This window comes from Mercenaria mercenaria, chromosome 3 (genome assembly GCF_021730395.1).
Source record: "Mercenaria mercenaria strain notata chromosome 3, MADL_Memer_1, whole genome shotgun sequence".
NCBI lineage: Eukaryota > Metazoa > Mollusca > Bivalvia > Venerida > Veneridae > Mercenaria > Mercenaria mercenaria.
In genome coordinates this window covers 71,892,543-71,953,490 of record NC_069363.1, presented here as the reverse complement: position 1 = coordinate 71,953,490, position 60,948 = coordinate 71,892,543, and the positions used below count along the sequence as shown (strand labels likewise).

The following is a 60,948-nucleotide window of genomic DNA, read 5'->3' as shown; positions in this document are numbered from 1 at the left end:
AGTGATAAACTTTATCTCTCACAGAGATGTAATGGTAGCCGATGTTCGCATTGTACCAATATCGAAACAGGTTCAGAATTTACCAGTCAAATGACTGGTCAAGCATACAGTTTACATCATAACGTAAACTGTAAAAGTAACTGTGTAATTTATTTGATTACTTGCAAAAAATGTGACAAACAGTATGTGGGACAAACTAAGCAACCTGTATCAAAACGCATGAACAGTCATCGATTTGATATTAATAGTTTTACTGACCCTACTTTTTCCTCAATGGTTGCATCACATTTCAATTTACGAGATCATTGCTTAAAGGACTTTTCTTTTATGCCTATTGATGTTGTAAGAAATGACATTGATCGTCTCTGCAAAGAAACAGTGTGGATACATAAACTGAAAACGCTCTATCCAGATGGTTTAAATTCTAAAGTTTTATTTGATATTAATTGACCAATCAACTAATTGTATTGATCTACATATATAGATATGTAATGCCGAGTATATCGTTGTTTTTTCCTATTTCTGTTTTTTATATACATAAGTATAGGAAATTTTTGTATGAACACTATCCGACAATTTACTCGGTATGTTTGTTAAATCCGTTTAAAGGAACGTTATTTTTAATTTATATAACATTGTAAGTAATGTAGATCTAAACTTTGTATACATTTTACCGCCTTTTTACGCGACGTTGTTTAACGACGTCACGTCCGTTGTTTTTATTGTTATTCTTCCCTGAGGAAGGCTTAACGCCGAAACGTTGGAGGTTAATAATTATCTATGAACAAACGCTACACGTGTTGTTGTTGATTTTTCTTATTTGTTTATTTTTTACACAAATTCTCTTCATTACGAGACTTTTCTGTTGATTAAATATTTCATTGAAGTTTTGAAATTATGCGTCATTCTATGGAACTTATTGGATAGTTGTTGGTTATTATTTAATAAAATATGTAAAGTAAATATCTTTCACTTTTACCATTCAGTGGCTGTTCGCACGCTATTCATGGCTGTAAAAATACACTGTCCAAATGAATTTAAATTGATAAAGTTGACGATTAATTATCAGCGAAATATAGCGCAATGTTAGAGAAAGATAACGATTCACCTCAAACTGATTTAGCGAAATACTAGTATATTTAATAATTGGGTGGAGTGGACAACTCAAGTCTAAAATACTAGTGTAGTCGATAGTTATTCAACTCTAAAACTGATAAGCGAAATATAGTTCAAACTACAGATTTCCTAGTTGGATAAAGTATTGAACACTGTCACACCTGTTTTGTATAATGACATTTTGCCTCTCAGAAATGGAAAAAAATGGGATGCCTTATTTGTGGTGATTCTTATTAGTTATTAATAAAAGAAATACAGGGGGTTTGGAAAATGTGGCATTTTAAGTCTATACAGACGCAGATTTTAATCGACAATCACAGCATGATCGTTTTGTTCGGTGTCTTTATGTTTGGTTTCAAAAGAAAGTCCGCGCAATTCAATTTTTCTGTGATAATTCGAATTAGTTTGTAGCCATTGTCCTCTATGTTCATACTTTTACGTGAAATGAAATATGAATCACTAAATATGCTTTTTTCAAAACTGAATTAAGCATTCGATGATAATTGTGTGGGGCAACTCGTATAACAGAAGAGATAAAGATTTTTTCTGTCATTGTTTCTTGGTTAAATTGTTATTTCTTTTGTTTCTAACTCACAGATGCTAACAAGGTGATGCATATTATATTTTCTGATCTGATTATTTCAGGGTGACAAAATAATCGTAAATTTTAATCTACGTGCAAGGATAAGCAATTTGTAAAACAAACAGAAATATACGTAAATTTCAATCTACTTGTAGGATAAGCAATTTGTAAAACAAACAGAAATATACGTAAATTTTAATCTATGTGCAGGATAAACAATTTGTAAAACAAACAGAAATATACGTAAATTTTAATCTACTTGTAGGATAAGCAATTTGTAAAACAAATGGAAATATTCCTAAATATACCTAAATTTTAATCTACACGCAGAATGTACAATTTGTAAAACGAACAGATATATACCTACTATTTCCCAGTGTCAATATTGTTTCTGTATATTCTAAATGGAAGTTGACTTCGCCCAATGATGTACAGGAATTCATTTCTTAATCTGGAATTAAAGTACAGCGTATAATAAACGAACATTGATTCATTAATTTATTTCTGCTGGAGGCGGGCCTTGGTCCATAGAAAGTCTGTGATAAGTTAGCCGCTGAGAGCCTCTCCTCCGTCACTCTCCGCGTCAACGTCATAGTGTCAATCTATACAGACATTCTCTTATTTCCAGTTTTGCTTTTAACAGACAAGCAGTGACTAAAATTTAGACTATTCTGCATCCTAGCTTTAAAATACTTTTCTATGGTTTTAGAGGTGTCATGTCTATCTCATTCGGGATGGATAATTTTTTATCATCGGAAATAAACCATCAGTCCGATGACTTTGAAATAGTCGGGACGGAACAAGGTTCCTTTAAGGAAACAAGAAAGCTGGAGAGATTTCCGAGAACGCCTAAATGTGCCAGGTGTAGAAATCATGGTGTAGTGTCGGCACTCAAGGTAAGATAAAGCATTGATATATGTGCAGTTTGTCAAATTATGCACTTTTTTACAGACTAATGTTAAACTCCGATGCTAATTACCATACATAACATCAAAGAAACCAATATTGTATGACATTCAAAATTTAGATCGTGCTTATCACCAATAAAATTTGAGCATGTAAAGCTATGAATACATTTTACCATTTTTATTTTAAAGACATTATTTAAAAGAAATTTGCACTTATTATGCAGAATTCTACCATACCAGACATTTCCCAAGACTTGCCCCAGAAATACCTCCAGAATGACCATTTTAATTGTATTCATACTACCTACTAAAATCTGGTGTTTTTATCTTTCTTGGTGTTCGAATGAATAATATTTGTTCTTTTCTGGTAGACCTGTCGCTCCAGATCCCTAGTTTAAAGGTTAAGGCCAAACATTTAAGGTAAATTTTCTTGTCCGCTCAAAAATGTATGCATGTTTGTATATTCAAATAGTTTGGCACGAAATTAATTATAAAGCGACATGTTACGTGCATTTTCCATACCACTGTAACGTGCATATTCCATACCCTGACACAAGCATATTCGAGACCGATGTCACGTGCATATTCCAGACCGATGTCACGTGCATATTCCATACCCCTGTCACGTGCATATTCCATACCCCTGGCACGTGCATATTTCAGACCGATGTCACGTGCATATTCCATACCCCTGTCACGTGCATATTCCAGAACGGTGTCAAGTGTATATTCCAGACCGATGTCACGTGCGTATTACAGACCCCTGGCGCAAATGTCAATGTAGCGCTTAATGGTCATTTTTGTCTTCTCTATAATTTTTATGCACACATAGCTATTCAATACGTTAGCACAAATGATCACCAGAACAAGACGAGACCCATACCCCTGCCTTAAAGGTAAAGGTAACACTTAGAGGTCACATATTCTTCATCATTTTTCGAATCCAGTCTGTAAATGAATCGATCGATATTCAAGTATTTTGTTTGAAAATTGTTTTTCAAAATCTGAAATATTATAGGTTTTCCGTATCAAACCAAGGTGAGCATAGGATACTTTTAAGAGGAATCATCTTAATTAACTGGAGAAAGGTAGCGTTAGGATATTACAGACTACATATGGTGAAAAATACATGGTGTTTGCTTCATTAGAGATAACACAATTAGTGAAGCAAACAGAATGTAACTCTCACTTGGGAATCTGATAAAATATATACGAAGTAAAACTTATAGACAACAAAGGCAAAATTAACAACGAAAGGAACACAATTCGGTACCGTCTTGTAACTGTCTGTGGCATACACACCGTTGATACATTTAAACCGTTTATGCTGCGTTTGTATCCTTATGCTTGGCCCCCACCATGGGTCCAAAGTCAACTCTTAAAACCAAGTTGAGTCACTGACTTTGATATATAGACTTGCATATAAATAAGGACAACGTGTAAGTTGTAAGGGCTACAAACGAGAGAAGTATTAGAAGAATTTCAACTGGTTAGGAACATTTCAAACAAAAACGAGGTATTATAAACAACAAAAACTAGAAACAGAGGAACTAAAAAGGAAAAAGGAAAATATGTGACAAAAACCCTATGTTGCCAAATTAAGTCTCCGTTTATCATTTTCTGTATACACACTCGACATTTACTCTTGAATTTTGATAACGATATTGCAATTAAGTCAACGTTAATATATGTATGAAAGAAGCTCACTGCTTTTACTCGCGATTTTTATAATGATATCTTACTTTTTTAAAAACAATTTTAGGGACATCGATAATATCAGAGAAAATATATAAGTAACAAACACAGCAGCTTTACTTCGATATGCCATCCCAAAAATTATGTATAACCATTAATCAGGTTGAAAAGACTTGCAATTTCTTTTTATCATGTTCAAGTAAATTATGGTGAATTGAATACCAAAGTAATAAATTACTATAAACATATATACATATACTTAGCACAGTAAGGTAGAAAAAAAAACGTATACATGCGGTACGGCTTTTATTATGAGTCGCGTATAGACTAAAATAGAACACGGAAAAGCCTAAATAATCTAACGAAACTTAACAATAGATTATGCCTGTGGAAAACTCCATTACTTTTTATCTTCACTTTATTTCGATGTTTCTAACGCCATGAAATATGTAAAATATTTTAGATTCGTAAATAGATATAAAGACATAAAATTGTTGACAAAACTCTAATTGCAAGATTTTGAGTGCGTTAGTTTGTGTAAGAACTTAACGCACTATTTCTGCTTAAAATAGACTATCCCACAGTCTAAAAATAAACTTGTTTGCATGTCTATACAAAAGTGAATGAGTTACGTCAGCTTAATAAAGAAACGTGTAGTAAGTTTGAATATGTAATTAGCAACGCCTTAATAAATATCTGTTTTTACTATCAAATATATTTCCTTTAAAAGAAAACATGATTATAAAATGGTTGAAAAAATAGATTTATTGAAACAGGTAAGTTTAACAATCTTTAAACAAATTCACGGTAAAATTGATATACAGCGCGGAACTATTTGAATTGCGTATCAAATAATTCTCAGCAGTCTTTGTGACTTTCTATTTGTAGTAATAATAGTCTAGCGCTTCAAGTTGGCCAGCCTTAAAACCAATGTAACCTATTAAGGTTAATCGTTCATTTAACTTGTCCGATCTATAACTTCTATATTTTCGTTTATATAGATGGATATACAAATAAGTTAGCACAAACATTCACCATAACCAGACGTCAATTGCAAGACTTACATCCCTAGGTCAAAGGTCAAGACCACGTTCAAGTTTAAGGTGAAAGATTTCATGTCGTTGTTTTGTCTGGTTTTATTTCTTTTACTTATCTGTACAAAAGCGGATGTAACATTCAGTCATTCAAAAATGAAATAAATGGTTTTCCGTTTTAGTCTGTAAGTTCAATGAACGTGTTCTATTGTCAAAGTGCCATTACAAGATTCACACTTTTGTGTTTTAACATCACATAGTTGCTTGAAAATGTGTGCTTGTCATTGTAACTGTGGACTCCAAGAATCCACTGACACTGCTGGCGAAACTGTTAGCATTATGAATGGTATTTTTGCATTGAGATGAAACTTAATACTAAAAAATAAATTTTACAAAGTAACATTAAAATCGTGAGATGAAAAAATAAGCGTCGTTAGCCGACAATGTTTCAGGCCATCTCGCAACAACTACGTCATTGTGAGTTGCGATCTAATCAAAATAAGGTAAAGCAAATCATGCTGGTTCACCTGATTAAACGGCGGACGAGTCTATAAATTGAACATCAAATTATATTGCAGAGATTTGTCACAATAAAGGCGTTTTGAAATGTAAACAAATAAATCCATAGTACAACTTAATTGATACAAAAAGTAATATCTCAGTAACCGAAGGGTAGAACGTCTGTTTTGGAAATGAAATACTTTTTCGGTTTTCGCGAGCTCAGTCATTCTGTAATATTTTTAAAACTCATTTAATTTCTTATTTTTCAACTGCTACGAAGATTAATCACAATTCATTCAGATACAACCTTTTCGAAAAACTGAATGTCATTTTTGATAAAAAATAAACTCATATTATTATGTTTAAATAAACTTTGCCTTTGTATGATTTATTTAATGTTTGCTACACTTAATTTACCATTCGTACAAAACTTCCTTATGATGTTAAATAAGACCTCGTTTTTAAAATTGGCAATATAGTGGTGTGCATTACCATGGCAATGCCTGATGAAACGGGTCGAAAATTCTAGTTTTAAATATCATTTTAAACGAAAACGCTTGAATATTTTGCAATGAAACTTTGACAGCTCACGTGCAAAATTACGTAACTGGCACGTGAATAACTTTTATTTTCTTTAGATCGTAATTTCATACTGCCAATACCTTTTATGCCGGTGTAATGAAGTATTTCGACCCCCATAGAATAATGACCCCCCGGTCATTATTCTATAGAAAAAGTTAACCCCTGTCATAGTATTATGACCTCCAGATCATAGTACTATGACTCCCCCACGTGAAGTAAACTGAACCTCACGAAGAATATTGACTCCCATGAAAAAACGACCCCCGGTCATTTGGTCAAATTTAGTGATAACTCATGTATCTAAGGCCTAATTGCTGCATTTTATGCCCCCACTCGGGGGAGGGTGACATATAGATTTGCCCTTGTCCGTCCGTCCGTCCTTCCGTTTGACCATTAGCCCCAGATACCATCACTTGACACAGAAATCAGAGCATTCCGCAACGGGAAAAAGGATTCTATTTCTAGACGCTGTATCTTGGTGTATACATTTTTTTTCAGGAAAATAACAAATCACAATACGTTCACAAAACACACCAGTGTCAATAATCCCTGCAAACTTCGGTATGAAGTAATTCTTCAGAAGAAAACTGCACAAGAAACTGCTAGCATAGAACTTAGTATTAATAGAAGTTGCAATACTTAGCAGTGGCAGTAAAGTACGGTAGCGGCAACAATAGAAAGTAGTAGTAACTGGCACGTGAATAACTTTTATTTTCTTTAGATCGTAATTTCATTCTGCCAATACCTTTTATGCCGGTGTAATGAAGTATTTCGACCCCCATTGTAGTAGTAGTAGTAGTAGTGGCAGTGGTAGTGGCAGTTGCAGTAGCAGCAGCAGTAGCAGCAGCAGCAGCAGCAGAGGAATAAGTGACAGCAACAACAGCAGCAGGAGAAGAAGAGGTAGATGTACAAGATGTATTAGTGGAAGCAGGTATAGTAGTATCAGTAGTAGCAGTTGTAGTAGTAGCAGTAGTAGTAGTAGAAGTAATAGTAGTAGTAGTAGTAGTAGTAGAAGAAGAAGAAGTACATGTAGTAATAGCAATAGAAGTAGCGGCACCAGTAGTAGTGGTACAATCAAAATGTTAACTATTGGCAATGGAGGGTATTAGAGTTGTAGATCTAGTAAAATTGTCCGTTAGGTCTGGTGGGGATCACTTTTTAATAGATATTATCGTCGAAAGTCTTTTTAGGAGCCGGTGTTTTACACGGAAAGAGTAACTTTTTTTAAATAGAATAATGTCCGGGAATCGATATTGTATGAGAGTTCGAATGTAGTAATTTCGGCACTGTATTTTACATGGAAGGAGTCACTTTTTCTATAGAATAATAACCGGGGTCGTTATTCTATGAGATTCGAAGGGAGTCATCTTTAGGGAGTCAGTATTTTACTTGGAGGGGTCAGTTTTTCTATAGAATAATGACCGGGGGGTTGTTATTCTATAGAGTTTTCAAAGGGAGTCAGTTTTTTATAAGGGGAGTCAATATTTTACAGGAAAGGAGTCACATTTTCTATAGAATAATGACCGGGGGTCGTTATTCTATGGGGGTCGAAATACTTCATTACACCGGCACCTCTATTCAGTGTGACAGATAATAACCTTTTTATTTGTTTTAATTTTCAAGTATAATAACTGTACATTAACACAGTATCTAAATCGAATATATTTATTTCAGAGGGTGCAAGCTTATTTCAAGAAACAATATATAGCAGAACCATGTTTCAACAAATCGAAAAAATACAAAGAAGTTATACTGCTGTGGAATAATTTTATGAGGAACTTTATTTATTATGTGTTTCTCACTTGCAGGCTAATATAAATTACCTTTAAGAGTTGTTGCTCATTATGTAAAAAAAAAACAATTGCAAAATGATCTGTAAAATCACATGCCTATTACAGTTTCCGCAGAAACAAATAGTTAAAAAATGTTATATCAGAAAAAAACATAGCATTTCATAACAGTATCACTGAGACATTTTTCTGGCGCAATTTAAAATGTAAAATTTTCAAATTATCTCCCTTTTATAAAAACTAAGATTGAAATTCCAATTGTTGTAAAGCGAGAACTGTTTGTGAAAATAAATGTTTTCTTATCAATACTAAATCTATGTTGAGTTAGTTATAAAATTTAATTTAAACTGTTACAGCTATTGAAAATGTCAATGTAAGCACATTGATAGTTAAGGACACTTCAAGCAACTCCCCTTTTGGCACCAGCTCGTGTGTTTTGAACGTTTATTTCGAATCAGTCCTATTAAGAATATTTACTTTCATTCATTTTGCCGGGATGCCAGAAATGTACAATAAAAAATTACTAAATAATAACAATAATGCTTAACGTTCATTTTTTTAAAAATTTGTTCGAAATTTTGTTCAGTTCTGTACACTGTCTTCCTAGTTTGTATAAGGCCCGGATGGCTGGAAAACAACGGGCTATTCGCTAGACTAATGGCGACAACCTCCGACCCCAAACCCAGCTCAATTTCACCAACGCGAACAAAATCTTACATTTCTAACAATTAAGAAATTTTGTTGCAGTTTAACACGACCCCTGAAGTAGTTATCAATATACATATTTCAATATTAATTCACCTAAAGAAAAAAAATAGCGAAGTACAAATTGAGCCTCCACCGCTGTGACACCATCACTGATGATTAAGCCCTCCTCCGCTGTGACAACATCACTGATGATTAAGCACGAAAGATGGAGGCCTCCTCCGCTGTGACACCATCACTGATGATTAAGCACGAAAGATGGAGGCCGAAATATTTTGATGTTCCAACAACATCCGAAATAATTTTCATGTGCTCAGTACATTCCTCCTGTGCATTAATATAACTACCTTTATTGCACCACAAAATATGCACGGTAGTGGAATGTCATTGTAATACATAAACAATGGAGGATTGATACATCTTGTCTTGTATTTATGAAAGCGGATGTAGGTCCGTGGGTCTAGATTCAGTTTCTTTATACAGTTCGATTAATAGGTCATACGTGTTTACACGTTTTCAAAACAAAATTTCTCTACTTACAAAATGACATTTCTACTTTTTGATTATGTTTTGTTTCAGCTTGAGCTTACGTTTTTCTTATACAAGACACACTAAAATATGGAACTTACAAAACGCAATCTTTAATGTTTACAAACATGATGTTTACGAAAACGAACTGTACATAATTCTTTCAAACGGGTTCAACAATAACAATTGTTCAATCATGTAATGTTTTTGAAATTATGTTAAAACAAATGTACTTGTTTACATCGTTCTGAATCTGTATATATTGAATATTTTAGTTTAGTTTATACTTATTTATTTTAGCTCGATTGTGATGAAAGCTTAAAGTTTATTTGAATCACTCTCGAGTCCGCTTCCTGGATAAAACCAGTACTAGTGTCATATGAGATGGAATGGTCGTGACCCCAGTGGGGCTTGAACCCACGACCCCTAATTTGAGCGGCCGACACCTTAACCACTAGACCATCGCTCCCCTTGAATATTTTAGTCGATGCTTAATCTGCTTCCGTTTACAGAAAATTTCTTAGGAGACATTGGCCAAGGACTTCAAAAATTAGGTTTCATGGGCATTATTGTGTTGCATTTTTATTATTTTAAAGCTGAATTTGACATTATGTAGACATATTTTTAAAGATATAAAATGGTGTATTTTCAAATAACAAAATGCTTAAATTGTTCGACGCCTAAAACAGTATGAAAAAATAAAATCTGTACCGGTATCCTTTAGGCGCATAAAACGCAACCAAGAAAAACAACAGCAGACTCGGGTTTATCCTTGGGGGGAATAAAATATGCAACACCCCTCACGCTCCAATCTCCAGCAACACTTCATAATTCCGAAGGACCATTTATATATAATAATCAATGCAGAATTAGATAAAATCCCGATTTTTCAAACTTCAGCATAAACTTAGAAAAGTCTGCAAATAAAAAAGATAGGGTCGTGTCCTTGCTTTTTGCTGGACTGATTTGAAAAATTTGAACCTAACACAGGTTTTTCGAATGGGAGTCTATGGGAAAATTACAATCTTAATAAGATTTTTCCGAATAGAAATGTTTCTACAAAATATTATTCATGTTTGTAAACAAACGTGTGATCTATAATATGGTAAACGTCCGTCCTTGTGCTTGTTTTTGAGATATTTGGTTTTGATTAAAGAAATCTGCATATTGCAAGCTGATTTTAAGACATTATTTAGAATTATATAACGTGTCAAACGTTTTAATATCATATTTTATTTCTTAGAAAGGTAGTACTTAACGCGTTGCCGCTTTAAATAAATTTTCTTACGGTTTACCTAAATTTAAAAAAGAAAGGAAATATTTTCATTGCCGAATGACGAGTCCAGACTTTGTTACAAGTTAGTGGTTAGTATAATTTTTTTTCTTAAAGAAATAATTATTCACATGCTTGTTTAATTTTATTCTGATTTCTGTTATCAGTTTGGAAATTATAACACGACTGAATATCTCAGTAAAAAGGGTACAAATATCAAAATTAATGGAGGTCAATAAAGTACGACTATTTAAGTGTCTTGTCACTCAATGAATCAATGACGTAAGCACTTTTGGGTACACTTTTGTTAATGGTATAGAATCCCTCCCCCCACCTCCCACACACACACACACCTCCCCAACACCCCCTCTTATAATGCTAAATCAGATACCTGCTAACGTACAAACATTTTAACAAAAACTTGCTGAGTCAAAATAGGGACATAACTTTCTGAAAAAAAAACAACAACAACAACAACAAAAACTGATTCATGGAACCTATACACAGCATGTCGGAACATCACAATGAAAAGTCCGTACAGTTACATTTCATTTTTACAAGTGGTCATTTAAACAGTGAAACAAACATATAAAAGCTTAACCAAAATTTGTTAAGTTCAAGAAGCGGCATAACTTTATGAGCAAAATTCAGAGTTATGAAACTTGTACATTACATGTTAGATCATATATCAGTGGACAGGCGTGTGAATTTTTAATCCATTTCAGCTTGTTGTTACTGAAATATATGCGTACATACAAAAAACGTTACCACATTACTAGTCTCTGATAATTACTGATCGCTGTAACGTTGTTCTTACATTAATTTGGTCAGCTGAGATTTCTTAAATCATTTAAAGAAATGAAAGAATTTTCAAAATCGGAGAAAAAATGGGAAAGTTATGAGCATTTAAATATTTGATCAAATTGGCGGCGATTTTGTTTCCATGGCAACAAAAAACAAAATGGCGGAGTTATTATTTTTTCAGATACACATTTGAATCGTATTTACTTATTTCTGTAAAATAATTTCTCTCTGTTTTCCAGTCATAATGAAAGAAATTATCATGTTTTACATCTTACACTCAAGAAACATATGAAAATTAATCTTTTGAAAGGTTATTTGCTAAATAAAGAATTCAGCAGTGTGTAAATGACGTCATAAACACACTAAAATGGCTGCCTCCATGATCAGCCATTTTCTTAAATTTCAAACTACCATGTCTTTTTCAATAGTGGTCCGATTTTAAAAATCCTTTCAGCGTTATAAAATGCTTGAGGATGACTTTAATATAGGATTAACTTATTTTCAGGCTTTCCGTGCCCTGACAAATACAGCAGAGAAATGAGCTGTACAAGAATTTGTTTTAGTTCAAATCATCCTCGAGACGGTAGACTGGTGTGTGACCAACCCCATGGTTTCAAAAACAAATGACTTTGATAACCTGCACCGGTCTGGCACTCAAACGTACTTACACCCCATGTTTTTAAAAGTCGTTTTGACCTATTTAGAAATGTTCCCAGAAATAATTATTTTACCATACGTAATCAATAACAAAAATAATTACTGATCGTTCAAGTATGCACAGTCTTGCATTTTATATTAGATGTTAAGTTCTATGACTTTCCCTAAATTATATTTTCGGCGAGATGTGACCTTTCTGTGTCGATTTAATCAACCGATCATATGAATTTAGTTACTACCTAAACCGTTCTAAACCGTTAACTGTTCTTCGATAACTCGCATCCAAACCGTAACACACTTGATATATGTGGTTGATTTTAGAGTGTATTTTGTCGCAAGAATTTTGATTACATCATTTTCGCTTCTTGATTGCCGGTATCTGCACCTTTTTATCACTTAATGATTTAAACTGGAATGATTTGATCATTCTATATCTAATGGTTTGGATCTGTGAATGATGAGTAAAAACCGTATAAATTCTTATGTAAAATATACATGTATGTTAAATGGTACAAATCAGCAAAATTAACGTGTTGTTTTTGCTCGGGAGAGGCCATATTGGACAGATCCAACGGCGTAGTTACCATACAGTGAAAATAAAAATGCAATGCAAAGTGTAAGTTCGCTCGCGACATTTCATAATATCCGAGAAAAAAGTAAAAAAGTCCGTTACGTTATCAATAAAACTTAGATATTATACAAAACGTTTTCACCTGTTTAAAAAACATTAAAGTGGAAAAATGATTTGTTTTTTTTTTTTTTTTTTTTGGTGACGCCGCCTTTTTAGCTGATATGGGCAACACATAATGCATGCATCAGCTTTTTATCTTTTTTTGTTGAAATTTTTATTGTTTCTCGTTTACGAATTCAAGTGTTTAGAATTGATAGATCTATCACTTAAAAAGCTGTGAAATAATTGATTACTTTTATATAACTAAGACTTTTCTCCATAGTTCAGCGGTACCATAATGATACTAAAAAGTATGTTGCATTAGGCATTTGGGACCTGACATGGGACTTTCTCGATGATAGGAATCTGGGTTCTTTTTTCTAAAATATGCTATTTGAACTCTTGTTAGCATCATTATAAACCACACAATACATATTAATGGGGTAAACCAGATATGCATTTGGATTAACGAAATGTTTATGGTGAGCAAGTACGACGCTCTTTAAACAGCTCGTGATTTATTCAGATTGTCAAAAGCTTTACTAAAGCCCCCAAAAATGATTGACCATTTTCAACATTTTATCAAATACTGTTGATGGACACTGAAACAAAATACACCAAAAAAGTAAGTTATATGATTTGTGTTTTGTAAAATAATGAGTCAAAATGATACATTTATAAGGAAACTGTACAAGAACGAAAATTATACAATAAATACGAGTAATAATAGTAACTGTAACTGTAACCAAAAGTATTAAAAATGAACCACATTGTACAGTAATCACAAAGGTATAATAGCTATAGCTAGTATATATGAAAGCAACACGTTATTCCTCTCGCTGTTTATTAAAATTATCTTAAATACGGACATCATTCAGCTATTTAAAATAGACTTGCAAAGGCTAAGAAGTCGAAATGTACGGCAGTTATGATAGTCAAAGCTTTCAGAAACCTAATGGAGAGGAGCAATTGTTTTGGTATGGTTATGCAGGTGAAACGATATTTTAAAATAATATACACGTATTCGTTAATTTTGTGTAAACTGACTTGAACACTAGCGAATTTGCATGTCCTTTTTCATTTACAAATATTCCTAATAGTTTTTTATAAAGACAAATGTATTGTTGATTTAGGGTTTATTGTCGTTCCTGAGATACAGCTTTCTGAAGGACTGAAATTGTCCTGTGTATACGGAGTATAACGAGTCATATGAGGATATGGCAGTTATATTTTTGGCTTAGTTTTATTGCTTATTGTATTGAGAAAAGATCTATACCATTTTCATTGTGAATTTCCAGGTATTAGTTTTGTTCTTTGAGAAAATGTCTACATACGCGTAATTGGTAAACAGCTATTTTCATGGAAGCATTTTCAGAGGGTGATGTTTTTCAGAACAGATCAATTTTCTTATATGTAACATAGCATGTCAATATTTTTCTATTTTAAATAAGAAGACTTGTCATACTAAATGACCATATATGGTTTTCATATCAGTGAAATGCTCTAAAGTACTGAAAATGAGGTCTAAAGATTTCATTGCTTATATTAAATAAAGAAGAAACTAATTGGTAGAGTGTAACCTATAATACGAGATCGTAGATCTATTAATAAGTGAAGAAATGTAACGTCACCGATAAAGTCTGCTATCTAAAAATAGCACATTCATCTGGGGGTCTTCCTCCACCATCTGACAAAGCCAGGAAGTCGCCATATGACCAAAAATTGTGTCGGTGCGACGTTAAACCCAACAAAATAAATAAATAAACATAATTAAATAATAGATTTTGCATTCATTTCGTGTTTTTTCTCCAAAGTTTCAAGCCTTCACATCGCAAACAAAATGTTCTTTAATTTCTATTAACTGGACCGAGAAACGCTTTATCTACTGTATACTGAACTACGCACTTTGCCAATCATTACCAACTTTTAGTAACATCGATCTATTGGAAAATCGATAATTTTGCCTATATAAACAAAGAAGGAAAAAAATACTTAAACTTAAATAGAAAAAGTTCTATTTGGAAATCAAAAATTCGATACCCCACAAATTAAAGTTTAATTTATTCCGGATATTATGAATATTCTTTTTTAAAAAAATATTATTTTAATATTTGGTTGGTCCTTTTTGACTTTAAATAGACCCACCTCAGTTCATATAGACTCTGTAGGAAACGGGTAAAAAGAAGCTGACTTTTTCAAATATAACACATAAAATGAGATATTTTCCGCAAAAAATCAAAAATTCGATATCCCTAAAAATGTAGAAAAATTATTCAGTTTTCGTTATGTGTAATTTGTACAATATTGCCTAGGGGTAAACAATATCCGGTCAGTGTTGTTTCAAGGTGGGTCATAAAAGATATGTTACCCCACTTACTATAAGTGATAGGTATTTTTATGGTTTTATGGTTTTTACGTTGTAATATATATCTTTCACTTTCTTCTGTCTTTATATAGTATTTTCCCTTTCTTTCATGAAATTTGTTTTTACGATTTTTACCCTTATTTCATGAATCGTATGACAGTAGAAAGAATCAGTACAAATTTAGAATTCACATCGTTAATTAACAGAGTTGATCCGTAAATAGTTACTGAGTAAAGATCCTGGCCCAAAGTTCACGAAAAATATTAAGTTATTACTTAGTTAAGTCTGCTATTCTAAAATTGAGATATTGATGAAGTTATTTAATGTTGTAGTAGTATTTGTCAGCAGTACCTATTCAAGTCACGCAAATATGATATTTCTATTTAGACATGATATAAGAAACTTAATCCTTACCATGCTAAATTACAATAATGAACTTGTCTATCTTTCAATTTGGACAGTGCTATTAATTATGAAAAGGGTGCATACCAAAAACCTTACTGGCTGAATGGCAGACAGTGCAGATCATGATCAGTCTGCACGGATGTGCAGGCTGATTATGATCTACACTGATTACAAAGGAAGAACCAGTCGTGTCCAGCATGGTAAGGGTTAAGCATTTCCTTTTAAAAGTATAAGTCTTATTTCTATACTTCTTTTTCTTTACAGCAACCGGCCACCAGATCGTTCGACAACAAAAGTACTTTTTAGATATCTTGAAAAAAAAGCTATATTTTTTATGAAGGCTTCAAAACTTAATTACTGACAAACTTTATGTTATGGTAATACATGAGAATTTGCTGATTTTACTACCTTTTACGATGAAAATCGAAAAACGTTAGTGGTTTAGAATTTTGAAAATATTTTAGAATCAAAAGCTCACATTCTAATGTTCATAATATGTGAAAGAAAGCGCGTATAGAGGATGTATATACGCTTTCCAAATATTTTAGATAACATTTTCATATTCTTGTATATTCATTTTATTTACAGCCAGTTTCTGGTGCGTAAATATTTCTTTTCTGTACATAGATATACGTTAGCATGATGTTTCATGTATTAAAAAGAAAATAAATCCATGTGTTCGATGTATAAAATGTAACGATTTCTAAATATTTTAGATAACATATTCATAAATATTACTTTTATTTGACAATTAATAAAGTATTATAAAAATTTTCGACTTGTTCCGATTTTCACTTTAATAATTAGCAAAACTTCATTCAATTCAAATATATCGTTTAGCAAACCGCCCGCCTGTAAATGCATCAGATAATGACCAAGGATGTTATTTATCGATTTTTCCCCCGTGTTACTACAACAACAACAATTAGTACCGAAATCAACGAATCGGCCTGGTTCATGCTGCAAATATGGCCAAATAAGTAGCTTAAAACTGGTAGTAGGTGGTCTATGAATGTGCACATCAACTTCTGCATACCAAAATGTTCGTCAGAATATGTAGTTTTCAGAACTGCCTGATGCCAGTTTCTAGTCACTGGGCAAAGTCCTCAAATTCAAGATGGCCGCCAACATGGCCGCTGATACATGAAAATGATACCCAATGCATAAAATTGCAAAATAAAAGCATTTAACTGTTGGGAATTAATTTGAAGTTACTATTTACGGTCAATGTACTTTGTTTGTATTCCTCTATTTATTGTTGTTCCTTACACAATGCAATCCCGTGTTGAACAAGTGATAATAAATTGTAATAACATTATTATTTTGTTAAAGGATACATTCAAATTATTGATAATATATATATTTATAAGTGGGTGGGATAATTCAATATAGAATACAATGTATATCTAATAACAGCAAAAATAAAAAATAAATTGATAATCATCTTCAGTTTTGTATACATCATACTATAGTTTCATTGTCAAAACAATGTATAAAGTACGAAATATATATTTAGACGAAACGTACCAAGTTTATTTAAAAAAATGGTCGCCAAGATGGCTGCCGCAATGTTTTTGCTATGACTTATATTTTATAACGGCAGCAACACCTTTGAAGAATATGCTATAGCTTGTTGATTTCTTTGCGTTATAACAGTCGTACATATGTTGATTATTTAATTGTATTGTGATTTATAGAGTAAACTGTAATTTTTTTTTTTGGACATTTATAAAATAAACGAAACAGAACATAGGTATATACATACATACCAGATATAGGTTATAAATGTAAATATTCATATACAAATATCTAATAAATAAATGAATATTTCCCCTACACCAAATACACAGTGAATAAACACTGCTTAATTAAATTACATAGATCAAGGGAAACTTTCCCTACACCAAAGTTACAGGAAATAACGAAACTGTCCGCTCTTCCAATGGAAATAAAGGGCCCGATCGTTTTTGGCTGTGAGGGTCAAAACACCCATTGTGCACGTTCCAATAATTTCTGCCACTGTCTGGGCAGTCATGCCAAACAAATGTGGGCTGCCAAATCTGGAAACACCATGGGACAAACTGCCCATTAAATGTGGGACGCCAAATCTGAAAACCCCATAGGACAAAATGCCCAACAAATGTGGGCTGCCAAATCTGAAAACCCCATAGGACAAAATGCCCAACAATTGTGGGCCGCCAAATCTGAAAACCCCATAGGACAAAATGCCCAATAAATGTGGGCTGGCAAATCTGAAAACCCCATAGGACAAAATGCCCAACAATTGTGGGCCGCCAAATCGGAAAACCCAATGGACAAAATGCCCAACAAATGTGGGCTGCCAAATCTGAAAACCTCCATAGGACAAAATACTGAACATTCGACTCCAGCATTAACAAACTATCGGGAATTAATTATTTCCAGTAGGTGACCTGGTGACTACACAAAATGGCCTGGACATTCCCTGCCAACCATGTGGTAAATGCAGGGAGAAATAGATCCTTGAGAACATACACTATACAAAATGGTAACCTCCCTGGTTTAATATCTTACATCATATCACTCTGCTCCTTCAGTTCAGGGCAATCTCTTCTCAGGTGATCTCCCTGACAATTAAAGCATCTCCCTGGAGATCTAGGCAAAATACGATTCTTCAGCCAAAGACTTCCCCCACAATTAAAGCAGCCTCCCCCATTCCGACTAAGGACTACCTGATCAACCCGGACAGGTTTCCCGAGACTTATTTCTTCCGGGACTACACGGAGAGGGAGACAATGATTGATCAACTTTGGCGGTAAGCTCAGACATAGTTTTCAACAAATCTGTCCGCTGCTTAGTAAGCGTTTTCTTGGTATTTAAGTTGGCTTTTGCTAGCGGTCTCCTGGACTTTAAGCATACTGTTTAGTATCTCTGAGAGGGCATGTTGCGTTGGGGTTGGAGCGACTTTAGAACTAATAGTCGGACTTGAACTATCTGAGTCTGTACTTGAGGCAAGCCTTTCTGAACGTCTGGGAATTGACTCCCTATTAGCCCTAATATTTGGACATTCCTTATGCGGAGACAGATTGCCCTGTAATGCATTATGGCACTGTTGAAATTCCTTAGCACGTTCTAAGCACGAGCGTACCGAATTTAGTTTGAGATGGATCACATGTTCAGCTGCACTTACGTCCCGAATGCCATAACAAAAACAGGTTACAGCCTGTGATTCTATCAATGGCTGGTCAACGGATGGAAATGCCTCAGTGGCCAATTCTAACACCCTATCTGACCAATCGTCAAGGCTCTCATCCGGGCGTTGTGTAGCAGACTGAAGTCTTGACTAGATATCTTTTAGTGTGTGTGTGTGGGGGGGGGGGTTAAATCCCCAAAATTCCGTTCCAATTTTGTAATTAGTTCTGCATAGGAGATGTTAGGCCTACGTCTGATTGAGTTTGAGAAGAACTCCACTGCCTTCCCGGAAAGGTTCAATTCTATATGAAATTTGCTCTGTTCTTCCCCCACTTATTATAACGTGCATATGTTTCAAACTTATGACGGAAGGTTCGCCAACTTGAGGTGCCATCATATGGTTGCAGTTTTGGCAGCTTAAAGTCTCTTTTGGAATTTTCTTTGGGTCTTGCAGAAGGTTGTGCGAGGACAACCCCATTTTGGTTCATAAACCGCACACCCGAGTTATTATAGTCTTGCAAACAAGAATTACTGGAGAGCACATAATGCGCCTGCTGTTGAGTCCCCAGTAGACCCTGGGGGCCCAGGTTTCATGGTTCAAGATGGAACCATTGGTTGGTAAATTGGCTTGAACCACAGCAGCACTCACTTGATGTTCATAAGGGGTTGTAACTCTTGAATCCGAATATAACAGACCAGAACCTACCCAAGGGTACATGATCTGAGCCGCAATCGACTCATTTACCCTAGGTAAGATCTGTGCCCTTGTGGCAGGCACTTGGAACGGTGCCCTAGCATGCATATTTGCATAAGCTGGGGTGTGGATCATGGGAGTAGCCACGGCATCAGGTGGCATTGAAGCAGCCATAGTGTATGGTGTCGAGGCCACTAAAGATACATTAGCGGGCATTTGCGCAAAGGACGCAGTCGTATGGTAAGATGGCAGTGCAGCAACTGTAGTATTTGGCATTGAGGCCAGACCGGACCCAGCTATACTGGTTGGAATGGATTGAACCCCAACGATACCCATTCCGGGTCCCAGGGGTTGACACAAATGACTACCCCTGGGTTGCGCTACGCGAGAGGGAGCTTGTATATTTGTACTAAGTGCGCCACTCATACAGTAGGGTGTTTGTGCAACAACATGGTCACTAGCTCCATGTGATAAGGATCGAACCACCGTTTGTTCCACCGGTGGGATGTGGTACAGGAGCCATAGGCGGTACATTTCTACTAATTCTAGGGGCCTGAACCCCGGTTTCAACCATAGGGTAGGCTGGTCGAACCAGAGCGTTTTGATCAGGTGGACGGATATTATTCTAAATGCAACTTTTGGGTTTTGGTGCAGAAACTGTTGCGGGTACATTTGTGTCAATAGGAGGGGGTGATCGCCTGTGCTATCCATATGGTAGGGTGGTCTAACAATAGCATTCTGGTCCCCTTCAAGTGGACGGGATTGATTCCAAGTGCCACCTGTAAGATGTAGTGTGAGCACAATTCCTGGCACATTTGAACCTGTTGTAGGGCCCTGCAGCCCTGTTCCTCCCCTATAATTGAGTGGTTGTACCAAAGTGGACTGTTTTATGTCGGGCGGTCACAGCCTATTCCATATTTCACCCTTAGATTGTTGTACCGTACCCAAAACTGGTACAGCTGTACCATGATGAGGGTCAAGTACCCCACTCCCACTCATAGGATAAAGCGGCATATACTTGGATGCTGGTACAATTGTACCCTGCTGCGGGGCACATTCCCCGGAACCACCCAAAAGATAATTTGACACAAAAGCTGATGAGGGCGTATTCGTACCAGGCGGAGGTACTTGCCCCCCGGTACCACTACTAAGACACGTATGCGGGCGTATTTGTACCATGTGGAGGTACTTGTCCTCCGGTGCCACTTCTAATAATACTTGGCACGGAAACCGATGTGGGCACATTTGTACCAGCGGAGGTACTTGTCCCCCAGTACCTCTTGATGCCATAGTCAGAACTGGTTTATATGCAGCAGGAGTCTGGCACACTTTGTCAGCCTAGAGGTTCGATGCTGCTTGACCCGTCAGTTTAGACATACGGGAGGCGCGGCTTGGCCCCTCTGAATATTCGCATGATGTGATACCAAAGATGAACTAATTTCATTTGTATTCCGGTAAGGGGTATGATCCCTCGTGCCACCCATAAGGTTCGAAGATGTATGCATTGCTGGATCAGACATACGGGAGGCGGGGGCTTGGCCCCTCTGAATATTCGCGTGATGCGATCCCGAAGATGAACTCATTTCTATAGATAAAAGTAAGCATTTTATTTTCACAGAAACTACTTACGTCTTACAAATAAACTTTAAATCGCAAATACATTTTATGTATGAGTTGTGCGTATTTGACGTATACAAAGATACCCCATTAAAAAGTGCCTAGATAGCTTCCTGCATATGTTCTCAAAGACCTTCTTCAATTTAAGGCTTTTTTACATTTTGTTCTGCTATAATTACCTCATACTACAAAGTATGAGAAAACATGCTTTCTTAAATAACAAATAAATAAAATTAAGATGTTGCTGTTTCAAAACCATGACTTACATGTAGATTACTTAAATAATATTGTGTCAGTTTGTATCAATCAATATGTGTTCAATGTATGTTCTTTTTTTTTAGAATTTAATAACATTCTAAAGGTTATTTATTCAAATCTTAAAAAGATGTCATTGCAGAGCAGTATTCCATATTTTACTGATATTATCATATCTCACAAGCTTACAACTAAACATAAAATGTGAAGACATTATTACGTATGTTGTATATTAATAATTTTTACATTGTCGTTTTACAAGAAAACGACTAGCAAACAGTTAATTAGTTTAAATCAGTATTTTATGTAATTGCTAAAGAAATATTCTATTAAATGCTGTTTTAATCTTCGAATTTACATTTCAGCCTGTTTTAGTTACTTTTAGCAAACATATGTTTACTTAAAGATCGAACCGTGTCATAATGTGAAAATGTTATATTTTCATCCTTTACTGATTACCCACACCAATTATGTAACTTAGTTTTACTAATGTCGGTATATATGACACATTTTATTCATGTAATAGTTCAAGGTCAAGATCAAACTGAGGTCAGGAGATGTCTGAAGATGAGGAATGGTCACAGGCTACATCTGCATTAGTATCAAGTCATTCTAGTTAGGGTACTGATGCTAGACGAAACGGTCCCATCTGGTTAACCTCGTACGGACGGACGGACGGACGAACGAACGGACGGACGGACAGGACAATCACTATATGTCTCCCGCATCAGTAGATGCCGGGGGCATAAAAACCTGCACCTTTACTTAATATGAATTTTAAGTTATTACACATATTTTATGTAAGTGTACATAGATTTACCCCACCCACTAAGCTGTTTACTTAGCCATTGATTAACAGATAATAATTTAATCAAAAGTTGTCATGTCAAATACTTATGATATAGTTTAGGAAATTCTGAACATTATAAAGCATAAAACTTGTAAAATATAATCAAGTAATTAGAAGTGGTAGAATTATTAAAAGAATGTATGTAAAACAACAATTTTTCTGATCAATTTGCATGCAAAATCCATCATATTTTGTAAGAATTTATTTCAATTAAGTTAAAGATTAAATATAATATGTTTTAATTTATTCTGCAACAGAAACTAGTATAAGACTAGGACGATGCCTTTAAATTTGAAATACATTGTCCAGTCAATATGTAAAGTATGATTTTTAATTTTCGGCGGCCATATTGGCGGCCATCTTGAATTTGAGCACTTTGCCCACCACTTGCATTCTGGCATCAACTGGTTTTGGAAACTTAAGACTCTTACAAACATTTTGATATATAGTTTGCGATGTGCACATTCGTAGACCACCTACCCCCCATGGAAGTGAACTCGTTTGCGACAGTAGGTAGCGATGATATTGGATTATTGGTTTTATTGATTTTTATGATAGGTAGATCTGTCCCGCTTTATCGGTTTCGAGATGTTACTAAAAGTTGGTAATGTTTTTTAAAAATGTAGACAGTACAGTTTTGAAATTGTATACCCATGTTAGCAGTAACATATCGATTTTTCAGGAATATATCAATGGATGACGTTTTTATCTATCATTCTGTTCATTTTGTGACACATCCCACTTTCTAAACGTTTTAGAAAAAAATATACTCACTGAGAAACATTTATTAATACTGATCGAAAGCGTTAATTAAAACACAAACGTATTCACAGAGCAGAAAAACAACAACAAATTGTTCTTCTTAGTAACCGTTATATATCATCATTTTTTTGTAATGTGTGTCATCCGTACGTGTTTATGAATTTAACGCTTATAAATTTTGTAAAATGCAAATAAATTCTTATGATCGCATAATTTGAATTAATTGAAATATTTCGAAATGTCTTGAACAACATGTATACTTTCAAAATACACTGTCATACATAATTATTTGTGGCCACATATTCAGTTCTTCGTTGAAATAATTAGCACCTATGAGATATACGTATATATGTTCTACGTATGTTCTGTTTATTACAAAATTTAATGACCCCTTAGTGTGACATGTAGATATTTGACTTTCGGTAATAATTTTTGGATGTTGTTGCTTATCTTATGCAGCACCATACTTTTCTATCAAATCATTCACTATTTTGTATTATTTTTCAATAAGGAAATGTTTGACAGACCCCGACCACAGCTGACATCCCAACCGCCTCATTAGCAAGCATCTGTTGTTGCGAGAATCAGTTGTTTAAAATGATATAGAAGTTATGATTGTCACTGTGCTGATATATGACTGAAAGTCGTGAATCAAAAGTATTTTGTACTAAATGTTTTAACCGCAAATTCTTTTCTTCGGCGTTTCGAATCCGAAAATATTGTGCTTTGCTAATACCAAGACTCTAAAACTGTTCTTCTGCATTTGGTGAAGTGAAACTCAATTTTAGTATGAGTAGTACTACACAGCCACCGAGTGTGATTTTGATGTGATTTTACAGTAATCAAATGTGACAAGAGAAATCTCTCTTAGAAGATGCATGACCCCTACTTTTCTCTTCATTTTATGTTAGTTAAATTTTTCGGCGACGCCGTCTAAATTCGTTTTCGTTACCTATGCCACGTGACTTCAAACTGCAAATCAAACTGCTTGATAACGCATTATAGATAATTGATCAAAATGGAAGATTTATGCAACACTCTGCCTGATTGGACGAGAGTGTCAATTTCTTTCACTCTGTTGATTGTGCTACGCTGAGTGAAATGTAGACAAAGCGTTTATCCTAAACGACGCTGTTCACAGTTTTAAAGCTAACTTTAGCTCAGTATATTTAGCAAGAATATTGATATATCTCAAAATGATAAGTAAGTTTAATAAATATGATAAAAACCTGTTCAAATACCAACATATATCAAATTAAAGAAAGAGCTGAATACGGTCTGCGTATCACATGAATAAGGGTGTGATAAGAGTCTTTTATGTAGAGAAGTGCTTTTTAAAAGATTTTCCTTGTTACAATTGTCGTCTGTATATGAAAAGGTTTCTTGCTTTTGTGACTTATTCAGATTGCATATTAAAATGAGTACTTGTTTGCTTTGACTGATTTATTATATATGGATATTTTTGTTTAGTATGGTATGCAAATATTGAACTCAGTTGAAATCTGTTTCATTATATATATGCTATATAATGACTGAATCTCATTACACTGTAATGAAGGTACGCTGCATACAGTTTATCTATGTGATATGACTATGGTCAATTACAATTGTACGTTCTGCTTGACCTTCACTTTTTTTATAGGTGTGACGTCATTGTCCAAAGATCCATGAATAGCGAATATGCATTTGTGAAAGCAGGGATCAGCTGGCCTATTTTAGAAATAAATAAAAATAATAAATAAAAAAAATCCTTTAATTGATTTTTTCTCATGTATTCTAATCAAACTTGATTTGTAGCATCTTTATTAGGCCCGCAGCCAACTTTGTTCAGCTGTGACATTTGACCCTTTTTAGGGGCTGCTAGAGCTAAAACTAGAAATGCCTTTATACAGCGTCTCATGGACAGCTTGGTGGATCTTTGACATACTTGGTCTGGAGCATCATTATAAGGTCCTCTTCCAAATTTATTTATATAGGAACTTCGGCCCTATTAAGGACCACTATAGCTAAAAGTAGATATGCCTTTCTTCGCATTAACCACTAAAATTTCAATGGATTTTTATCAAACTCGATGTGTAACAATATCGTAAGGTCTTCTGCTATTTTGTTACAAATGGGGATAGGGACCAATTTAGCTAAAAATATAAACACGTTTAATGACCTCTTCTCATGAACCGTTTCATGAATCTTCATCAAACTACTTCTGTAATTATTCGTCTAAGGATAAACGAAACAAAATTGCAACCCTACGAAACCTTTGCGAAAAATTAAAAGAGAACCATTTAAATTGTTAAAGTGCGGTGTTTAGTTTTGCAATTTGAAAAATGTTAGATGAAAGATGAATGTTAGATGAAAAATTCATAAACTTCTTTCATTATTACAATTCGCCGACCATCATTTTTAAGGATATTTCTTGTTTTATCATAACTCTTTAAAATGAAGTAAGGCTTTGTTCTCTAAAATGGGTCTAGCTATATTTGGTAGCTCATTAAAAATGTCAGTTTTATATAGAATATATAGGGAATGCCTATTTATGCTATTGTGACCAATATAGAAAGCAATTCGCGCATTGCATTATGGTATAACTGATGTTCTATTAATAGTACACAAGGGCGTGCTATTATCCGCTTCCAGTCGGTTTTTTCCAACCATGCTTTGGGGAATTCGTCTCGGCTAAACGCATAATTTGCATTACACATGCGCGGTGATGATACCTATAGTTTCAAGGGATAATAGCATTGTAATTCGGTCACATAGAAAAGCAGAAGCACACACGTGTCAAATCTACGTTATGGTTATTTTTAGCCCACAGGTTTATTTTAGCACACAAGGCTGTATTATTGCGCTTTTTAATAAATATTGCCGATATTAAATGCGTTGTTTTTATATGATACACACTTTGTTAGATATGTCTCGGCTATGTTAAGTACATGTATGATAGTGTAAATAGTTGTTGTTCTTTATTCTGTATAAAACTGACCTATTTCCAATGACCGTAGCACACATCAGGACCCATTTTAAATGTCTGTAACTTACATTTTCTTGAAGAATATTGTCAGTGCTAACTAAAAATCAAAAGAAAAGTGGGGGTCATGTTTGATGCAAGAAAATAATTTCAGTCAAACACACAAACTGCAAAATCAGCTAAAGAATGAGACCCCAAATTATACTGGTGGTGTATGATCTAAGATTCCATGAAAATTTTTGTCATGTTGTTATTTCATTATGAAAATGCTACTTACATGTCAAGCATAGATCTGTCATGTGATTTTAGCAAATAAATTGCAAAGAAAATAAGGAAAATAGCTCTACAGAGCAAAAAAACTGAGGACTATTTGTATCCGCCATTATTTTTCGCGCCATTTTTCTATTTAGTGTCTGTATGCCTATAAGAAAAACTTTTTTCTCTGACACTGTGCCAGTTTCATTTGAAATGTACAAGAATCCCAAATGCATGAAAAAAATACAAGGTTTTAGCTTGATATCAACAGTGTCCAAGTTTTTACGGCATTTTAAGTACCATAAGACAAAGCGTCAGATTTTGTCAAAAATAGCTGTCGCGACATGATTTTGAAGCAGTTACCCTAAATGCAGCCTTGTTTTGCCCCGTTTTGACATTTTCTACTCTGATCTGCATGCAAATTACACATTTAAACTGTTAAATATGTTCAGTTTTACCTCTGATGGCCAGACAATAGCAATTAGTAGCCTATAAATATGCAGTTTTTGAAAAAATACATTCAAAACAGTGAAAATGTGATATTTTTGGGTTTTATCCTCATTTTCAACAAAATTGCAACTAATTTGTCATTTTCTATCAAATTCTAATCAAAGTAGCTCATTTCCACCAACATCTGGCCAGATAACATTTTTTACCAATGTCATCTTATAAGAAATGACTTGATTTTTGAAAGTCTATTAACATTGAGGCGGATACTCCTTCCCAAAAATGACTCAAACCCGTCATTTCTACCTGAACAATGTCACAGAAAAAATAACAACATATTGTTTAAATAGAAGAACTTCAAAGTCCAACGTGATTGAACTGAAGCAACACTTGAAATATGAGGACATTAACTCTGAAAATATTCTTATATATATTGATTTCATTTTGTTTTGAGCAGATTGCAAATTTGAACGTACGAATTAATTCAAAGGCGTTTGTCAACTTCGTTCTGAAGTCAGAAACATACTGTAGCAATTTTAGTGAAGTGTTCACAGACAGTGTGACCAGACACATATTCAAATGGTATCGTTTTGATCTACATAACTTGTAGAGATACCTTTAATTTTTCATCATGAGAAGAGCTCTATAAGACTTGTCTTTCGTTCTAATCCTTTCCATCAACTGTAATTGTAATGTTTGTATATAAATATAATTATGTATATTGTTGGGTTTAAGTATGTTTAAACCAAATCTTTTTTACAAAACTGGACATGCTGCATTTTGTCCATACTAGTCCATTCTTTCTACGGAACATACATTCGAGCCATTTGATCCGATAAAGCTACGGTCTGTGTGAGGATATGTTAAGGAGCATGCAACAGTTTACTGATAGCTCTTTATTTCGTGTAGGGACACAAACGATATTGCCGGTGGAGAGACTGTCTGTGTGCGAAATGCATGTTGATCGCCGAGCGCCAACGCGTAATGGCAGCTCAAGTTGCTCTTCGCCGCCAACAGGCTCAGGAGGAGAATGAGGCCAAGGATCTAGGAATGTTGTATGGACCAGGGGGACTCCTACAAGTCAACAGTAATAACTTTTCAGAAACCAGTATTGGGAGCAACAAAAGACGGAATGATCAACCAGATAAAGGTAGGGATTTATCTCTCCTTGAAAAACCAGCAGTCGTGAGATCGAGTATAAATGTGCTTTTAAAGGAGCTTGTCAAACTAGCTGATGATTTTTATGAGTTCTCAGGTCAATGACAAGCAGTATTGTATGAATGTATTGGTGTAATTCAAAAAATTATTAGGATCCCTATTTTTGAGAAAACAATATATGAAGGAATTGGCGGCCACAGACTTTGTCCGGAGCATATCTTCTTCATGCATGGAGGTATTTTAATGTAACTTCGCACAATTGTTCACCATCATGAGACGGAGTGTCATGCGCAAGAACCAGGTCCCTATATCTAAGGTCAAGGTCACACTTAGAGGTAAAATTCAAGAAGGACATTACTCAGCACATATCATTCTAAAGAAAGAGAACCATGCAAGTCCCTAGTTTTAGAATTACTTCTCTTTGTTGTTACTATAAATAGCTTATTACTGGCCGTAGGGAAAACTTGAGACCACTTTTCTGTGGTACAACATGCATGTTACATCCAATTTTAGGTGGTTACCTGGTTAGGATTTTTATGTGGACTTAGAATTCTTACTTCCCTTTATTGTTACTATAAATAGCTTACTCTTGAAACTTTTTTATGTGGTTGTTAGAATTGGATATGTCATTTTCTGAGCTTACTATCTACCAAACTTACACAGAATATGTTTTACTGTAACATTTACATGACGGGCATATATTGTGACATTCTGGCACTCTAGTTTCGCATGTCTGTCCACCCGACCGTGTCCGGGCACATAACTTTGTAACTTCTATTCTTATGGCCCACAGATTTATAATTATAACATTGCGTAGTGCACATAATATGCCATATCCTCGCTTCAAGCTCAGATCAAGAGGTAGTAAAAGGGTCTTAAAATATTGTTCAGGCTATTTTTATTTTCTTTTGTTGGGTTTAACGTCGCATCAACACAATTATAGGTCATATGGAGGAAGACATTTCTCTCTATCTGTTCTGGGGGCTTTATCTCACTCTGTCCCTCTGGTCAGATCGCTCTGTGTCTGTACTAGTAGAGGATGGATTTCGCGCCCTGTGTGGCTGCGTTTGTTATATGTAAAGCACCTATGAACGTGTTTATCATGAAAAGGACTCTATATAAATCTGGTATAATAATAATATAATAATAAGACATCAGGTGCCCCTCCGTGCATGATTTCATCACGAGCGGGCACCTGGGTAGAACCACCGACCTTCCGTAAGCCAGCTGGATGGCTTCCTCACATGAAGAATTCAACGCCCCGAGTGAGGCTTGAACCCACATCGAGTGAGGCTCGAACCCGCATCGGTGAGGGGCCAAGTGATTTGAAATCAGCGACCTTAACCACTCGGCCACGGAGGCCCCTGTTCTGGCAAAGAAGCGTTGTTACTTTGAAGTAAGCATGTATATCAGAAAATAGTGCTGTGCAGTATGCAAAACTATTTTATTTTATCAAGTAAAATTTTATTTTAAGATAACATTTAAATGCGTGGGCCACAGTATCCGTCCGCATGCAGACAATTTTACAGTACATTTTTAAAAACGTTGGAAAACGATTTCCTTTGGCTAGCTCATTAGATTACCCGTTATTCGAGTTTAAAAAGTTCAGTTTCAGTCGAGCAATAACTCTCTCCTTTAAGTTATATTTTGTTAGTATGAAATTGAGAACTGGTGAGTTATTTGGGTATTTTTGAGACATTGACCTGGCGTCGTGGTTTAGGTCGGTCAATGATTCTACCTTGGTGTCCACCAATGCCAGAAACAATGCCCGGAGGGGCATCTAAGGTCTTGCTCCACCAGCAAAAGTTGGAAAGGTTGCCAAATTACCTAAATTATGCCAACAACAGTAAAACTGACCAGCTAATCTATAAACCACAGAAATCATGTACTAACTACAGGCTACAGTCTCATGTAGTTGGATGTTATAACACAAAAGCGTTCAGCAGTTTAGTTTCTTTTACGCGTATACAATAATGTAACTATGTTGCTATTTCCTTACAGCAACAGCAATGAAGCAAGCTAAGTCTGACAGAGAACATGAAGATGTTGAAAGAAAGACCGCTGCTGCTGACAAAAACAGTGAACTGACAGTATCATCTACTGAATCAGATGCCAACAAAATTTCCATATCTCCAAGAAACGCAAGAGAAGTTGCTCTACAATATCCACAAACCGAAAGTCAGGACGCAGATAAATCAACTGATAAAAAAATTCAAATAATTTGTAAACTTTTCCCAATGCTGTCTGTGTCAAGCGTAAATGATATTCTAAACAGTTGTGACCGCGATATTTCAAAGTCAATTGACTTCATTCTGTCGAAAAATTTGAATGATTCGTGTAGTTCGGTTGCAATGATTTCTTCGGCTATGACATTTCATCCTGGTATCTATGGCAACGCCATGCATCCGAGTATTTATGGAAGTAATGCGGCATTTGGAAGACTGAGGACATTTCCAGCTTGTCCCATCGGAGGGTTCCGACTTCCTATGACAACAGTGTATAATCAAATCCCAAGTTCTAGTCATGTTCCATACAGTATTATTGGAATGTCAGGGATAAATTACGCTGATAGAAGTAAGCCAGGTTACAAGGCAGGGGAAACAAACACTGCAGATGGTGAAAGTAAAGAATAAACGTACTTTCTAAGGAATTATCATTAACTGTTCTCCCGTACGTGTTGTTTTGATAGCTACATGTATCACTTACTGTCGAAAGCGATATTTCAATTTTACAGTTTAGGACTCTGATTATTTAACAACTGAAAACTGTGGTAACTATGAAAAACAAGGTCAAGTTAATTCCTTGAATATACCGAGACGTGCTATACATGAATGTTATGAAAATTGAAAAATAACCATTTAAAGATAACTCTGGACTTAGCTAGTCCAACGCGTGACTTAATTTTTGTCAAATCACTATGAATTTTGCTGCAAAACATGAACAAAACTTTTTAATGGCATAATTATATTTGTTTGTTATTGGTTTAGTTTGAGGAAAGACTATACGTAATTCATTTTACATATTTTTCGTTACCATTTCACTACACTTATTCTACTGTATAATAATATTTATAAGATATTTGAAAAATAAGTTACTGTGCATTTAGTTAATACTGTAGGTATGAAATATACAAACGTACTTGTCAAGTATTGCTGATTTTTTTATCTAACAACACTTTTAAATACGTTACGTTTATATCTGGTTTTATTTTGAAACATATGTAGGAAAAATATTGAATTACCGATCTCAATATATTAAGGAGTGACCAAATAGTAAGGCGAAATTAACAAGATGCCAGCTAATGCAAACGTTTCTAATCGTCATATAATTATGTTCAAGGGGTGATCCAAAATTGCATGACCCTTTTTTCATGTATATACTTTCACATATTATCTGTTGTCTGCATGAGAATAGAATTTAGCAGTTCCGTCAAATTACATTTTCTTGTAAGAGTAACAAGTAAAAGCTGAGGTGGGGCAACCAAAAACAGGTGTAGTTCCACTGGAATTCAAACACACACACATATATATATTTAGTATCTGCTAGGGCACATTTGTGTAAGTAAGTTCACTGACTGGTTATGTCAATATGTAATACCGAATTTCTACATTATACGCTTGTCTTCACAGAAATTATAAAACGATACATAATTTTGTACAAAGCTTATCAAAACTTTAAAAAATAAGATGTCAAAACTCTTTTAAAACACATAACATGACAGAAATTACAAAGGCACTACGACGCTTTCCCTGAGTTTCCAAACCTTACCTATTTCTGATTTTAATAGCGCTGTCAATATTAGGTGCACATTCTTTAAATTTTGTAAATGAAATAAATAAATTTTGCATATTTTAGAAGAGAGTTTTTAGCTTCACTATTCGGAGAATAGGGGCGCTATTCTACTCGCCCCTGTGTCGGCGTCCGCGTGAGCTTTCTTGGTTAAAGTTTTTCGGCAACCTTTGTTTTTCTTTGTTACTATTGCTTATATCTTACTGTAACTTCACATTAACATTGTTCAGCATGCAAACAAAGTATGTGCAGGGGCTGGGCCCATTATACCCAAGGTCAAGGTCAAGGCCACCAAGGTGTTATACTTAGGTTATTTATAAGGTTAAAGTTTTTCGGCAACCTTTGTTTTTCTGTAGTATCTTTGTTACTATTGCTTATATCTTACTCTAACTTCACATAAATATTGTCCAACATACAAACAAAGTATGTGCATGGGCTGGGCCCATTATACCTAAGGTTAAGGTCACCAAGGTGTTATTTCTAAGGTTAAAGTTTTTCGGCAACCTTTGTTTATCTGTCATAGCTTTGTTACTATTACTTACGGAATTTTTTCTTTTCGTCTCTTTTTTCTTCATTTGAGCACCCTTTTCATTTTTGATGGCATCGGATTATGAAAATATCCCCGTTGAATGACCAATTTCTATTGGTCACTTTTCAATAAGCTATTTGCCTATTATTATCCTGTGTCAGTGGTGCGCCGTAAAACCCAAATATAAAATATAAATATTATTATCCCCCGCCGATGAAAACGGGAGCGGGGTATTGAAATGGTGTTGTCCGTCCGTCACGACCGTGCGTCCGTCCGTCCGCAGTCATATCTCAGTAACTAGCAGGTAGAATTTCATGAAACTTGAAATAAACATGAACCAACATACTGCGATAATGCCCGTCAAGTTTTTTTTTTTTTTGATTGGTCAATTTTCCTTAGAGTTATTGCCCTTGATTTAATGAAAAATGCCCAAAAATGTCCGCCCGCAGCCATTTCTCAGTAACTATCGTGTAGAATTTCATAAAACTTGAAATAAACATGCATCAACATACTGCGATGATGCCCGTCAAGTTTTTGTTTCATTGGTCAATTTCACTTAGAGTTATTGCCCTTCATTTAATGAAAAATCCACGTCTGCAGCAATTTCTCAGTAACAAGCTGGCAGAATTTCATGAAACTTGAAATAGATATGAACCAACATACTTCGATGATGCCTGTCATTTTTTTTTAATTGGTAAATTTTCCTTAGAGTTATTGCCCTTTAATTGTTTAAAAATCTACAGATTTGTACATAGCAAACCAACCAATTGGTAGAATTTCATTAAACGTCTTTCATTCTTTTCCATGAACATTTATTATAAACATGTGAAATTGTATACCCACACCTGGTCATACCACCTTGCCTTGGTCACCCCCCCCCCCCCCCAACCCCCGAAAAAAAAAGAAAGATAATTTTTCATTCCTTTTTATTTTTTTTTTCAAAAACCTTTCATGAATATTTATCAACATGCAAAGTTGTACCATTCCCCCACCTCACTCCTCCACCCAGTCATGCCCACCATCCCAAGCATGCATCCCCCCACCCATTTTTTTTTCATTTTTAATTTTCCATCAATATTTATAATCAACATATGATATTTTGTACCCTCACTCAGTCACCCCCGCTGCCCCTCAACCCCCACCAAATAATAGCATTCATTTTCTGTTAAACTGATTTTGACTAATGAAATTATTTGCCTCTTAGTAACATCCTTAACTCTTTGCCGGATATACTGTTTTGCCGTTCCTCACCACAAACCCTTTCGGCGGGGGATACCAATTCATCGAATTTGCTTGTGTTTCACTGTGTTTCGTCGCCAGCTTCAAATTTGTAGTAAAAGGAGAAGCTGGAAGCCATGCACTTTCTGTTTTGGAATTGTTCAAAGTTTGAGATAGTTTTCACAGTAAAATTTAATAATTATACCGTCTCGCCAAGGCAAGCGGGCATAAAATATCAAAGAAACCAATGGATGTTCAATAAGTATAAAATTGGCAGCCATTTTGAATTTGGAAAACTGCCACTCGGGCTGCATCTAGTGTTAAAGTGATATAAGAGCTTTATGAACTTTATTCAATGTGATTTCAACATGGGCAAAATATTTTAGATATTTTGAAAATCTAAATTTTGGCCAAATTATGTCAGCCATCTTAAATTGTGTCGGCCATTTTGAATATAGGCTTCAAAATCTTCATTTTTCGAAAATTAGATAAACTTATTTCATTATCAAACCCCAGTTTGCCTACTTCCACCATAAAATATTACTTAATAATCATTTTAATCAAGTCTTAGAAAATTTGTGGCCATCTTGGCGGCCATTTTGAATTTCAGACGCCATGTTGATTTTGACGCATGGGTCTCGATCAAACATTTAGCGTATGGTTTCTCATCTCAGTTTGGACCTCAACTTTAGGCTCATATGTAGTAATAAAACGGGATCAAAACGGGATCAAAGGACATAAAACATGTTTTTGTGAATTAGAAAGAAGTCATCCTCGAGAATTTCAAGGATTTTTACAACAGTCCAATGCGGCTGAACTTTATTTTCCCTACGGCAACTCGCTATTGTAGCACTATCACTGATGTTGTTACTTTCCAGAAGAACACGACATTGAGCCTATTCATGTCTCTATTTTTGCTAGCAAATGCGAGTTGGATTTTACAAGGAATCGACACAAAATGGCCATGTATCACGGAGAAGATGCAACTAAATGTAACGTCCCGGTCCAGGCACTGGAAATTGCTGAGATGCTCTTGAGTGTCTCCCACCTAACTAAGAAGCCTGTACTGGTTCTTCCCAGGAAAGACGGCTTCGCGTGTATCGGTGCTATACACCGGGTACGTTAAAGAACCAGGCTGTCTTTTCGCAAAGAGCTAGGCTAAGTGAACCGGCCAAGCCTGTATCTATAAGAGATTTCTCTCTCTCTATATTCTACCCTTTCCCTCTGGTCAGATCGCTCTGTGTCTGTACTAGTAAAGGAAGAATTTGGCGCCCCGAATGGCTGCCAGTGCCTTTGAACGTTTTTATCATGAAAAGGGCGCTATATAAATCTAGTTTAATAATAAATTAGAAAGAACAGGAGCATCGCAATGTGGAGCAATATGCGCCCGAAGGTATGACCTTTGACCCCTAAGTGTGACCTTGACCTGGAAGCGAGCTATCAAAAGCATGCGCTCTTTACGTCGTGTCGATGTGGTGAACATTTGTCAAGTTTCTTCGAAATCCTTAAAAAGAGTTCGAGAGTTACAGAGCGGACACGATAGACGGACACCGGCGTCGTAACATAATACGTCCTTCAAGCGTATAAAAAGTATGTGTATAATTGTTTGGAAGTAACCTAAAATCTGGAATTTTTACTGACCTTGAATTATGAACAATCCGACTAACGAAAATGTTAAGTTTAGATTATACAGAACATGTAATACATATACACTACCCGCACGCTGTTTTTCGATAAAAGGAACCATTTTATGTTTGAAAGAATATCTCCTAATCTGAAAAGCTTGATGTACCGCTATTTTTTTTCTTTTACTGTACATGCAATGTCAGCTAATTTCTATAACTTTGACTTTTAGTGCGACAGGGTACTCTGGTACTCTTAAGGTACAATAGTACTAAATGGGTATGAAGCAGCACTTCCGGGCTAGTCGGATAATGGTGGAAAGATAAAATCCTCAACTTTTTCACTGTTAGAAATTTTCATGTTTTATGTAAGCCAGTTCCTGCTTTTATCTCAAAATGGACCTTTACTTGATAGTTTGGTAGCATTTTCAAGGAAATTAGTTTTGCATTTATAAAAATGTAAACAAATCTTATTACACATGTGTTCATACCTACGGAAGAAATTCCATAGTGCTGACCGGTCTGAGAAAAAAAATCTTTCTTAGAATATATGCCGTCTACTTTTCTTGTTGGTTTTTGTGTGGTTTATTGGTCATTTAAGAACATAAGGCTAGTATGGGCCTGGCTATGTGTTAAGCTCTCAGGAGACTGTTAATCAGTTTATATAGAATATAATTATTGTAAATATTAACTACTGTATGTTCTTAAATGTAATACTACGTAGCTGTCGCCATTTCACATTGGAAACCCTCCACCGATGATATTTGAATGCTTTAATTCGAAAAAAAAAAAACAACCTGATGCTGAACCGTTACACTCATGTTGCTATATTGAATCACAGGCAATCGGCGTGTGACTTTGACCCTTTATGAATGATGGACCCCCCACCCTGTTCTCTACAACCCAGATCCCCAACATAATAACAGAAAAACACATTTCCAAAAAAAAAAAAAAAAAAAAATGCTATATATAAAAAAAATAAAGGTATGGTACTTTATGGCCAAACATTAAGGAAAAAATGGAATGGCCTCAGTAACGATCTCACTGCGTACACAGTTTTCGGTCGATTTTTGAAAATCTGGTCTTAATCAACGCATAAAGCATAAATCTTAACGGTAAACATGCACTTTGGTCTCAAGGCTGCATCATTTTGATGCAGCGAGACGCTATTCTTTGACAAAATCATCTCGTACACGATGTGACCTAACCCGTATATTTCTCGGGCCAATAGACAAGTCAATGGCAGCCACCTATTCCCTTCGTTATTTCCAAGCACAATCGTGGCCAGCCTTTAGAAACATAAATAATTAGTCGCTTACCTATAATTACTTCGTCCAGTTTCCGTCATTAACGATGCATCCAGTCAATTTCCCAACGCTGTATTTCTCTCAAAACATCAGCTGCCATGTTTAAACCAGCTCACGTGGAGAACACACCTCCAGAATCGACCAATCGCAAAAAGGCTACGTAGTAAAAACCAGTTCCGGGTCGCCGTATAAACATGGCAGCTGATGTTTTGAGAGAAATTTCCCAGCGCTGGATGCATCGTTATTGACGGAAACTGGACGAAGTAATTATAGGTAAGCGACTAATTATTTATGTTTCTAAAGGCTGGCCACGATTGTGCTTGGAAATATCGAAGGGAATAGGTGGCTGCCATTGACTTGTCTATTGGCCCGAGAAATATACGGGTTAGGTCACATCGTGTACGAGATGATTTTGTCAAAGAATAGCGTCTCGCTGCATCAAAATGATGCAGCCTTCAGACCAAAGTGCATGTTTACCGTTAAGATTTATGCTTTATGCGTTGATTAAGACCAGATTTTCAAAAATCGACCAAAAATTGTGTACGCAGTGAGATCGTTACTGAGGCCATTCCATTTTGTCCTTAATGATTTGCCGTAAAGTACCATACCTTTATTTTTTTTATATATAGCATTTTTTTTTTTTTTTTTTTTTTTGAAATGTGTTTTTCTGTTATTATGTTGGGGATCTGGGTTGTAGAGAACAGGGTGGGGGGTCCATCATTCATAAGGGGTCAAAGTCACACGCCGATTGCCTGTGTATTGAATTATCGGTCGCTGGTCCGCATTTTAATACCACATTCTAATATGTTTGAGTCTGTTAAAACACTCTTACGCTAGAATGACGTCACGTTAACGTGCGGTGACGTCGAAGTTTTTGTTGCGACCAAGAAAGAGCGCTTCTATATTAGAATCGAAATAATTAAAAGCAAAAGAGTGTTTTAACACTATTTATACTCTTGGGCGGTAATACGTCGTACAAATAATTTCACTCGGGCTGCGCCCAACGTATAACCGCCCATCGTGCATAAATAGTGTTAACGCACTCTTTTGCTATAAATTATTTCTTAAGTAAAGATAGCGTAGAATATATAGAGATGGTACCTAAGGCTACGTATTCAATGACAACAACAAATCAAGTGCAAAACTGAAGCGCATATCGCTTTTCTCACACTAGCATTATTTTAACATAGCACCGCGCAGTAAATACGGGAACTTTTGACAGCGACATCGGCTTCGTTGTTTTTGTGGATTAGCTAAAGAAAGGTGATTCTCATTTCTTTTTAACTAACCCAACCATTTTATTTATACTAAAGAACGTCTGCATTATATTAACAGAAGTTTCTGTAACGGTAGATTCCGCAAGGTAAATGCTGTTCCGCACGCCTCGGTCGACAATATGCAAATTAGGTACATTTGAAAACACAAGGTGCGTGTCATAAAAAGTGAAATAACTTCTTTCGGCATAGTTTTTGGTATGGTTTTGGTATGACCATCAGATAGACATTTTTATATCGCTCTGTTTTAACTCGTACATTTTAAGGCCTTGATTATTCTTGGCAAAAGAATTTTGTAAAATCATGCCGTGAATTCCCGGTCAAAATTACCACTTTAGATTCTCGCAGTAGAGAACTGTGGTAAGTCTATATCTGCATGTAGTTTTCGTGTGGCTATCGGTGTGTAACATTAACGTATTCGCATTGACCGTTAATTATAGGCTATAGCATTTATTTTTATCCATCGGTATTTAACAAGTTAGAAGAGTTAAAGACCCACCAATACCTACTTTTCCTCCCACATGAACTTTGTGCAGATAATTCTGGTAATACTGGTATCATACAACTATTCTACAAGATGACAGGTGGACAAGCTCAGTCTGGTTTTTCATAACTTCATCTGCAAACTTACTCAGTCATTCTCTTCTCAGTATAGCTTTATAAAAAAGAATAGAATAATAACTATCTTACACTGTATATAGAAACAGTGTGATCTAAACTCACCTTAATACATGAAGTACCGTGCATACTACTACATTAATTGAATAATATCTGTTACTGTCAAACTGTAATTAGACACTTGTTATTTCTCATTTCTCCGTACAAAAATGTATAATTACAATTATGGAACAATCTGACTGAAGTACTTGATCTTCTAAACGAAGATCCGAGAATGACCCATTCTTAATCGTCTTCTGTACATTTTTGATTTCCAGTATTGCTATTTTTTATTTTCGCAATTCTATTTTTTTTATTTTAACCAATGGAACGATTTGTTCGAATGTCAAAGATTAAGGGACTCGAATCCGGGACCAGTCGCTTACAGATTTTTTATTCTTACAAAATGTAGTAAGTAAGCCTTCTGCCTGGCTAACGGAGTGGTCGTCAGAACGAGGCTATCAATAGCACGTCTTCAGATCCTAAGTATAGCGTAATAGGAGATGTACTTTAGTCAGACAGCATTATGGAAATACAAAAGGTTACAGTTAGTTAGTAGTGTGTCTTTAAGGTAACTTGACAATAGCCACTACTGACCTTGACATTTTAAAGGGATAAGTACAAATATATATAACTCTCAAAGTTAGAATTGAAGCTCAAACAAGAGATGGCACTATTAGTGACAAACGCCCCCAAGGTTTGTCCAAGAATGCTACAGTTCGATGCGTAAAATATGCCAGAATAGTTAAGGTATGACTAATTTTTCGACAAGAGAAAAAATTTCTCCGAAGGTAACCTTGACCTTAGAGCTAGGGTCTGGGTCTTGAACATGACACACTAACTCATCATAGGGAAAATTGTGACAAATAATGTTTGATGATGGCAGAGTTATTGACTGGACAAGAAACATAAATGTTAGCTTTTTAATCTAAGTTTGACTTTGACTTTGAAACTAGAGATTTTGGACTTGCGTCTGACACGTCATTTTAATATAGGGAACGTTTATGCCATGTAATTTTAAAATGTCTTCATCGACAAAATAGGTATGGAACTGACAAGAAACACACCATGTAAACCGTTAACCTCTAAATGTGACATCGATCGTGGAGCTAGAGGTCTGGTTGTTATGCACGACACGTTTTCTCGTTATCGGGGAATATTTCTGCTAATTAATTTCGAAATTTCTTGATTAATGACAGAGTTACGAACCGGATATGAAACATACCCTTTTAACCTTTCATTTGACTTCTAAGTGTAAACTTGATCTTGGAGCTAGGGGTCTTGGTCTTGCGCGTAATCATTTTGTGGGGTCGAATCTACGTGCGTTTTTTCATGTTTTGTCTTTGTGTGTGTGTGTGTGTGTATGTGTTTTTTCTTTTAGTTTTCATTTTCATTCCCATATTTTTGTTTCTTTCTTTGATGGTTTGTATTTGTATGTATGCCTTTATATAAAACAACAGTATGTTTATTATTTGCATGGCTTAAATGCATGCATTTAGTCAATATCATCTTTGATATAATGGTAAACTTTTCTAACCTGCCATATCGGCTTATGATACTTCTCTGTTGTGTTGTCACATAGTTCATGAAGGAATCTAAATGTTTACGAGAAAAAAAATAATGTCGATGGTGAGTTTCGAACCCACACGGTAAAAGATTTGTTTAACATGGACTGTATGCTTTACCAATGAGCTAATTTGCAATTGGTACAAAATCTTAAAATATTTAGATTGTAACATGATTAATGACAACGAGGACAAAACAAATAGTAAATATTGCAGACTCGATTTGACTGATAGTTGGTTTAACTTGTACGCTAGTCAGCAGTGTACATGTATTTAGATAATTTACAACCATGCTTTGCACGGAATGAATTTGCAACCATGCTTTGCACGGAGTGTCATGGACCAGAGGGATAGACTGGCCACATTCATCACTAAAACCCGGCAAACTGTATGAAATCTAAAGTGGTAGGATATTCATGGCATGTGTTGAGGGATTCGATGTCGTAAAATTCATATAGTCTTTTTATATTTTTTCTCACGAATAATGCTTTCCTTCATATGATCATACCACACCTGTAATTTATCGGCAGTAATAAATAGAATAAATTGTCTTTGAATAAATTCGTTTGAAAATGAAAGATAACGCTCAATTTTTCTGTTTGAATGACTGTTCATAGATCTTGAAGTAAACTATATTTTTGGGAAACACATCCGAATCTATGCATACTTTGTTCACATAACTAAATAGCCCTAGAAGAGTTATCTGTCACTGGCTTCACTTTTCCAAGTAGGACTAAATTTTTCGGATTAAATATTACCTTTCAGCATGAAAAATGAAATATGAAAGTGAAACCATTATATAATTTAGGTTCTCCGGTAATATGAAATAAGGCAAAGCCTCAAAGCGAGCTCAAAGAAATCGGATTAAGCTAAAAAATATATGCATCATTGTCACAAAGAAACTATTCACTACTCACAAGAATTCAGGAAAACCTATTCACTTGAAAAAGTTTACATTTAGTGTCACCATACCTATAACAGTGAATGTCATACGTTGCAAAATTAATGGGAAGCCGGTGTCACGGTGACGTCATTATCGCGTTCCCTTTTCTTTCTGCTTATTAATGACATTTTTTCCATTTTCTGGCCGATGCTTGATCTTTTAAATTAAAATAATAATTTTTTTAACAACTTGAAATCATTCTTTCATTATTGTTGGGTGATGAATAATTTTTAGCAATTGAATGAAGTTCTGTATTCACTCCGGAAAGAATTACTTCCTGTGAGCACCTATCCGCTAGGGTGCGCTTTTTAAAAACTTCCGACGAAACTTTTCAAATCCATCACCAAGTGTGCAAGTATACTTGCGTTACCGTAAAGCTCGATTCTCGAGCAGGCCCTTCGGGCCAGCTCTTCGAGCTCGCTAATATGAACTAAGGCAAAGTCTCAAAGCGAGCTCAAAGAAATCGGATTTATCTAAAAATATTATGCATCATTTAGATCTCTATTTGTCACAAAGAAACTATTCACAAGTCGCAAGAATTCAGGAGAACCTACTCACTTGAAAAAGTCTGTAGTGTCACCATGCCTATAACTGTGAATATCATACGTTGCAAAATTTATGGGAAGCCGGTGTCACGGTGACGTCATTACCACGTTCCCGTTTCTTTCTGCTTATTAATGACATTTTTCCCATTTTCTGGCCGATGCTTGATCTTTTAAATGCAAATAATATTTTTTTTCAAACAACTGGAAATCATTCTTTCATTTTTGTTGAGTGATGAATAATTTTTAGCAATTGAATGAAGTTCTGTATTCACTCCGGAAAGAAGTACTTCCTGTGAGCATCAGTCCGCTAGGGTGCGCTTTTTTAAAACTTCCGACGAAACTTTTCAAATTCACCACCAAGTGTGAAAGTATACTTGCGTTACCGTAAAGCTCGATTCTCGAGCTCGCTAATATGAAATAAGGCAAAGCCTCAAAGCGAGCTCAAAGAAATCGGATTAAGCTAAAAAAATATATGCATCATTGTCACAAAGAAACTATTCACTACTCACAAGAATTCAGGAAAACCTATTCACTTGAAAAAGTTTACATTTAGTGTCACCATACCTATAACAGTGAATGTCATACGTTGCAAAATTAATGGGAAGCCGGTGTCACGGTGACGTCATTATCGCGTTCCCTTTTCTTTCTGCTTATCAATGACATTTTTTCCATTTTCTGGCCGATGCTTGATCTTTTAAATTAAAATAATAATTTTTTTAACAACTTGAAATCATTCTTTCATTATTGTTGGGTGATGAATAATTTTTAGCAATTGAATGAAGTTCTGTATTCACTCCGGAAAGAATTACTTCCTGTGAGCACCTATCCGCTAGGGTGCGCTTTTTAAAAACTTCCGACGAAACTTTTCAAATCCATCACCAAGTGTGCAAGTATACTTGCGTTACCGTAAAGCTCGATTCTCGAGCAGGCCCTTCGGGCCAGCTCTTCGAGCTCGCTATTAAATTTTCAACAGAAAGTAATATCAGATGCAGTTTGATTTTTTTAGGTACCATCTGTAGAATATAGCCTTTGTTCAAACATTACGCTTGACGCCACCACGTCTTTGCGTTCTAAGCGTTGGCGGTAAACAGTTTGTATGCTAAAGATATCATTTCGCATCTAGTTTTTCATCATATTTCAACAATTCAATATCTACACTACTGCCTACTTTGAATATATTTTTTCTGATATATTCTTTCCATCAAAGTTAGAATGAACGCCTTGAAACAAAAAAAAATTAAAATATTTATTTATGTTTAGAGTAAAACTTGAGTATGGCTAAAATTCTGAGCATCTGACCATATTCATATTTAACACTCAGAATGTTGAGAGCGCTCGACTATCCGAAGACTTGGTGGAAGTACGGGCTCAAAATATTACCAGAGATTTTCAGACAAAAGAAGAAAAATAAATAAGACAAACAATGTACCTGTATTTGTGGAATTGGATACGTCTTGCACTATATGGCAATGTGTGACCATGATGGCAGGCAAGTGTTCAACAGATTAGACAAAATATGGAATGTTATGCGAAACTTAACTAATCTCCAAGTCCAAAAAGGGCCACAATTCAGCCAAAATACTCAACAGAGTTAAGTACTTTTGCATACAGGTAGAGAATGTTATAATAAACAAGAATTCCAAGTTTGAAATAAATATTTGTGGTGGTATACAAGATATTACCTTAACCAACGCCGACGCCGAGGTGAGTAATATAGCTCTCCATATTCTTCGAATAGTCGAGCTAAAAAAACTCCCTTAGTTTTTATCAGTATGTGTAATTGTTTTCAATTTTGAATAACGTGAATATTATAGCTGAATATAGCCGCTAAATCGCTGTCATTTTCAACTTTTGCTTGAAACAAAACCAGGTGATAAAGAAACAAACAAAAAAACAATTGTTGGGCTACAAGTTATTTCAACATCGGCATATACAGCAATTCCCACACTTTCATTCTAAATGAACATTTTAAGCCATGGTTATCAAATATGTGCGGTTCAGATTTTAAAATAATACCAGTTTTGAAACTTTAAATACAACTGACCTTTAGAAAAAAGTCTCTTGTCTAATTCATCCTGTCAAAAATTACCCCCACCCCAAATGACACACTGGTTGGAGCGCACGCCCGTTAATCGAGCGATTATAGGTTTGGTGTCCGGTACGGTCGCCCTATCCATGACAAATATCTTTCAATGGGACACTTGTAAGTTACTGTGGAAAAAGAGTTAAGGGCTTGTAAAAATTAATGTTGACGAAAACGGGCGCAAAACCCCGAAACAAGCAATTATTATTCCGCCCGACTAATTTTGACTTTTAAATTGGTCGAAATATGCACAATCAAAACGAAATGAAGTTAAAAGTGTACGGACATGCAATAAACACATTATTGCAATTATGCATTTGATAACCATTAATTGTGCAGAATAGCAGAATAACTCCAGCAGAATAACTCCAGCAGAACAACTCCAGCAGAACAGCAGAACAACACCAGCAGAATAACTCCAGCAGAATAGCAGAACAACTCCTGCAGAATAACTCCGGCAGAATAGCAGAACAACTCCAACAGAATAGCAGAACAACTCCAGCAGAACATCTCCTGCAGAATAACTCAAGCAGAAAAGCAGAACAACTCCAGCAGAACATCTCCTGCAGAATAACTCAAGCAGAATAACAGAACAACTCCAACAGAATAACTCAAGCAGAATAGCAGAACAACTCCAGCAGAATAGCATAACAACTCCAGCTGATAGCAAAACAACTCCAGCAGAATAACTCCGGCAGAATAGCAGAACAACTCCAGCAGAATAACTCCGGCAGAATAACTCCAGCAGAATAGCAGAACAACTCCAGCAGAATAAGTCCGTCAGAATAGCAGAACAACTCCGGCAGAATAGCAGAACAACTAGTATCTATGTCAAATTGTGAATTTAATTATTATGTAGAGACTGAAAATTCGGTCAATTTGTGACATTTCTATAACACGTTGTTTCCCGCCAACTTATCAGGAACACAATATTCACAATTTAATAAAACTATATGGAGAGGTGGGTAGATTTTCTGAAAGTACTTTTAAAGGTTCAACACAGACGTATTGCCTTTGGATTTTAAAAAAAGAGGCTTTAAAATTCAGTTGTTTCTATTAATCGCGAGTGATAAACAAGAGGGCCATGAAGGCCCTGTATCGTTCACCTGACCTAATTCTAACCCCTGATAAGTTAGAGTCTAAGTTGGCCTTGATTTCATAGAGACAAACATTTTGACGAAGTTTTATGAATATCAAGTAGAAAATGTGACTTCTAGGATTGGAACTTGACCTAAACATCATCAAGCTTAACATTCTGACCAAGTTTCAATAAGATATGGTTATAAATGTGGCCTCTTGAGTGTCAACTAGCTTTTCCTTTGATTTGACCTGGTGACCTAGTTTTTGACCCCGCATGACCCGTTTCGAACTTGACCTAAAGATCATCAAGATTAACATTCTGACCAAATTTCATGAAGATACAGTCATACATGTGGCCTCTAGAGCGTTAACAAGCTTTTCCTGTGGTTTTTTAACCTGGTGACCTAGTTTTTGACCCAACCTAACCAAGATTTAAACTTAATCTAAAGATCATAAAGATTAACATTCTGACCGAGTTTCATAGAGACAAAAATGTGGCCTCTAGAGTGATAACAAGCTTTTCCTTTGATTTGACCTGGTGACCTAGTTTTTTACCTCAGATGACCCAATATTGAGCTCGTCCAAGATTTTATTCAGGGTAACATTCTAACCAAGTTTCATTAAGATTGGGCCAAAATTGTGACCTCTAGAATGTTGGTAGTCAAGTTGTTGACGACGGACACAGGGCGATCACAAAAGCTCACCTAAACGAACGCTAATGGTCAGCGTCCGCCATAAAACATTAATGATCATAATGTTATGAATTTTCGTTTGTTGAAAAACAGGCGTTTTTAAGAAAGATTTAGCATTGTTGTTCTGCTATTCTGCTTGAGTTCAACATTATGCTGTTCTGTTGGAGTTGTTCTGCTATGCTGCTGGAGTTATTCTGCTGTTCAGTGTTCCTTCAACAGACTTAAACGATTTACTAACAGTTAATTAAGCATGTGTGTCGTAAAAATAGTCTTAGGCTAATATTAATTGTGTGCGGTATTATGCGAGATGTTTGATGTATAAAGTTGTTATTTTAACAGACCAAAATGGTTTTCTAACAACTTACAATGTTTACCGCAAAAATAGTCTTAGGCTAATTTTAATTGTCATACAGATGCGAGGTAAAATGAAAAAAAAAAATTAAACATTTATTTTTTTAATGTTGTTCTGCTATTCTGCTAGAGTTCTGCTATTCTGCTGGAGTTGTTAGGCTGTTCTGCTGGAGTTATTCTGCTAACCTCACAGAGACAATTTTTTGTAATTGGTTTAAACCCGTTTCAACTGTTAAATAAATAGTTAAATACAATTTTCCCAGGCAGGCTACCCCTAGAAATAGTAGACTTTGTATGCCGAAATCGCCCTAACATCAACAGGAATTCAGTTTTGCTTGTTTGATTTCAGCAGCAGTAAAAAAGCAAATTAAAGATGGGGGTCGTAGGTGGCATCTGTAATTTAAAGGGAAAAAAAATATTAAGGAAATTTAGGGGAAATAACTTTTAGGAATATTTATTTTATCTTCTTTTTTTTTACAGCTGGACCAATAAACTGTTTGTAACTCCTAGTCGTTTAATGATGTTAACTGGTGCTGCATTGTTAGGTACCTGCGGGTTTATTGCTGGTATAGTTGGTGTTTTACATTGGAAAGATAAGGTATGGTAGTGCTTTATAGAATGTTAACCTCTGTTTCTTTGTTATTTGCTGTCATATTGGGTAGACATGGCATGGTTGTCATTATAGAACTTTAAATATCATTGCATTGTTAGGTACTCATGATCTTTTTATAATGCTGATATTGCAGAGTTAAATGCAGATTTTATGAAGTTCAACATTGCTTTATATGAATAGTTTTTGTTCAAGTATCTGCTATTAATTAAAGCAAGAAAAAAAAACTATACTGAAAAGTTTATTAAGTTCTGAGCAATAAGTTAGTGTATAGAGAAAGATGTTAGAAGTAAATCATAATGAATTGTTTTTGTGCCCCCCATGAGTGGTGGGAGGGCATATAGATTTGGTCTTGTCCATGCGGACGTCCGTCCGTCCGAAGTTCGTGACGCGCCTAGCTCAAAATGTATTTGATATAAATTGATGAAACCTTGCATGAGTCTTTATATTGATATGAACTTGCGCACCTCCTATTTTTCGTCTGGCTTCGCCCCCTTTTTAGCTCGACTATTCATAGAATAGTGAGCTATTGCACTCGCCCATGCGTCGGCGTCCGCGTCCGCGTCCCGATTTTGGTTAAGGTTTTGTATGTAAGCTGGTATCTCAGTAACCACTTGTGGGAATGGATTGAAACTTCACACACTTATTCACTGTGACAAACTGACTTACATTGCACAGGTTCCATAACTCTGTTTTGCTTTTTAGCTCACCTGTCACAAAGTGACAAGGTGAGCTTTTGTGATCGCGTGGCGTCCGTCGTCCGTCGTCCGTGCGTGCGTGCGTGCGTAAACTTTTGCTTGTGACCACTCTAGAGGTCACATTTTTCATGGGATCTTTATGAAAGTTGGTCAGAATGTTCATCTCGATGATATCTAGGTCAAGTTCGAAAATGGGTCACGTGCGGTCAAAAACTAGGTCAGTAGGTCTAAAAATAGAAAAACCTTGTGACCTCTCTAGAGGCCATATTTTTCATGAGATCTTCATGAAAACTGGTCAGAATGTTCACCTTGATGATATCTAGATCAAGTTCGAAACTGGGTCACGTGGGGTCAAAAACTAGGTCAGTAGGTCTAAAAATAGAAAAACCTTGTGACCTCTCTAGAGGCCATATTTCACAATGGATCTTCATGAAAATTGGTCAGAATGTTCATCTTGATGATATCTAGGTCAAGTTCGAAACTGGGTCACGTGGGGTCAAAAACTAGGTCAGTAGGTCTAAAAATAGAAAAACCTTGTGACCTCTCTAGAGGCCATATTTCTCAAGAGATCTTCATGAAAATTAGTCAGAATGTTCACCTTGATGATATATAGGTCGAGTTTGAAACTGGGTCATGTGCGGTCAAAAACTAGGTCAGTAGGTCTGAAAATAGAAAAACCTTGTGACCTCTCTAGAGGCCATATTTTTCATGGGATCTTTATGAAAATTAGTCAGAATGTTTACCTTGATGATATCTAGGTCAGGTTCGAAACTATGTCACGTGCGGTCAATAACTAGGTCGGTAGATCTAAAAATAGAAAAACCTTGTGACCTCTCTAGAGGCCATATTTTTCAAGAGATCTTCATGAAAATTGGTCAGAATGTTCACCTTGATGATATCTAGGTCAAGTTCGAAACTGGGTCACGTGCGGTCAAAAACTAGGTCAGTAGGTCTAAAAATAGAAAAACCTTGTGACGTCTCTAGAGGCCATATTTCTCAATGGATCTTCATGAAAAGTGGTGAGAATGTTCAGCTTGATGATACCTAGGTCAAGTTTGTAACTGGGTCATGTGCGGTCAAAAACTAGGTCAGTAGATCGAAAAATAGAAAAACCTTGTGACCTCTCTAGAGGCCATATTTTTCATGAGATCTTCATGAAAATTGGTGAGAATGTTCACCTTGATGATATCTAGGTGAAGTTTAGAAGTGGGTCACGTGCCTTCAAAAACTAGGTCATTAGGTCTAAAAATAGAAAAACCTTGTGACCTCTCTAGAGGCCATATTTTTCAAGAGATCTTCATGAAAATTGGTCAGAATGTTCATCTTGATGATATCTAGTTCAAGTTCGAAACTGGGTCATGTGCGGTCAAAAACTAGGTCAGTAGTTCTAAAAACAGAAAAACCTTGTGACGTCTCTAGAGGCCATATTTCTCAATGGATCTTCATGAAAATTGGTAAGAATGTTCAGCTTGATGATACCTAGGTCAAGTTCCTAACTGGGTCATATGCGGTCAAAAACTAGGTCAGTAGGTCGAAAAATAGAAAAACCTTGTGACCTCTCTAGAGGCCATATTTTTCATGAGATCTTCATGAAAATTGGTGAGAATGTTCTTGATGATATCTAGGTCAAATTCAAAAGTGGGTCACGTGCCTTCAAAAACTAGGTCATTAGGTCAAATAATAGAAAAACCTTGTGACCTCTCTAGAGGTCATATTTTTCAATGGATCTTCATGAAAATTGGTCAGAATTTTTTATCTTGATGATATCTAGGTCACATGTGCTCAAAAACTAGGTCACAGTGTCAAATAATAGAAATAACGACGTCATACTCAGTTCAGCACTGGGTCATGTGGGGATAGGTGAGCGATTCAGGACCATCATGGTCCTCTTGTTTACAAAATTATGCCCCTTTTTCGACTTAGAAATTTTTGGTTAAGGTTTTGTATGTAAGCTGGTAACTCAGTAACCACTTGTGGGAATGGATTGAAACTTCACACACTTATTCACTGTGATGAACTGATCTACCTTGCACAGGTTCCATAACTCTATTTTGCTTTTTTACAAAATTATGCCCCTTTTTCGACTAAGAAATTTTTGGTTAAGGTTTTGTATGTAAGCTGGTATCTCAGTACTTACTAATGGGAATGGATTGAAACTTCACATACTTGTTCACTATCATGATCTGACATGCACTAAGCAAGTCCCATAACTCTACTCTCTTTTTTTTTCAAAATTATGCCCCTTTTTCGACTTAGCAGTTTTTGGTTAAATTTTTGTATGTAATCTGATATCTCAGTATCCACTAATTGGAATGGATTGAAACTTCACACACTTGTTCACTGTCATGATCTAACATGCACTGTGAAGGTCCCATAACTCTACTTGGCATTTTTACAAAATTATGCCCCTTTGACTTAGCAGTTTTTTGTTAAGTTTTTGTATGTAAGCTGGTATCTCAGTATCCACAAATTGGAAAGGATTGAAACTTCACACACTTGTTCACTGTCATGATATGACATGCAGTACAGAGGTTCAATACCTCTACTTTGCATTTTACAAAATTATGCCCCTTTTTCAACTTTTGTATTCATTCAATTGACAAGGCTGTTGAATAGTCGAGCGTTGCTGTCCTCCGACAGCTCTTGTTCTTTAAAGTTATTGGCCCTGAAATAGTCAAAAATGCAATTTTCACCTTGTGACACGCCTAGCTCAAAATGTATTTGATATAGATTCATGACACCTTGCGTGAGTCTTAATCATGATATGAACTTGCGCACCTCCTATTTTTCATTTTGATCTGCCCCTATTTTTAGAGTTATGACCCCTGTTATAGGCAAAAATGCCCATTTTCACCTTGTGACGTGGCCTAGCTCAAAAAGTATTTCATATAAATTGAATAAATCTTGTATGAGTCTTTATCATGATATGATCTTGTGCACCTCCTATTTTTTGTCTGGCTCCGCCCCCTATTTTCAGAGTTATGGCCCCTGAAATAGTCAAAAATGCACATTTTCACCTTGTGACGCACCTAGCTCAAAAAGTATTTTATATAAATCGATTAAACCTTGTATGAGTCTTTGTCATGATATGAACCTGCGCACCTCCTATTTTTTTGTCTGGCTCCACCCCCTTTTTTCAGAGTTTCGGCCCCTGAAATTGTCAAAAATGCATATTTTCACCTTTTGACGCACCTGCCTCAAAAAGATTTAATATAAATGGTTGAAAACTTGCATAAGTCTTTATCATGATATCAACTTGCACACCTATTTTTGGCCGGCTTCACCTATTTTTAAAGTTATGGCCCCTGAAATAGTAAAAAAATGCACATTTTCACCTAATTATGTGCCTAGCTGAAAAAGTATTTAATGTAAATATATGAAACCTTGCTAGAGTCGTTATGATGATGTGACCTTTCACACTTGGCATTCTTCTTGAGAATCTTTGAGCTTATTATGGCCCTTGAAATAGCCAAAATAGTTGATTTTTTGTTTGTGATGCTCATAGCTCAAAAATATATGGCCTAGAATAATGAATCCTTTTCATAAAATGTTTGTTTAGTCTAAACCCCATTAACACTGCAAACATTTGAATTATTGCCCCTTATTTGTGACAAATGTACCAATGGGGGGCACACCCTGTGTCCTATAGACATATTCTAGTTGTAAATTAATATAAATGTCATTTCGGTCTTTGTATATTACAGATTGAAGATAAGAAAGAGAAAAGGCAGGAAGCCCAGAAATTCCACTTTGATGCCATGTGAGACAAAGTCTGTGATCTGTTCAAGAAATCTCCAAATATAGATAATTGTGATATACCTCATCTGTTATTTGTTGCCAAGCTTCAGCCTAGCTGATCATTGTGTACTGGTCAACTGTTTGTGTTAGTGTTGGGTATACTTGTTCCTGTTATACAGGTTATTTTTAAGAATATTACAAGGTGTGTTATTTTTTACTTTAGGAAAATGCAATATATATGTTTGGCATGTAATTTGATGCAGAAGCACAACAAATGTGACTTGTACATTAAGTAAAGGTATTTAAAGTTTCCTGTTACCTGGAAAATATGTTAATTGAAAATCAAGCACAGTCTTGCCTGTAAAACATTTGAAAAGGGTTTACACTGGCTCTTTAAACCTCAAAAGTATTTTGTGGGACATTCCAGTAAATTTCAAGTGAAGCCCATCCACTTAGCTCAATAAGGAGATCAAAGATCTCTGGATCTTCAGGTTGTGAATCTAATCCCTGGGTGAAGCATGTATTTTCTAGGAGAATTTGATAGAAGATATTGTATCCCCACCTCTCATTCATAAGGAGAAGTTTGCAACTAACTGCCTACCTTTGCATTACTTAAATACTGTTGAAAAAACTGCACACCAAGGCCAAAACAAATCAACAAACATTCAACAAACTTAGAAGTGATATAAGGTCATTATCCATCTATAAACACAGGTGAATATGTTACAGTAAACGAACTCTAGGAGGTTTTTGTTTTTAGCTTGACTATTCATAGAATAGGTAGAGCTATTGTACTCACCCATGCATCTGCATCTAGATTTTGTTAAGATTTTGTGTGTAAGCTGGTATCTCAGTAACCACTTGTGGGAATGGATTGAAACTGCACACACTTATTCACTGTGATAAACTGACTTACATTGCACAGGTTCCATACCTCTATTTTGCGCTTTACAAAATTATGCCCTTTTTTTGACTTAGAAATTTTTGGTTAATGTTTTGCTTACAAAGGTTTTGTATGTAAGCTGGTATCTTTTTACCCACTAATGGGAATGGATTGAAATTTCATACAATTGTCCATTGTCATATGCTGATATGTATTGTACAGGTTCCATAACCCTGTGTTGCAATTTTACAAAATTATGCCCCTTTTTGGACTTTGATATTCATTCAGTTTGACAAGGCTGTTGAATAGTCAAGCTTTGCTGTCCTTCGACAGCTCTTATGTAATGTTAGTTAGATTTTACATGTTTTATGGGGTGGGGGGGGCAGGTTACCCATGTTTAGTGAACACATTCCTACTTTCATGTGGTAATTCCTGTAGCTTATAAAGTATGTAAATATTTCTGTTAAATGTGTGACATGTTAAGCTGCATTTATTATTTATTTATTTGTTGGTATTGAGCTGTGTTTTTCTTTACTCTGTGTAATTTTTGTATGAATTTCTGCAGTAGGCAGAATACATTGCTTTTAACAGGAAAGAAAAGAAATGTATACAATAGGTTTTTTAGCTCACCTGTCACATAGTGACAAGGTGAGCTTTTGTGATCACCCTTCGTCCGTCGTCCGTCGTGTGTCTGTCCGTCCGTGCGTCCGTCAACAATTTCTTGTCTGCACGATAGTGGTTTCATTTATGATTTTATTTTAACCAAACTTGCACACAACTTGTATCACCATAAGATCACGGTTCCTTTCTTGAACTGGCCAGATCCCATTATGGGTTCCAGAGTTATGGCCCCTGAAAGGGTCAAAATTAGCTATTTTGACCTTGTCTGCACAATAGCAGCTTTATTTATGATTTGATTTTTACCAAACTGGCACACAACTTGCATCACCATAAGATCTTATTTCCTTTCTTGAACTGGCCAGATTCCTTTATGGGTTCCAGAGTTATGGCCCCTGAAAGGGCCAAAATTAGCTATTTTGACCTTGTCTGCACAATAGCAGATTCATTTATGATTTTATTTTAACCAAACTTGCACACAACTTGTATCACCATAAGATCTCGGTTCCTTTCTTGAACTGGCGAGATTCCATTATGGGTTCGAGAGTGATGGCCCCTGAAAGGGCCAGAATTAGCTATTTTGACCTTGTCTGCACAATAGCAGCTTCATTTATGATTTGAATTTTATCAAACTTGCACAAAACTTGTGTCACCATAAGATCTCAGTTCCTTTCTTGAACCGGCCAGATCCCATAGTGGGTTCCAGAGTTATGGCCCCTGAAAGGGCCAAAATTAGCTATTTTGACCTTGTCTGCACAATAGCAGCTTCATTTATGATTTGATTTTAACCAAACTTCCCCCCAACTTGAAAACCCACAAGATCTTGCTTTTTCTTAACGGGCCCGTTTCCCCTTAGGCCCAGAAATTAGGGCCCTTGAAGGCCCAAAATTGGCTATTTTGGGCTTTTGACCCATATGGACTTCATTTATGGTTTTATTTGAAAAAAATTCCAAAATCCTTCAAAAAGAAATCTTGGATTCCATGAAAAACAGACCAATCATGGGTTCCAGTTTTTTTAATTGATTCCCCCCCGATTGTAATAAAATGGATTTATATCAGAAAGTACTTACAGGATTATTTAAAATTTTCATTATTGTTATTATTTGGACTGAGACAATCAGGGTAGAAACTAGGGGACTGATTTTATGTCAATTACCCCCCTTTATTTAAATTAAAATTGTTATATCTCCATAATAATGAAGATATGTTTAAAAATTTTCATTTATGTCAACGATTTATTGGCAGATCATTTTTGTCCACTTACAAATTTTTTTTTAATTATTTCCCCTTTTCCTTTCTAAAAAAAAAAATAGTTATTTATAATTTTTATTTTTTTTGTTTTTATTTTTGGCCGTAGGCCGGGCCGTTTTTTTGGGGTACAACATGGTGGTACCCCTTTTTTAGGTGATTTTTAAATATCTATACCTTTAAGTTTTTTTTTTCTTTTTGGTTAAATTTTTCCCTTTTGTTTTTTGTCTTTGGGGATTAGATATTTTTTCGGCCCTTCAGTCTCAAGTGCTGTAAAGGTGAGCGTTTAGGGGCATCGGCCTCTTGTTTTATTGTTGGTTTTTTTGACTGCTGTATAAAAAAGATGTGAATAGGAAGATATGTTTTAACGATACATGATGTTTGCTTAACAAACGTAAATATGTATTTTAAGTCTGAAGATTGCAAAATTGAAACCTGCATTTGCTTTACCCTTTCATTACTTGTAACAAAATATATAGAGTGTGGGTTTACTTGAAAAAGTTGAAACAAAAGGTAAAATTTCTTAAAAATTCAAAAAAATATTTGTTTTCTGTATGTATTCAATGGCGTGTTTGAAGTGGTTAGTAGAAACCCAAAAACAGTAAATAATTTCCAAACAAAAAATTTGTTTTTTTTTTAAATATTTTGAAAATGTCTTGATTAGTTTGGAATGAAAATAAAAATGACATTAGATAACACTTGTTACCAAAAGTAAACTCTTGTCTTAGCTGTGAAAAAAATAGTTTAGTGTAAGCTGTTTCTACAAATTTTTGGGAATAAATTGTTAACTTAACTCAGTCTTTCTTTTTTCCACGAGGAAGTACAGTCGCATTGTTTAAAGAGACCCCAAGGGCTGCAAAAAAATTTGGTTTTTAAAGGGAATGGTCTCTTATGAATTTCGTCAGGTGAAAGAGAATTTTTTTTTAACCTTTAAATGTAACTGATTTTTTTATAAATACTAATTATATAAATTATATTTCAAAACTGTGAACGTTATAGTGGTTTGTTCGTCAGTTCGACTGTTACAAAGGTAAATTGCATTCGGTAGGGTAAAAAGTATCCTAATTAAAAGGTAAGAAATGCTCAGCGGGAATTTGGTGCCTGTTGCTTAATGTACTTGTGTCAAAATTTAACCCGTCGGACTACTTTAAATGTGGTCATGTCGTTTAAAAAAATCTTTTAAAGGGAAATTTTAATATGTACTGAAAACATTCGGGAGGGTTTTTGACGATCGTTTAATACAAAAAATCATTATAGAGGTGGGCAAGTATCACACCTGTTTTTTTATATGCTGAAAACGCCTATGTGGTGGGAATTGGTTCGTAACTGGGAAAATTTTATACTGTTTTAGGGGAAGGTTTAAAGCCCACTTCTAGCACCCTTGTTTTTGGGGTTTAAACCCCTTTAGAGCAGGGTTTGAGTTTCGCCAAGGAAAATGGGTTTTGGGTTTTTTATTTTCCAGTGGGGATCTTTTTGAAATAAAAATCATTGCTCCCCAAGGCAAAATGTCGGCCCCGCCGCCCCTTTGGCCTCTAAATTGCCTTGCCCTTAGACCTAGGCCCGGGGTTTTCTGCTGCCCTCTGTCTCATAGTGGGAACATTCTGCCAAGATACTGTAAACCCCACAGCATGGAAAAAAAAATGTAGGAAAAATTCAATTTGAACTTTGCCCTCCAAGTGCCCTTGCCCTTTGAGTTGGGAAAAGGGGGTTTGGGTGACACTCCCCCTTTTGAGGAAAAAAATTCATGCCAAATATAAAAGATTGGTCTGCTGTCAATTTTGGGTCTGGCAAAGTGGTGACTCATGACCCCAAAAGTGATGTTATATCGGTCACTGAAGCGGGCTTGATAAAAAACGGTATTGGTTTTCAGTTGATAAATTTTTGCTCATTTACTAGTGAAAAGGTAAGTTATGGCACACACACTATGAAAAACATACCAGTAGACCTGCCCATTTCTATTTGTAATTTAAATATTTTGTATTAACATTGGGGCCATTTTAAACAAATCAAAAAATTTTGTATTTTTAAATTATTGTGAATTTAAAGCACCTTAATTAATGATTTTTAATGTTGAAGTAAAGTAGATTTAATACTCAATGTTTTAAAAAAAATTTTCATCTAATATGTTGTAATTTTTTTATTAAGTAGAAATGAAGAAATTTTTGATCAGTTCAGACTTATTCAAACAAATTTTTATACATAAAACGAAATTTACTTTTTTTTCCCCTCTTCAGTTTGTTCGTTGGTTTCACCTTGTGGGGGCCACTATGCTAAAAAAAAAAAAGAAAAAACTTTTAAAATTTTGAACGCTTGATAAATTTTTTTCGACTTGGTCTGTGTTCTTTAAAAGGTTTCCCCAAATTTTGTTTAAATGGGTAAACCCCGGGCCCCTTTTGGGGGCTGCTGAGAAAATTAGAATACCTTTCAAATTTATATAAACCCGCTTGAAAGATTTTCATCAAATTGACCCGTGCATCATTCTAAGGGGCCCATAGTATAGACTTTGGGGTTAATATATATTTTAAGGTCCCTCCCAATTTTTTTCAAATGGGGGACATTTGGTTTTTTTGGGGGCCATAAAACTAAAAAAGGGAAAATGGCTTTGAAAAATTTTTATCATAAACCCATTTGGGGGATTTATCAAATTGTCTGTGCATCATTAAAAGGCCCTCTAAAATTTATGCAAATGGGGGCAGTTGGTCCCCTTTTGGGGCACTAAAAAAAAAGGAATGTTCATAAAACTGCTTGATGTTCTTCTCAAATTGATTTGTGATTATTTTGGGGCCTTTTCCAAACTTTTCTTTGGGGACAGGGCCCGTTTTAGGGGCGTGAGCAAAACTAGAAATACATTTGAACAACTTCTTCTAAGAATGGTAAAGGATTTTCATCGACTTGGTTTATGGTCATTAAAAGGTTTTCAAATTTGTTCAAAAAGGGGCATTTGGGCCCCCTTTAGGGTTGCTAAGTAAAAGTAAAATAATTTTAATAATTTTACTGTAACCACTCGGTGGATCTTTTTGAAATCGGTTGTAGCATCGAATTAAATAAAGATCCTCTATAAATTTATTTTTTGGCCCTTTTGGGCGATGGTTAAGGTTTTAGGTGAGTGATTAAGCCTTTTGGGGTCAATTGTCATACATTTTGTATTGTTCATAAATTATAGTCTGTGAATTGTTGTTGTGCTTTAAACTTTGTTTCCATAACGTCTTTTTTTAAAAGGGCTTTTTTAAAATACAGACCCCCCCCCTTCCGCTACGTTTTTCAAAAAAAATCAATATAGTTTTGTCTTTTTGTTTCAACTCGTGATATTTTTTAGGGTGGGGCCCTCTGAAATTTTTTTAGTAGAAATTTTAAGTTTAATTGATGCTTGGGTATTCGCAGTCAATTGTTTAAAGAAAAAAGAAATTCACCAGTTCAAATATAAGGGTAAAATAAATGACAAGTTCTGACAGTCCAGCTACTTCTTGTCTGGAATTTTTTTGTTTGTTATGTTAGATGTCCGATCTCGAGTTTTTAAAGATGCCACCAAAAGTGAGGCTTTTCCCATAATGATTTGAATACATCTTTCCCACCTTTTTTTGTAAATAATCATATAACACTGAAGTAAAAAAAGTAATGTAGAAAAAAAATTTCTTTTAGTACAACCCCACAGTATGGTAACGACTGTCCTGTTTCCTAGTAAAATTTAATTTTATTACTAAAAGACATACTGCTTTTTTTTTAATATATTCCCTCATCACATAGGTTTATTGGTATTTTCAAAAAGACTGCGATTTTAAAGGGGGTAGGCCCAAAGATTCAGTAGGTGGAATTTGTTCAAATTGGATTCCAATCCTCTCTTGTAAGTTGCATTGTTATTTCTTCTGTGTTATGTTATACTGTGTGTAAGGGGAAAATTTGGCTTAATCATAATAAGTTTTAAATATTGGTTTGAATTTTTGAACACTTGTTTACATATGGTCACACATTGAAATATATATCCCCTTTAAAACCTTCGGGAATCTTTAACTTTTCCTTCTTGAAAGAAAAACTTTTTAAGTATTCAAAACCCAAAAAAATACTCCCATTCGTCTTGAAATTTAGTTTTCTTAGGCGAGTATTTTTTGCCCTTCATTTCAGTCATTTGTTGTGGACAACCCCATTAATATTTATCCAAAAAAACATAAAAATCGTTTTGTGGCTTAACAGTTTTGAAAATTTATGAAGGGTTTTTATGTATTCCCCCAGATTGCCCTCCTTGTTAAGATCATTTTCCTATTCTGTTAAAAAAAAAAAATAATGGATTTTTTTCCATTGCAGATTTAATCCTGGAGAATTCGAAATTTAGGGTAAAAACCCCCACCATCAATTTATTTTAAGAATTTTTCCTAAAGGGGGTTAAATCCATTTTGACTCATTTTCCTTGACATTTCTCTATGTCCCCTTTCAGCGTTGATGTTAAAGTTTTTTAAATTTAAAAAAATGTATGGTAGATAGGTGTGGGTAAAGTTTTAAACTTTGGGTTGGTTGATTTTCTTAGGAATGTGAAAAATTATTTTTAATTTTTGTACGCGTTCGGGAAACCGGATGGAATCCAATACTAGACCTTTTGTTACAAAAAAGTGAACTCGGTTACAAAAATGTTTACAAAATGATTATCAGGTGTGCATATACAGTAGGATCCAACCCTTAAAAGGGGGAGTGTTGCCAATTTAAGTAGTATTAAATAAAATTTTTGCATGATTTTTTGACAGTTTGCACAAAAAAAACGAAAAAACTAACTCATTTTTTTTTTAAAAATTAGAGAAAATGTTAACCGGAAGAAACAATTTTGCTGACAGATACATTAAATTTTTTTGTTATTTTGTTTTTTTCATTCCGTCTTTTTTTTATTTTGTTTTGGGGGTTGTTTTTTTTCTTGTTCATTTGTTTTTGGCATGTATTTTATTTCAATTTCATCCCATAATCATAAAAACATGATTAAGTCTTGTATATATTTTAATTTTATATGCCCGTTTAAAAAAGGGGATGTATTATGTGATGTTGTATGCGTCTATCCAGTATAATTTGTGTCCTGAGCATAACTTTATTACCATTAAAGGTATTGATTTCCCGGAGTATTAGAGATTGGGACGAAACGATGTGCGGCACTTGAACCTCTCGTAGGTAAAAATTCAAGGTCACAAATTGAGCTAAAAGATAAAAACTTTTCAAATTTTGTGCCGAAGCTAAAAAATAATCTGATGGTATTAAATTTCAAACTTGCATGTAGGTAAGTGGCAATAAGACGATGTGAAGAGCAAATGAAACTGGTCTGTAGGTCAAAAGTCAAGGTCTCAAATTGAGTGCAAAGGTCAAGTCTGTCCTTCATATTTTGTGTCCGGAGTGTAACTTATTAACCGTTCAACGTATTGACTTCAAACTTGGCATGTAGGTAGGTAGTGAGTAGTCGATGTACATAGAACATGAACCTGGTCTGTTGGTTTAAGGTCGAGGTCACAATTTATGGTCAAAGGTCAGATATATTGTCATATTTAGTGTCCAGAGCGTAAGTTATTAACCATTCAATTTATTGACTTCAAACATGACATGTAGGTAGGTTATGATGAGATGATGTGCTGAGTGCTTGAACCAGGGTTGTAGATTAAACGCCAAGGTCAAATCTGCCCATTGTTTATATAGTATAACTTAAAAAAATATTAAAGGTCTTTTTATTGGGAACTTGGAATATGGCAGGTGGAAAGAGACATGTGAGACTGAAAACTACATAAAAACCCCCCCCCCTTTTAATGGCTTTCCCCCAAAAAAAAAAATTAAAAAAAAATATTTTGTTTCGGGCCCGTTAGTATCCTGTCCCCCCCACCCATGCATGCAAAAACCCCCACCAAAAAAAATCTCTAAATTTTGTTTTTTCTTAAAAATTTTGTGTCCCCCTCCTTGATGCACCCTTTTGGGATGTTTTCCCCGTTGGCGAGTTTATTGTTTTGCCTTCAGTACTTTACTTCTGTTGTATGCAAAAAAAAGTTCTGTAATCCCATATTGTTCATTAAAATTATTGTTTTTTTGAAAAAAGAAAAAAAAGAAAAAAAGTTCTTGGATTTGGTTTTATAATTTTAGAAGGGGTTAAAACTTTCATTTCTTTTGTTTTAGTTGAAGTGTCAGTTGTTTTTTTTCCCGTCTCTTGAAAAGTGTAGTTAGTAAAAAAACTCCCCGCTTGTTTAATGTAGAAAAATAAAGAACCTCTTCACCCCCTTAAATTTAAATTTAGTTGAATCGAAAGCATCCCCTCTAGTTTTAAAATTTCTTAAAAAAAATTTCATCGGGACCCCAAATTAAAAGTAGTTAAATAAGAAATAAGCTCTAGATTAATATAGTTAAAAAAGAAACCCAGCCCTAGCGTAATGTAGTTGAATAAGAAACTCCCCCAGTCTTAGCTTAATTAGTTGAATAAAAAAACCTTTAGTCGGGTTTAAATGAGTTGAAAAAGAAACTGCCACCCTGTGCTTAATGTAGTCGAAAAAAAACCCCCGCCCCTGTTTGATTATTTAAATAAGAAATCCCCAGTCTCTTGCATTATATAGTATAAGAAAAAAACTCCCACCCCTTAGCATTAATGTAGGGAATAAGAAACCATGTCTCTGCTTTTAGTAAATAAGAAACTACAGTTTTTGGGCTTAAATTTTTGAATAAGAAATACGTTTGGGTTAATATTGTCAAATAAGAACATGAGATTCTAACTTTAAATATAGTTGCCGTGTAGTTTAAATGTGTCACAGCATTAAAATGTAGTTGTATAAAAAACTCACTGGCTTTGCAGAAAATGTAGTTGATAAAAAAATTACCAACCCCGAGCATTAATTTGTAAATAAAAAATCCCCAGTCTCAGGTTAGTGTGTTGAATAAAAAATCGCCGTTTGGTTAATATAGGTGAATCAAAAAATACCCAGCCTTTTTTTAATGTAGTTGAATAAAAAAATTGGCGTCTCTGCATTAATGTGGTGATAGAAACTCATCCCTTTGCTTGATTAGTTAAATAAAAAAATCCCAGACTGCGAAAATGTAGTTGAAAAAGAAATCACGTCTTAGCGTTAATGAGTTGAAAAAGGGGAAACTCTTGAGATTCAAACATTAATTGTTGAATAAAAATCCCCGCTGTGTTAAATTGTCACTGATTATGTGTTGTATAAAAAAAATCACTACCCTTTGCGAATGTAGTTGATAAAAATTCCCAACCTGAGCATTAATTGTAAAATAAAAAACTCCCCCGTCTCTAGCGTTGTGAGTTGAATAAAAAAATCCCCAGTCACTGCTTTAAAATTTGGTAAATCAGAAAAATAGCACCCTTTTACTTTAATGTGTTGAAAGAAATCACAGTCTCTAGCTTTAAATGTTTTTAAAAAAGGAATTCACAAGTTCAAGGTTAATTAGTAGAATAAAAAAACCCCTGGCCTCGATTAATGGGGTTGAATAAGAAACTGGGACCCCTAGGTTTATAATTAAACAAAAAAACTAAAAGCCTTTTGATTAATATAGTAAAAGGAAAAACTCCCAGTTTGTTTTAAATGGTTTTGGGAAAAGAATACGGCCCTTTGCTTTAATATATTTTGAAAAAAAAACTCCCAGCTTGCGAAATATATTTGATAAAAAACCCAAGCTTCTAGCGTTAATTTTGTGGAAAAAAAAGTCACACCCCTTAGCGGTATTGTTGAAAAAGAAATTAAGCCTTAGG

The 60,948-nt window shown here is 35.2% G+C and overlaps 1 protein-coding gene across 1 annotated transcript; it reads left to right on the top strand.

Moving 5' to 3' along the window:
• Positions 1–4,697: 4,697 nt before the first annotated feature.
• Positions 4,698–30,939, top strand: LOC123523439 (doublesex- and mab-3-related transcription factor A2-like). The gene is made up of 3 exons (XM_045301118.2): positions 4,698–5,078; positions 27,542–27,782; positions 29,792–30,939. Exons 1-3 carry the CDS (start codon positions 5,049–5,051, stop codon positions 30,421–30,423), a joined length of 903 nt encoding a protein of 300 aa, XP_045157053.1. The 5' UTR covers positions 4,698–5,048; the 3' UTR covers positions 30,424–30,939.
• Positions 30,940–60,948: the final 30,009 nt, after the last annotated feature.

Coding starts and splice junctions, on each gene's coding strand:
- LOC123523439 (XM_045301118.2), top strand. CDS start 5,049: ATGGTTGAAAAAATAGATTTATTGAAACAG. Junction 5,079..27,541: donor AAATAGATTTATTGAAACAG/GTAAGTTTAACA, acceptor TATTTCGTGTAG/GGACACAAACGATATTGCCG. Junction 27,783..29,791: donor GAATGATCAACCAGATAAAG/GTAGGGATTTAT, acceptor ATTTCCTTACAG/CAACAGCAATGAAGCAAGCT.